The sequence below is a fragment of the Salvelinus fontinalis genome, unplaced genomic scaffold, assembly GCF_029448725.1.
Source record: "Salvelinus fontinalis isolate EN_2023a unplaced genomic scaffold, ASM2944872v1 scaffold_0879, whole genome shotgun sequence".
Taxonomy (NCBI): domain Eukaryota; kingdom Metazoa; phylum Chordata; class Actinopteri; order Salmoniformes; family Salmonidae; genus Salvelinus; species Salvelinus fontinalis.
Window position 1 is genome coordinate 15,295 of NW_026601088.1, and position 63,416 is coordinate 78,710.

Genomic DNA, 63,416 nt, shown 5'->3' on the forward strand with positions numbered 1-63,416 from the left:
GGGTCTTCCAAATGGACAATGACCCCAAGCATACTTTCAAAGTTGTGGCAAAATGGCTTAAGGACAACAGAGTCAAGGTATTGGAGTGGCCATCACAAAGCCTTCACCTCAATCCTGTAAGAAATTTGTGGACAGAACTGAAAAAGCGTGTGCGAGCAAGGAGGCCTACAAACCTGACTCGGATACACCAGCTCTGTCAGGAGGATTGGGCCAAAATTCACACAGCTTATTGTGGGAAGCTTGTGGAAGGCTACCCGAAATGTTTGACCCAAGTTAAACAATTTAAAGGCAATAATACCAAACACTAATTGAGTGTATCTAAACTTCTGACCCACCAGGAATGTCATGAAAGAAAGAAAACCTGAAATTAATAATTCTTTCTACTATTATTATCTACACATTCTTAAAATAAAGTGGTAATCCTAACTGATCTAAGGCAGGGACATTTTACTCTGATTAAATGTCAGGAATTGTGAAAAAAGTTTAATCCTAGTAAAAGATTCCCTGAATGCCAGGGTACGACGAGCAACAGGATGACAGGTAAGCCTGGAGGAGTGAGCCCATTTCAGGACCTGAGGCCGGACCGAATCAGGAACGACCATTCGGTTAGCCGGTTCCCAACGTCATAGTTCCTCTCCGCAGGGTTGAGACGATGGGACATGAAGGCACAGGGATGAAGTTTTTGGTCCTGGACGGATCACTGGGAAAGGACGGCCCCTACTTCCACGTCAGAAGCGTCAACCTCAACCACAAACTGACGAGTCGGGTCCTGATGGATGAGGATGGGGGCAGTAGTGAATCGCTGCTTTAGATCCCCAAAAGCCTTGTCCACTGCTGGCGACCATGTGAACGGTACCTTGGGAGAAGTGAGTCCGGAGAGGGGAGCTGCCAGGTTACTGTAGCTCCGAACGAAACGGAGGTAGAAATTAGCAAGCCCCAGAAACCATTGTAGCTGCACCCTAGATATGGGCTTGGGCCAATCCACCACCGCTCTCACCTTTTCCGGATCCATCTGAACATTCCATTCAGTGATGATGTATCCCAGAAAGGAGATAGTGGAGCGGGGGAATTCACACTTCTCAGCTTTTACAAATAACACATTTTCCAGGAGGCACTGAAGGACCTGTCGAACATGGAGAACGTGTTCCTGGGCAGAACGAGAGAAAACAAGGATGTCGTCAAGGTAGACAAATGTGATTCAACATGTCCCGGAGCACATCATTGACCAGGACCTGGAAGACAATGGGCACGTTATTGCCAGGTATTCATACTCAGTGTCCACTGGCAGTTTTGAAAGCCGTCTTCCACGCATCTCCTTCGCGTATCCGCACCAGGTGGTAGGCATTCCGATGGTCCAGTTTAAAAAAGATGGTTACCCCCGGAGAGGTTCGAAAGCCAAGGAGAGGAGTGGTAGAGGGTAACAATTTTTGATCGTAATGTCATTGAGTCCCCGGTAATCAATACATGGACGCAGGGTCTTGTCCTTCTTCCCTACAAAGAAGAATCCTGCGCCATCAGGAGAAGCAGAAGGACGAACGCTCCCAATGTCCAGAGAGTCCTCAATGTACTCCTCCATGGCATTGGTCTCGGGACAAGACAGGGAATATAGCCGTCCTCAAGGCGGTGTGGTGCACGGGAGGAGGTCAATAGCACAATCGTAAGGACGATGTGGAGGAAGGGAGGCAGCACGAGCCTTGCTGAAAATCTCCAGGAGATCATGGTACTCTGCAGGAACGGCCGTACTCAATCCTGGAGGCAGACGTTCCGAAGAAGAGGCAATGTGAATGGCAGAACGGGAACCAACCCAGGATTGAGCCCGTGGTCCAGTTAATATCGGAGTTGTGCTTCTGGAGCCAAGAAAATCCCAAACCAATAGGGATGTGGGGAAACTCAATGAGGTAAAGCTGTATTGACTCACTGTGGTTTCCAGATACCTGCATATTAATGGCAACTGTGCTGTGCGTGACTCTTCCAATGGAGCGTCCTTCCAGTGCCCTGGCATCCATGGGAACGGAGAAGAGTTGAGTAGGGATACTTAGTTCCGATACCAGGGTAGCGTCCATGAAACTCTCATCTGCCCCAGAGTCAATGAGCACCTCTAGAGACTTAGACTGGTCTCCCACAGAAAGATCACATAAAAAGGAGTTTGGGTAATGGGAATTAGAGAGTTCCCAGTCAGGCACACCAGTGTACTTGTACCTACTAAGGATTCAGGTCTCTTGACTGGGCAGGTGGCTATGTAATGCCCTACAGCACCACAATACAGACAACTACTGGAGCTTAGCCTGCGTGAACGTTCCCTAGGCGATAATCTAGCTCTTCCCAGTTGCATAGGTCCCGGTGTATCCGACTCACCCGTCGTCGATGATTCTCGTGGGAGCTCGGGTGGCCTCAGATCCTCTCTGAAAAACAGCCTTCGGGGACTTCCGGATTCCTTCGGTGGTGAGCGAGTCGTAGCGGATGGATGAGTGTGACCTAAGCCAGACCTCCTCTCACTCCTGCGTTCCCATAGACGTCCATCAATCCTAATAGTGAGGGCAATCAGGGAGTCGAGGTTCACCGGTAACTCCCGAGCAGCTAGCTCATCTTTTATCACCTCTGATCATCCGTAAAGGAAGGTATCGAATAGGGACTCCGGATTCCAGGCACTCTCAGCGGCCAACATGCGAAAGTCTACAGCGTAGTCTGCCACACTACGGGAGTCTTGACGTAGTTCAAGTAGTTTTCGGGCCGCCTCTCTCCCGGATACCGGAGAATCGAAAACCTTCCTCACCTCTGCCGTGAAGTCTCCCAGAGTGCAACAAATAGCGGATTGTTGCTCCCAAACTTCCGTAGCCCAGTAGAGCACCCTTCCCGACATTAGCGTAATAATATACGCTATCTTCGACCGATCCGAAGGGAACAAAGATGGCTGCAGCTCAAAAATAAGGGAGCACTGAGAAAGAAAACCCTGGCAGGTTCCAGGATCCCCAGAATATCGCTCCGGAGGAGGTAAGCGGGGTTCTCAGGGAGCCGGGTTAGGCTGTACAAACTCACCACTCACAGGGAAAAAGTTTCTAAGTGGTTGGGGGTTCTCAGAGGTGGTAGGCTGCCTATGAGCTAACTCCCTGATTTGCTCCATAATAGCCTTAAATCTGATATGTATTGTTATCCAAGGGGCAGGCAAGAGAATGGTCGTGGACAGGCAAAAGATCATAAGAAGGTCAGAGTGGCAGGCAGGCTCGAGGTCAGGGCAAGCAGTATGGTCAGGCAGGATCTTATGTTGGTTTGACCATAAGCTCCACTCTATCGCAGTACTAGTCTGGTATTTCTCTATGGCTAGTGGAGAGGCAGACAGCCCCAGCTCACCTCCTCCAGGTCAATAAGAAAATGACAAGCAGAGTTTGAGGATTACGAGGGGATAGCGGAGGGGTCAGTAGCTGTGTTCTGGTTCTGATTAGCTCTCCTACCTGATTAAATGACCATTCTGGAGAAAAAAAGGACAAATAAAATTGGATGAACGGAAGGAGGGAGGGAGGGGGAAAGAAGAGAGAGAGGCCATTTGTTTTCTCAGCTGGGTCTGGTTCTAGTGGACCTGGATCTAAAACAGCCCTCTGGCCTGGGTTCACACATACACACACACAAGCACACACAGCTTTGCGAAAATAGTTTTCGTCGAGGGGGTAGGCCAAAAGAGTCAAAAGATTGGGTCTGCTCACTCAACCCCTCTCCCCCTCTCTCTCACTCCTCTACTCCTCACTCCCCCTCTCCTCCTCTCTCCCCTTCTCCTCCTCTCTCCTCTCTCCTCTTTCTTATTCTCTCTCTCACCCACCTTCTCTCTCTTTCGTTTCCTCTCACCCTCTCTCCCTCCCTCTCCTTCTCCTGCAGCCAGAAGGCCCCAGGGCTGGCCTTCTCCTCTCAGTCCTGTCTGGCCCTGTCAAGGTAACCTGATCGCGGCGGCTTCTGACACAATCCAGACCGCCCGTAGCCCCTGCCCAACACTTTCACCGCCAGAGCCAGACAGTTAAACAACCAGATTACTACCACATGTTCCAAGCCCAGCCACAACCCTCCACCCTCTGCCCCCAGCCTCTGGCCCAGGCCAAAGACCCCCAGAGCAGAACAGAGCATGCAGAGCAGAGCGGTGCCGGGGCAGGGTTACAGACCAGAGCGGTGCCGGGGCAGGGTTACAGAGCAGAGTGGTGCCCAGGACAGGGTTACAGAGCAGAGCGGTGCCGGGACAGGGTTACAGAGCAGAGTGGTACACGTGACAGTGTTACAGAGCAGAGCGGGACAGGGTTACAGAGCAGAGTGGTGCCAGGACAGGGTTACAGAGCAGAGTGGTGCCCAGGACAGGGTTACAGAGCAGAGCGGTGCCGGGACAGGGTTACAGACCAGAGTGGTGCCGGGACAGGGTTACAGAGCAGAGCGGTGCCCAGGACAGGGTTACAGAGCAGAGTGGTGCCCAGGACAGGGTTACAGAGCAGAGCGGTGCCGGGACAGTGTTACAGAGCAGAGCGGGACAGGGTTACAGAGCAGAGTGGTGCCGGGGAAGGGTTACAGAGCAGAGTGGTGCCGGGGAAGGGTTACAGAGCAGAAGAACGATGCTGGGACAGGGTTACAGAGCAGAGTGGTGGCTGGGACAGGGTTACAGAGCAGAGTGGTGGCTGGGACAGGGTTACAGAGCAGAGTGGTGCCGGGGAAGGGTTACAGAGCAGAAGAACGATGCTGGGACAGGGTTACAGAGCAGAGTGGTGGCTGGGACAGGGTTACAGAGCAGAAGAACGGTGCCAGGACAGGGTTACAGAGCCGAGTGGTGGCTGGGACAGGGTTACAGAGCAGAAGAACGGTGCCAGGACAGGGTTACAGAGCAGAAGAACGGTGCCAGGACAGGGTTACAGAGCAGAGTGGTGGCTGGGACAGGGTTACAGAGCAGAAGAACGGTGCCAGGACAGGGTTACAGAGCCGAGTGGTGGCGGGGAAGACTTTGCACTCTGTTTTCCACTTTATTTCTCTCCCTCTCTGTCTTTCTCTCTTTCCTTCTCTCTCTCCGCTGGCAGAGAAGAAAGGGAGCAGGCAGGGTTACAGAGCGAAATGACCCAGACCTCTCTCTCTCTCTTCTCTCTCTTCTTCTCTCTCTCCTCTGCTGGAAGAGTGGGAGGGAGTGGGTTACAACACCTTGGCTCATCTGAGTGGGAAAAGGCCAAGGTTAGAGAGATACAGACATATATGGAGCTACATGACCCAGACCGCTCTCTCTCCCTCTGTTTCCCTCTTTCTCTCTCAGCTGGGAGAGGAGGGAGCAGGGAAAGGAGGAAGGGAAGGAAGGGGGAGGAAGAGGGAGGTTAGGGCAGCGTAGATCAACAACTGCCATCTAGTGTTTACCTTGGTCACGTTTCGTGCAAAAAGTCTGTATTATTGCCAGCACCTGTAATCACTTACCCCATGGTTGATGCTTTATTCTAAGTGTGTTCATTTAGATTTCATGCTGTCTTGGTCATCTTGGTATGATCGTCTGACAATTACCTGTCAGCCTCTGACTCTACACCTGCTGAGTGTCTTCCTCCATGCTTTTACACACACACACACACACACACACACGCACACGCACACGCACACGCACGCGCACGCGCACGCACACACACACACACACACACACACACACACACACACACACACACACACACACACACACACACACACGGCTCAGTGCATCGGTTTATTCATTACACACACCAAATGAGACAATCCCTGTTGCAATTCCACTACCTAGTGCTCTGAGCTCTAGGATAATGAAACAGCTGGTAGCACCACAGCACAGCATTACAACACATTGGGCCATTTACGGACAATAAGATGTGTTCCTATCATATATTAAACATAATAGGAATATAATGGCCCATAATGAGTCTGGATGGGTGCCTCGTTCCGACAAGGTAATATTACCACATTGTGGGGAGGGAGAGTGAGAGAGACGGGGGGAGATAGAGAGGAGGGGAAAGAGAGAGAGAGAGAGAGAGAGAGAGATAGAGAGAAATGGGGAAGAGAGAGAGAGAGAGAAATGGGGAAGAGAGAGAGAGAGGGAACCCACTGACCAGGCTTTGGATTATGGTCCTCTAATAGGACTGAAGCCTGGGGCTAAATTGAAATGTAAAACCAGGAGCAAAACCCTAATTCACCCCTTATCTGTGTGGCGGCTAGCTGCCCCTGTGTGCTGAGATTGGGGGCGTGGAGTTTACTGAACTATAATTTGCTTTGTTCCAGAGGCATGCCCAGACGAGCTCACAATGAGGACTATGGCGACTCGTGTTTAGAATGTGATGCATGAGAATGAACCCAAAGCTCTTCAGACCAACGCTCAATGTATGAGGGAGAAAGGTCTCTCTGAATTGCTTTGAATTCGTGTTTAGAATGAGATGAATGACAATGAATCCAAAGCTTTCTCTGAATTAAAGTGCAAATTCCATTAGGGACCCTATTTCTAAATCAAAGTCAGTGTCCAATATATGGTATAAAAATATTGAAAGCCACAACAGAAAAATATGAAAATGTTCCTATCTACTGGCTTGTTTGTCAGTTCCTTCCATGTCCACCTGCTGAGGCCAGACATACTGTAGTGACAGGGACTTTGATGACCACATCTACGGTTGCCACCAACACTGCAACCTTATGTTATGGCTCATGTTATGTGACCACTAGCACCAGATGCCAGTCCAACACACACACACACACCTGCTCTTATCACGGTTTCCCTTGGTGATCACTCCTCTTCCTCCCACTCTCTCCCCGTCTCCTCCTCCTTTATCCCGCTCTCCTCCTATCGTCCGCCTCTCATCCCTGGGCCTGCCTGACCGTTCGTTATCCTAGTCAAGTCCTGCAGCTGAACAAGCTAGCTGTTCTCCATTGGGCCTTCGCTGTGCTCTCCTGCCTCATTTGCATATGCGCCAGTTAATTAGTGTGGGGGCGCAGGTGCGTGGTGATAATTATTATTAAACATGACAGTCACCTGTGACCGTGCTGCCCCCCTCTCTCTCTACCTCCATATTTACAGCCAAGTTACACTAACGCCATGTGATGTCATATCCTGGCCATTATAAGGATCTGTGAAGCTATCATTGACACTGTTGTCTTCTTCTGACAGTTACATTTATTTTACGGGTATATTATTTTTAACACGTCTACCACAGAGAGTAACGCCTGGTTGATTAATGCCAAGAGCGGACACCTCAGTCCAGCCTAAAAGGAAGACAGCGGATTCGGGTGAACTCGCCCCTCTACACTGATCTTGGGTCAGTTTTGTATTTCCCTCCCTAATGGTTCAGGATGGAATTTGGGTAGAGCAAACTGATCCTAGCTCTGTACCTAGGAGCAACATCAGGTTACAGTAACTGCATGTCTGTCTACCTATCAGGACTGTCAGACGGTCATAATAAGCAGCTTGGTCTTGGTATTTATTAGGATCCCCGTTAGCTGCTGGGAAAGCAGCGGCTACTCCTCCTGGGGTCCACGCAGAACATGAAACATGACATAACACAGGACAAGAACATCACAAGGACAGCGCAATACACATGTAAAAATGGCACATGTAGCCTACACGGTTCAGTTGCTCTTGGCTTCACTATCAGATTCCGATCCACAGAGTCGACCAGAAGCATCGTTCAGCACTGACAACTCCATTAAGGAAGTAGAAGAGAGGAGGGGGTGAGAGTCTGCTGGCAGCAATGTTAGCCCTGACTACTGGCACACACACACACACACACACACACACACACACACACACACACACACACACACACACACACACACACACACACACACACACACACACACACACACACACACACACACACACACACACACACACACACACACACACTGTACTGGTACCTGGCAGTCCCCCACCACGGCAGTGATCCATGCTCCATTGGTTCACTGCCAAACATAGAGTTGGGCTGCCCTCTGCTGGTTATAAACTCAAATTAACAGATGTCCTTTATCAAGAAATCTCGGAAACAGAACTAAAATCTGTCCATGAGGGATTATTGAGATGGTAGCCTATTATCAAATAGAAGTGAAGCCCTACTGTCTGTAAAGGTTTGTTTCATAGGATGCTAAGTAAGGCAATACAATCTAAAATAAAAAATAAAAAAAAAAAGAATGACTTTTCCACACGCTCAACATTTTAGGACTAATTCCAGTAGCCTACTTCAAGCATTGTCACTACACCCATAACAGACCACATGATGAGTCAGTGATCCTTCGGTCCAACACATGCAGTAGCCTCCAGCATAAAGACATAAAAAACACTTGTGTTTACTGCAACCATCACGAATTGGCAGCATCTGGCTATATCAAAACAACTGGGTCATATTCATGGGACAACATTGACCAACCTTAATGAACCCAGTAGCCTACAACAGGTGTTCTCAACCAGGCGTACAGGACCCCTGGCGGTACGTGAGAACACTCATGAGACCATAGGCTTCGTGGTCAAATGGACATGAGGGGGTAACTCAGGGTTATTCTGAGCAGAGCCTAATTAAATTGGTGGTACAGTAACAGAAAAAGGTTGGGAACCACTTGACTACAGTTTACATCTCAACGTCACACGCAAGAAGATGCGCTCATTGCGCCGTCGTTGTCATTGCGTAGCATTAATGGATGGACTGTCTTTGGCTTCTTGGCTTGTGTTGTAGTACATCAGCGCAGCGCCACCTCGAGGCGAAGGAAGAGAAGCGCTCGAGGACCAGGGCTGGGCAGGCATCAGGCTCCCTCACTGTATGTCACCGCACCGTGCATCAAAATATTTACAGGATACAAATCGGATGCTGAATACTCCGTACCTGACATAGGGTGAGTGAGATGCATGTTTTATTACTCCGCCGTATCTGACCACACCCAGACAATGCATTTTCCCGCGACCTGCCTTACAGAAAAAAAGGCCCGCAAAATGAAAATTCTAGGCTATTTGTGTCGGAGGGTACCAGGCTACGTCGTCCATAACGGTACAGCCCAGACAGCACATCAAATTGGTGACCTAAACAACACGTGATGGGTTATTATTGTAAACCTTTCAAATGAACCTATATGTGTAATTCGGTGTTACGCGTTGCCCTAAATGGCACTCGTAATACCACATATGTAAGCTATCGATTATGATAAAGATGTCATAAGCTTTCGACCGCAAAAGGTTACCGACCAGACTGAAAAACAGCAGCATCAGTTGCCATAGAGCAATATGGTGTCTAGTACATCCAAAACAGCCTATGTTAATAAAACAAATAATGATTATTGGACACATGGTAAATGTAATAAATAAGGAACTGAACGGTCGCTAACGCAGGGTTGGTTGTTTTCTATGCTCAGGCAGGGCCATCTACAGTAGCTTCCAGAGAGAAATTATGAGCTGTCATTTACGATATAGCTCTGTAATTGAGAGAAGGAGGCAGAGCGAGAGAGAGAGAGAGAGAGAGAGAGAGAGAGAGAGAGAGAGAGCGAGACGGCAACGAAACCAATGCTAAAACGTCGGGCACAATTGCCAGACCGAGGACGCATAGAGGGTTAACCAATCCAATTCCACAATGGGGAATCGGGACTGTCTGGTCGCATTCACATATGAATCATCTACACTCATTCGGGGCCTAGATATGACAAGGTGCCTGATTAGATTAAATCTCGCTAAATCCCTTTTTCACTGATGGGGCATCGTGAGTCAGCATGGCCTACCGGTAGCATACCCCTTCAAGCATTGCCTATGGAGGCCTGTGTCACTGCAAACTGAATGGTGGGCTAGCTAGGCCATATAGTCGTAGTGTGTTTTTATGTAGGCTACTGTAGGGCCTATATAGGAACTATGACCAAAAAATGACCACCAGATGGTATGTTTCTTCTGAGCGGAAACGAGATGACTCTGTCAGTGTGTGTGTGTGGGTGTGTCCATCTCTCTCTCTCTGTCTACCTGCTGTGATCTCTGTGCCTGTCCTGAGTCATACTCATGTTATACAGTATCTTCAGGTTGTCTGTCTGGTCTATCTAGCCATTTGATCAACTATCCAACAGTTAATGTCGTTGTTTAGATCCTGTATGGTAGCCGGTATTACAGCCTGCTGTAACACAATACATCCATCCTCACTGAATGGCCACTCTCAGTTCAGTGACATTGGTTCAGTGCGACTGGTTTGGTGACCCGGCAAAACACTCAGTAATTAAATTTGTCCGTTAAGCAGGATGTCAGACAGTCAGTGACATATTATCTAATTTCTTCTGGAATGGTTGCAATGTAGTCTTTTCTAAGGCCGTATTGTTAGCAACACGGTCCAGTTATACCAGCAGGTCAGTGTGCTGGGCAGTTAGTTTAAAGAGACCTCTTTGCTGAGTTTAGGTGTGACAAAGTTGTTAACTTTATCCCTGTTTGTTTTTAGGTTCTTATCCGTTCTCTTCATTCGACTTTGTCGAAAATAGTTAGAATGTTGTGACAATAATACATTATAATAATAGGCCTACATGTCTTTGGTAGAGAGCTTTTTATTTACAGACAAAAATCAGAAAGCTCTTTACATTGTGAGCAACCATATAAAATGTTTTTATAAAAAGGGTAATGATTGTGTTCCCTCCATTTACAGTTGGCTGTTATGACTGGTTGTTCTAACTAACTGATACTGACCGTGGGCTCTATTCAATCTGTATCGCTGAAGTGTTACAGATTGCGTGATCGAAATGTAAAGGTAATTTCCCATTGGGCCGAGATATGTAGCGGTTACCGTGAATGCAGTCTCCGCTAACGCGGGGAACATTGCCTTTAAATTGAATTCACGCTGTACCGTTGAACTTCCGCGATACTGATTGAATGGAGCCCCTTGTCTTCTTACACAGGGTGTCATAGGGGTTAAAGGTGAGCAGGTGTGGCAGTGGGCGTGGCAGAGATGAGTGTCTCTTCCTGGTTCCTGGTGAGTGGCGGTGGCATGAGGCACCGCCTCCCCTGGGAGATGATCTTTGTTGGTCGGGACGACTGTGAACTCATGTTACAGGTAAATCATATTTAGTATTGTAGCGAGTCTAGAACGGAACCCGAACCCGGGTACTGGAGAATGTCAGTCCAACACTGTAGCTGTTATGCCTAAACTGTACTACCACTGCTAATGTTATGGAGGTGGGTTGATGAACAACTCTGGCATGATGAGTAACCTGAAGACGTGCGGTAGCTCCCAGACCTGATCTCTAGGCTTTAGCTCGGCGGGCTCACACAGTCTTGTCAAGAGACCTGGGTTCGAATCTAGTGGGTCACACTGCTGCAGGTGACTGTTGGACCCAATGTAATCTATGTAATCTGGATTATAAAGAGATTAGCAGGATTATATTGATTGACTGGATTATTGTGTCTTTAGTCCCGCAGTGTGGACAAACAGCATGCCGTTATCAACTATGAGCCAACCACGGACGAACATAAAGTCAAGGACCTGGGGAGCCTGAATGGGGTAAGTAAGATTTGAATAAATATGATTATGAAATGATTCATGTGCTTCATAAACTGTTCTAAACTGCTAATAATGATATTCCTTTCCTTCCAGACATTTGTGAATGATGTCAGAATACAGGAGCAGGTGTATATCACTTTGAAAATTGACGACAAGTTGAGGTTTGGATATGATATCCTGTCATGGTGCCATTTTGTCTTTGATGCTTAGCATACATAAGTTCATCTGAATTTCATCAATACCAAATGAATGAGAGCGACAAAAGAAGGACTTCAAGACCAGAGTACGAGTATATAAAACTGTAAAATAATCACTCTTAATATACTGCCTGAAAAATCCTAAACCTTTCAAACTTACTGCTGTGACTAATGCATAATAGATTAGCATATCTGTTTCTTGACTGTACGTCGCTCTGAATAAGAATGTATGCCGTTAAATTACCAAAATGTTAAATATCTGCGCTATCTCCTGTAAAGAGCTGAGCCTGTGCTGTACAATCACCTTTCCTTAACCTGTCTCACATACCAACCTGTTCACTGTGGTGCGAGGAGAGCTCCATGTCCCCGAGGAAGCACTAAAGGTTGGTTGAACAGTAGGCTACAGAAATAGCTAGTTCTCTTTCTGTGTTTCTTATCATCCTATCTCCTCGCCTTTTCCCCTACCATATTGGAGGAGAGGTTCCAAGGTCCCTCCCCTCTGACTTTCTTCGCTAATCCATTTTGAGAAGAAGGCGAGGAGAGAGGATGCGAGGACTCGAGGAAATATGAATTGAGAAAGAGCCCCAGTCAAATATGCTTACAAAGTATTATGAAAGAAAAGCCTTAAGAAATGCCTTTTTCTGCTACGTTGGTTGATGCATGTTTAATGGAGATTATGTTCAGTCAAGAATGGCGGCGGTTTCTGCTGCATGTAGCAAAACCTCACTGCTTTGTTTTTAATGACAAAAACATACTTTATGAGGAACTTGGTGATACATTGTTCAGATAGGTCTAACTTGAGTTCTACATGCATAAATTACTCTGATTTTGCGTGAATCATGAACTGATGCCAATTGAGATTTGCACAACAACAAAACATTCTATGCTTATAACCAAGACCGTGACTACTGTATAATTTCACTGATGCAAGGATAGATTGTACCATGTATGTTGGTGCAAACATAGAAGAGCTCCTTATTAGACTTACCCATATAATCATACCTCTAATTGTGTGCACTCATCTCCTCTTTGTGTTGTCCTGTGTCCTCGTCTATCAGCATGAGAAGTTTAATAGTCAGCTCCTGCTGCAGACGGTAAAGCCTCCAGAAGTTGTTCCGGTACCATCCAGACCTGCAGTAGAGGTCAAGGCTGCAGCTGAGGGTGGTTCCGAGGGTGGCTCCGACGGGGCGGTGGCAGTGGGTAGTAAACCCCCTGAGACCAGCAGAGAGGGGGCCGGGGATGACAAGCTGACAGGTGAGAGGGTCTGCACTCTGCATGGACCTTGGAGGGTGACACAGGTGATAGGATTAGGTTAACAGAGATGACAGGACTAGATAACAGAGGTGACAGGATTTTGGCGATGCCACATACCCACACAGTCTGTGCTGTGACAACCGTGTGTCCTGTACTTTTAGTTTCCTACGCTAGGCTGTCACCTACATGTGATTCTAAAGTGCTCTGACTTGTGGACAAATTTGGAGGTCAAACTGTTCTGCCACAATATGTCTTTTGGGGACTTGTGTGGGTACAAAGTGCTAGTTCGAGTTTGCAGAGGTCGTTGTTTGTTTCTCAGGGACATTGCGGTAGACCAGTGGTTCTCAAACCCGTACCCCTTCAGACATTCAACCTCCAGCTGCGTACCCCCTCTAGCACCAGGGTCAGCACACTCTCAAATGTTGTTTTTTACCATCATTGTAAGCCTGCCACAAAAACACTATACAATACATTTATTAAACATAAGAATGAGTGTGAGTTTTTGTCACAAGTGGTAAATGACAAAGAGCTGTTATAGGACCAGGGCACAAATAATAATATTATAATAATCAATCATTTTGCTCTTTATTTAACCATCTTACATATAAAACCTTATTTGTTCATAGAAAATTGTGAATAACTCACCACAGGTTAATGAGAAGGGGGTGCTTGAAAGGATGCACATAACTCTGCAATGTTGGGTTGTATTGGAGAGAGTCTCAGTCTTAAATCATTTTCCGCACAGCCTGTGCCTGTATTTAGTTTTCATGCTAGTGAGGGCCGAGAATCTACTCTCACATAGGTACGTGGTTGCAAAGGGCATCAGTGTCTTAACAGTGCAATTTGTCAAGGTAGCGCACTGAGCGCAGCCCAATCCAGAAATCTGTCAGTGGCTTCTGATTAAATGTAATTTTCACTTGTTGCAATTTCGATGAGGCTCTCTTGTTCAGATATCGGTAAGTGGACTGGAGGCAGGGCATGAAAGGAATAACAAATCCAGTTGTTTGTGTCATCTGTTTCAGGAAAGTACCTGCGTAAATGCGCACCAAACTCACTCAGGTGCTTTGCTATATCACATTTGACATTGTCCGTAAGATTGAGTTCATTTGCACACAAAAAAATCATACAATGATGGAAAGACCTGTGTGTTGTCCTTATTAATGCAGAGCTCCAACTTCTTAATCATAGCCTCACTTTTGTCCCGCACATTGAGTATAGTTGCGGAGAATCCCTGTAATCCTAGATTCAGATCATTCAGACGAGAAAAAACATCCCCCAGATAGGCCAGTCGTGTGAGAAACTCGTCATCATGCAAGCAGTCAGACAAGTGAAAATTATGGTCAGTAAAGAAAACTTTAAGCTCATCTTTCAATTCAAAAAACGTGCCAATACTTTGCCCCTTGATAACCAGCGAACTTCTGTATGTTGTAAAAGCGTTTCATGGTCGCTGCCCATAGCATTGCATAGTGCAGAAAATACATGAGAGTTCAGGAGCCTTACTTTAACAAAGTTAACCATTTTCACTGTAGTGTCCAAAACATCTTTCAAGCTGTCAGGCATTCCCTTGGCAGCAAGAGCCTCTCGATCGATGCTGCAGTGTACACAAGTGGCGTCGGGGGCAAATGCTTGCACGCTTTGTTACCACTCCACTATGTCTCCCTGTTATGGCTTTTGCGCCATCATTACAGCTCCCAAACCAAAGTCCATTTGATGTCACAAAGCTGTCCAGTACTTTAAAAATATCCTCTCCTGTTGTCCTGGTTTCCAGTGGTTTGCAGAAGAGGAGGTCTTCCTTAATTAAATCCCCATGAACGTAACGGACATATACCAGGTGCTGTGCCAGGCCCGCCACGTCTGTTGACTCATCCAGCTGTAACGCATAGAATTCACTGGCTTGTATGGGAAGCAGTAATTGTTTAAAAACATCTCTTTCCATGTCAGTGATGCATCGTGAAATAGTGTTGTTTGATGAAGGCATTGTCTGTATAGTTTTTTGGGCCTTTTCCCCCAGCATTGTCCCTGCCATATCTGCGGCAGCAGGAAGAATTAAGTCCTCCACAATAGTATGGGACTTGCCTGTCCTAGCCACTCAGTAGCTCACCATAAAAGACGCTTCTAGCCCCTTCTTATTAATGGTATCTGTTGCTTTTATACACAAAAGTTGTCTTAATTCTCGCTCCAAAAACTCCTGTGGCTTATTTTTCAAATTGGCATGTTTCGTTTCTAAATGTCTGCGCAAGACTGAAGGTTTCATCGAGTTGTGAGATAGTACTTTTGCACATATAACACACTGTGGCTGAGGAAAGGCACTACTCCCAATAAAAATGTATCCCAAATCAATGTAGTTCTCATCATATTTGCGCCTCTTCGATGGTCCAACGTCCCTGTCTGTTGTTCGGTGCTTTCCCGGGTAAGGAGGCAGTAGCTCTTCGGCTGCATCAGATTCACAACTGTCAGTGTCCATGCTAGCTGGGCTAACAACAAATATATAATAACTGATGCTAGCATTGGATGTGCTCGTGGAAGCAGAACAACTTGTGTCGTCGACAGGTGCAGGAGTACTACCAGTAGAGCTGGTTTTTGTCTCTATGGACGCGGGCCTAACTTTTTTTAACCATTTGTCAATTTTCGAGCAAACAGAATGAGCAGCAGCTATGTTTGGCTACATACAGACCGTTAATGGAATTCCCGTGAGAGAGTAACGGTTCATGTGATTGGATGTTAATTATTTGACTAGGCTACCTGTATTTGACATTATGTTGTTATTTCACTGAACGCTATTTTTGGCAGTGAAACGAGGCTACTAAGGCAAGAAAAAAAACTCACCCAAATGTATAGCCCTGTTGGAAAATATAAATGGACTGTTTGAAATATAAATGGATTGTTTGAAATTGTGCTTTAAAAATGATATTATTTAAAAAATATTATTTACATGTATGTAAATCACATTTTTATTTGGCGTACCCCCGACGGAAATGCGCGTGGGAATACCTGCGTTAGATGACAAACTAGGAGGTTAAACTTGTTCTGTCACAATAGTCTTTTGGTGAACTGTGAGGAAACACAATTTCAGTTCAAAACAAAATCTGTGTTTTTCTCACTGACCTTGGTGTTGTTTCTTTCCCAGGGGACATTGCAGTACTAAAAAGGGGCACCCCTCTGTACGGCCAGCCTTCCTGGTGGGGGGACGGGGACGCAGACGATGAGAACTCTGGGAAGCAGGATGGGACGACAACTGACAGGAAGCAGGAGAGATCTGAGTCAGGTAGATGCTGTCTAGCCTGGAATACAGACTGAAGTTAGCTGTGTTTCACTTTGTCTGTCTGCCTGTCTTTCTGTGTGCCTGTTTATACATCAAAAACCCTACCAGAGAACAGTAGACTTTTGCCTTTCTGGTAGCATATGACAGCAATTGAATCTCAAAGTCTAAGTCCTTGTATTACGCCATCTTGATATCTGCTTGAAACGACAGATTATAAAGACCCCAAGGAGACAACAGCCGAGGCCCAGGAGAATGTCCTGTACACCTCAAGCCAGGAGCCCAGTTACTTCGAGATCCCCTCCTATACCAATGAACCCCCCTCCCAAGACACGGAAGGCGCCACCGCCACTAACCCCGCCTCCGGCCCTGAAGCCGTCCCCCAGGGCCACGCCTCCTTCACCATCGACTTTGACCTGCAGGCGTCCAATAAGGTGACGGTTAAGGACCGGGTGGCGAAGGTGGTGCCGGAGGTGAGGCCACGGCCCCCAAAAAAGGGCGCAGGAGAGGAGCTGAGCGCCCTGCAAACGGCCATGGTGGCGGCGGAGGTGAAAGTAGCTGATTGGCTGGCCCAGAACGAGATCCCATTGGCTCGTACGGAGTCGGTCGACAGAGTGGTGGAGGACGACGGGGAGAGCGTGAAGAGTGACGTGCCGGTTCAGCTGAAGAGTCTTAAAGGTAAGACCAACCACCCAATCACCATGAGAATAGAATTTAGATTTTTGCGTCAGCAAGTCCTCTTGCCATTGCATTACATAGCACTACACAGTTATTACACTATGAGACAGTTTCCCAAACACAGATTAAGATTAGTGCTTGATTTGAAAGCATGCTCAATAGATGATCTCCATCGAAAGCGCTTCATAGTCTAGGACTATGCTTAATCGGTGTCGGGGAAACCAACCTAATAGGTTCATAGGATTCTAACTGCACACACCAAACGGCCAACCCCCTTCTCTCTCGTTTCAGGTAGTAAACACGAGGACGGTACCCAGAGCGACTCAGAGAACGCAGACGCTCTGGGAGAGCAACGCCGGGCCGCCCTCGAGGACCACTCCGGGGGGCTGTGGGGCGGCCGACTAGAGGGGTCAGGGGTCAAGATACGAGAGGGGCGCGCCAACGTGCCAGAGGGACTCTTTGCCGAGGAAGATAGCCCAGCCCGACGACACAGGTCCTCAGCTTCCAAAATGGCACCCATCGGAGGAGAGTTAAGAGAGAGAGAGAGGACCAAGGATTCTGTTCCTTACCACCGCGACCAACACCAACCGATAGGACTTGGGGAGGGGTTTCAGAATCGCCATGGAGACGACTATAGTGACCGGGGGACCTATACCATAGAAATAGAGAACGAAGATAACCAAGAGGAGGAGGCCAGGAGAATGATTGACAAGGTGGGGATGGTAAATAGGACTTTAATGAGCTTAAACTGTCATTTGAATCCTGTTTAATCTGAATAACTATTTTACACAGTCTTTAGTCCCAGAATTTATGTATTTTTGTCAAGGGCATGGCCTCGTATTTACTGCAAGTGTTACTGTGCAAGTGCACTAAGCCCACATTATGTTGACCTCTTGATTGAATGTTTGGTTGAATGTTTATTTAAGTCCATGTTCTGGCCCAGGTATTTGGTGTGGAGGACTACCAGGCTCTATCCAGGGTGGGGGGCTATCCTGACATCCAGAGAGAGAGACTGACCACTCAGAGACCAGGCTCAGGAGACAGAGGCAAGCCTGGACGTATCGAACCAGAGGTAACAGCATTTCTGTCTGTCTACACAGAGACTCTCCATTGCAGAGGAGTGAAGGAGTTCAACTCCAAGCCAGACACTACTGTAGATTTGCTATATTTATACTCCCAAGATTAAAACAGACTTCACACATAAAGAAAGCTTTCAGTTTGATGCCATTCCTTGTGGAAAGAATAAGATTTTTTATAAAGAAAGGATATATGCTCTCAAAAGTGCTGTTTTGCTTGAAGTAGTCCTAAGCATTTTACCTGTAAATAATAGATGTGTACATGCCACTGTGACACTCTGACTAGTAGAATTTGTACTTGTCTTCCCCTGTGCTCTAGTCTCTCCCCTTTATGTTGGGGACTGGGTGTTGTTCAATTTCGCTTTCTCCCCTGTTTGTCCTCCAGTCTCTCCCAGAGGAGCTGGTTGTGGGTGGTCCCAGGTGGGTCTCCCAATGGGCTACTCTGGCAGCCAGCCACATCAGGACTGACCCCGAGGGCTCTGGAGCGGAGTCCCATGTCCACTACCACACTGAGGACAGAGGTGCTACTGCTGGGTTTAGACCTGTTCTGAAATTGAAGTGCTTTGCTGTTTTGCAGTTGTTCTTCATTTATTAGTCATACCACTTTTTTCAGTATAAAGTCAATAATAACTAGAATAAAGACAAGAGTGTTGGGTATTTATATTGCCAATATATGAGAATTAGACACAGTACATATTATTGTGTAGAAATGATTCTGATTTTTTTATACCCTGTCTCTCTATAGCTGAGATCAGTGAGTCCAGTCACTCTGCCTCCATGGCCTCCTCCAGCTATACAGAGCGCAAGAGGAGAACCCTGCCCCAGCTCCCCTCCACCGAGGAGGCAACCCCAGGGGGGAGGAGATCCCCTGGTCCAGCTCACCGCCCCTACGATGTGGGGGAGAAACAGGACACTGAGCTCCAGGAGAAGGAGAACCAGGAGATGGGGAGAGGAGGGAGGACCAAGCCTGGTGGTGGAGGTGGTGGGGGTAGCCAGGCTGGTAGTGTGGGTGGAAGCACCAGAGGAAGTCCGAAAAAAGGCTCTCCAGCGAAGAACCAAGATGCGGGAAGCCGGAAAGAAACTGTGTTGGCGAAACTGCCTCCTCGGCCAGGGAGTAGTGGGGGGAAGAGACTGGATGAGGCACGGAGGAGGAAGAAGGAGATGGAGGAGAAGGCTAAAGAAAGGGAGAGTGCTGGGAAGCCGCTTCTTAGACAAGAGAGCTTTACGGTGGAGAGACCCAGCACCAACGTCCCCCAGGAGCTCATCCCACGGATTGACACGCAAACTGGGGCACGAATACTGACAAAGGAGGGCAGGGTGGATAGTACCACCCGGCAGAAGGACTCAGAGGTGGTGGCTGCGTTTCTGGAGACAACGGTATCAGACCTGGGTGAACCAATTAGCCAGTCCATCGATGGGTCTTTGTCGCCCGAGTCGGATGTGGACACCACCAGCACCGTTAGCCAAGCAGCGGGCGTCGGAGGGCGGAAGGTGGTTCACCAGAAGAGACGTACCCTAACTGCCCAGCAGAAAGAGAGGGAGAAGACGGTGCTGTGTTCCTCCACCAAGGGGCCTACCAGAGCCAGAGATACCCAGGATAGGAAACCCAAATCCAGACCGTCTGGAGGACAAGGGACCCGCCAAGCTGGTCGTGCCTGGACCTCCCTGGACCTAACAGATGACGACGTCAACTCCAACTCCCTCCTCTCCGACTCCCAACCCTCCATACAGGAGGTTAGCTCCCACAGTTCCCACGCCAGAACCCAGGCCGGAAGCACCAGAGTGGAGGCTAGCACCAAGGCTAGCCGGGCTAAAAACACCCAGGCATCCAGCGCCACCACAAACACCCTCAGTAAACCTACCACCACCTTGCCCAAGGTGCGGCCCACCCGGTCCTCGATACTCAGACGTGCCCGTTTGGGGGACTCCTCCGATACCGAACCAGCCGACATGGACCGGATGTCCGTAGCCTCCGAGGCTAGCACTGCTAGCTCCAGGTCCGCAGCTCCCGGACCAGGGTTCCGGAGAGGCCTCTCCCGCATTGAGGCCCTGGCCCAGCCCAGGAAGTCCAGGATGGGATCTCCGTCTGCCCAGAGTGACTCAGAGGCCACGGGGGGCCGTAGCCGGGGGATAGGGGCTCGTAGCATTGCTACCGACTACGCCGTCCGACAGGGACTCAGAGGAGTCAGCAACATGGGAGGGATAATACCCAGGGCCAGGGCTAACAGCGCCTCCAAACTACCTGACAAGTCTAAGGGCTACATCACCCCCACAGGTACTGTACTGTCTGATACAGAAGTAGTGTTTCTGAGTGACTGGTCTCTAGTAACTTATCCACCGCAATGTTTGATTTGGTATCATGTTTGTGCTATAGTCTTTTTGTAGGTTCTGTCATTATTGAGCAACTTTATGTACATTTACATGTAAACTCAGCAAAAAAATGTCATCTCACTGTCAACTGCGTTTATTTTCAGCAAACATAGCATGTGTAAATATTTGTGTGAACATAACAAGATTCAACAACAGCCATAAACTGAACAAGTTCCACAGACATGTGACTAGCAGAAATGTAATAATGTGTCCCTGAACAAAGGGGAGGTCAAAATCAAAGTAACAGTCAGTATCTGGTGTGGCCACCAGCTGCATTAAGTACTGCAGTGCATCTCCTCCAGGGTGCTGAAAAAGGGACGTTTTTCTTTTTACTGAGTTTATGTGTAAACTCTCCTCTCTATGGACAGTTGTGTGTACCTAGTAGTGGTAAAGCCCTCAATCACTACTACTGCTACTGACAAAACATCTTCTCTTGACTCCAGCTGGTGGCCGGTGGCGCCGGATGCCCATGGACTACGCCTCCACCTCTGAGGACGAGTTCGGCTCCAACCGCCACCCATCCAAGCACGGCGGTCCCGCCCGGCAGTTTGCGTCGCCGCGACTGACCCAGCTGGGTGGCTCCGCCCCTGCCACGCCCAGTCCGGGGGGTATAGCGGCTCTGAGACAGCAGTCAGCAGGCAGAGAACAGGAGGAGTACATGAAGGACTGGACCACTCACAGTGAAGAGATCGCCAGGTATGGAGGAGCACTCTGTACTGTACATATACAGAGAAACTGTAGGGTCAATTCCATAGGGGAGCAATCTCACTAGACCTATACAATATAATAGGGTCAATTCTATAGAGGAGCAAGTTACTTTGAGAACAAGTATAACCTCAAAAGTATCCATTTTGCAACATTCATTATTTCATTTCATGCACTATATACTCACAATAATACACAATAGAAGTCAAATCAAGGGTATTTAACTGATTCATTCCCTGTATGTTGACAGGATCAGTCAGGACCTAGCCAAAGACCTGGCCATGCTGGCAAGGGAGATCCATGACGTGGCCGGAGAGATCGACTCAGTCAGCCCAGCCGCTAGTGCTGCCACTGACCCAGGAGCCATGGTACTACACATCCCACAATGCAATAATCCCACTTTATGTAGCTGTTGACATCAGTCATGATTTCCCCAAAAGTCTGAGCTACATGAACATATCAGGGCCCATATTCATAAAGCGTCTCAGAGTAGGAGTGCTGATCGAGGAATATGATCTAAATTCTAAAAACTGAGCCTAGATCAGTACTCCTGCTCCTTGTGAATATTGTGGATTTACAGTACCTGTCAAAAGTTTGGACACACCTACTCATTCAAGGGTTTTTCTTTGTTTGTACTATTTTCTACATTGTAGAATAATAGAGAAGACATCAAAACTATGAAATATCACATATGGAATCATATAATAACCAAAAAAAAGTGTTAAACAAATCAAAATATATTTTAGATTTTAGATTCTTCAAAGTAGCCACCCTTTCCCTTGAAGACAGTTTTGCACACTCTTGGCATTCTCTCAACCAGCTTCACCAGGAATGCTTTTCCAACAGTCTTGAAGGAGTTCCACCATATGCTGAGCACTTGTTGGCTGCTTTTCCTTCACTCTGTGGTCCCAAACCATCTCAACTGGCGGGTGATTGTGGAGGCCAGGTCATCTGATGCAGCACTCCATCACTCTCCTTCTTGGTCAAATAGCACTTACTCAGCCTGTAGGTGTGTTGTCATTGTCCTGTTGAAAAACAAATGATAGTCCCGCTAAGCGCAAACCAGATGGGATGGCGTATCGCTGCAGAATGCTGTGGTAGCCATGTTGGTTAAGTGTGCCTTGAATTCTAAATAAATCACAGACAGTGTCACCAGCAAAGCACCCACCATGCTTCATGGTGGGAACTACACATGTGGAGATCATCCGTTCACCTACTCTGCGTCTCACAAAGACACAGCTGTTGGATCCAAAAATCTCAAATTTGGACTCATCAGACCAAAGGACAGATTTCCACCGGTCTAATGTCCATTGCTCGCGTTTCGTGGCCCAAGCAAGTCTTTTCTTATTATTGGTGTCCTTTAGTAGTGGTTTCTTTGCAGCAATTCGCCCATGAAGGCCTGATTCACAATATCTCCTCTGAACAGTTGATGTTGAGATGTGTCTGTTACTTGACCTTTGTGAAGCATTTATTTGGGCTGCAATCTGAGGTGCAGTTAACTCTAATGAACTTATCCTCTGCAGCAGAGGTAACTATGGGTCTTTATTTCCTGTGGCGGTCCTCATGAGAGCCAGTTTCATCATAGCGCTTGATGGTTTTTCAACTGCACTTGAAGAAACTTTCGAAATCCTTGAAATTTTCCGCATTGACTGAACTTCATGTCTTCAAGTAATGATGGACTGACGTTTCTCTTTGCTTATTTGAGCTGTTCTTGCCATAATATGGACTTGGTCTTTTACCAAATAGGGCAATCTTCTGTATACCACCCCTACCTTGTCACAACACAACTGATTGGCTCAAATGCATTTAGAAGGAAAGAAATTCCACAAATTTACTTTTAACTTGGCACGCATGTTAATTGAAATGATTTCCAGGTTACTACCTCATGAAGCTGGTTGAGAGAATGCAAGCGTGTGTAATGAACACGATGGGAAACAGAGAGCTGGTTTCAAGTGCAGGGCGCAGCAGGAGTTTATTGGTAAAGAACCACAGGAGGAGGCAGGCAGCTGGGTCCAGGGGCAGGCTGAAGGTCATACACAGGGGGTCCAAAAGGGCAACAGTACAGGCAGGGAAAAGGCTAGTAACGTAGTCCGGAAGATCAGGCAATAGGTAGATAACAGGAAATCCAATAGGCGAAAGTACAGGCAGGGAACAAGCAAAAGGCGTTGTTAGTGATGCAGGCAAAAACAATCATACACGGGAGGATTAACTAACAGGACCACCAGCGCTCCGAATAGAAGTGGGTCACAAAACAATACCTCACAGTGATGTGGTGCAAAGAACTGAACTAAATAGTGTGTGATAATGACATACAGGTGTGTGAACAGGTGATCAGAATTCAGGTGATTGGGATCTGGAGAGTGAGCTGCGTTCAGGGGATCTATGTGTTTGAGAGTGTGAGTTGGAAGCAGACGTTACAGCGTGTGCAAAGCTGTCATCAAGGCAAAGGGTAGCTACTTTGAAGAATATCAAATATATTTGGATTTGTTTAACACTTTTTTGGTTACTACATGATTTCATACGTGTTATTTCATAGTTTTGATGTCTTCACTATTATTCTACAATGTAGAAAATAGTACAAATAAAGAAAAACCTTGGAATGAGTAGATGTGTCCAAACTTTTGACTGGTACTGTATATATCAGAAAACAATTTACTTTGTATTGGGTGCTTTGCCCAGTTGGAGGAGCTAGTTTTTGACGATGGCTTGGATCTGAGGAGCGGCCCGTCAACAGAGAGCATTCTGGGTAATAACGTCCGCCCCGTGGAGCTCCGGCCACGCAACTCTAACAGACAGGGTCCCCGCGCCATTCGCCGCCAGACCTGGAACAGAGAGGACGTGAGTTGTTGCCGCTTGAAATCCAAACTAAAAGTAATAATAATTGAAAGTATTTGATTGTACTCTGGTTTAGCCTGGTTTCTAGTTTGTTTCAGCTTGTCTTTATCCAATGTGTGTTTATAATGACAATGGCAACATTACTAGTTTGAGATAAAAAACGTTTGAAAAGCAGTCGTTAGAGAGAGAGACAAAACACAGCCCAAAAACCAAAAGGACTTGATGTCAGGGTGAATTGACCCTATCCCATCAGAGACCTACTGTATTATTGATGAAACAGTGTGTAACTTGAAAAGTTATTCATAAACCAATTAGGCACATTTGAGCAGTCTTGATATAACATTTTGAACTGAAATGCAATAATTCATTGGATCGATCAAAAACTTTGCACATACACTGCTACCATCTAACGGCCAAAATCTAAATTGTGCCTGGGCTGGAATAATACATTATGGCCTTTCTCATGAATTTCAAAGATGATGGTACAAAAAAACGGTTGTTTTTTTCTTTATATTTTCTTTTACCAGATCTAATGTGTTATATTCTCCTACATTAATTTCACATTTCCACAAACTTCAAAATGTTTCCTTTCAAGCGGTATCAAGAATATGCATATCCTTGCTTCAATGCCTGAGCTACAGGCAGTTAGATTTGGGTATGTCATTTTAGGCGAAAATTGAAAAAAAGGGTCCGATCCTTATGAGGATTTATTAATAACACATTTATTACTATATTACTGATGGAGCGCGCCTCCAACCCGGAAGCCAGCCGCACCAATGTGTCGGAGGAAACACCGTGTACCTGGCCCCCTTGGTTAGCGCGCACTGCGCCCGGCCCGCCACAGGAGTCGCTGGAGCGCGATGAGACAAGGATATCCCTACCGGCCAAACCCTCCCTAACCCGGACGACGCTATGCCAATTGTGCGTCGCCCCACGGACCTCCCGGTCGCGGCCAGCTGCGACAGAGCCTGGGCGCGAACCCAGAGACTCTACTAGCACTGCGATGCAGTGCCCTAGACCACTGCGCCACCCGGGAGGCCCGATGATGCTGGTTTCTGGGAGATTTGGGCAAAAATAAGCTATTGTATATCTAATATCCTCATGGTTTTGTGACTGCATATAGCCGTGGTATCCCTGCCTGTGCTAGTTATTATGCTATTTTAGGTGTTGAAACACCTCTTACATAACACCTCCTCTTTTCCTTGTTGTTTTCCCCTCAGGCGGTGTTGGACAGTTTACTATTAGCGTCTGTGACCCAGCTCTCTGCACGGATACGCCATTCTGTGGACAAAACAGCCGGCAAAATCAGGTCGGCATCACCTTTCTTCGCGATTCATTCAAAGAAAAGGAATGTGAAATAATGAATTCCCTGGTTTTGATGATGAAGTGTTAGGAGTGCTTTATGAGTTTGCAAGTAAACCCAAGCAGTGTGAAATAATAGGCGTTTGACTTTGAAGTCATTTTATTCTGAATACATGCAGCTACATGCTGTGCTTTGAACTGGATCAAAACGACAAGGAAGAGTCAGTAGTGTTGTATACGATATGATGGATTGTATCCTAGAAAATACTGTATCCTAATTTGGATATTATGAATGGCACTTCATAAAGGTTGAGATGACAACTTGAAACATCCATCCTCACTTTTTCAACATCAGAAACCACTTTCATGTTCCCCCTCAACCCATTTCACACGAATTAAATCACTCAACGTGATCATATAACAGATTTTTATTTTTTTCAATTTATTTTTGAAAACTTCTCCAGGATATTATTCAAAGATAAGGACCGGAAATGGGACGAGATTGAGAATAAACTCCAAGCCGAGCATGACTCTCTACTCCTCAAGACTTCCAGCACGGTAAGGTGCCAGACCCCAACTGTCCTTACCTCACACCTTCTCTCTTGCTGTACCACCCAGCTGCTGTGATAAATGACTGCAGAGGACAGGTGGAAATATTTTCAAGTTCAGGTTTCAAGTTTTATTAGTCGTAGGTACCGGATACACATAGTATACACCGTGCAACCAAATGTGTACTTGCAGGTTCCTTCTGGACAGTGCAAACACAATAAAACTTCATAAAAGATAATAATAGAAACATACAGTTAATGGTTCAGTAGAATAGAATAAACATTTTAGCGTAAGTATAATACAGGAAGGCACAATTTATAGTCCAATATTTACACGTGTTTTGGGGGAATGGGGGTTGGGGGGCAAGTGTTTAAATTGTGCAGTATTTAGCAATAATAATAACATTCTGGTAGAGGCAGTTGTGATGTGTGTGTAGCATGAATGTATATGTGTCTGTGTGGGTGTGTGAATGCTTGCGTCAGGGAGTGCGTCTGTGCTAAGTGCGTGTGTGCAGAGAATCAGACCAGGTGGTCAGTCCAGTTCAAGTGTTCAGCAGTCTGATGGCTTGTAGATAGAAACTGCTCTGAGCCTGTTGGTATCAGACCTCATGCTCCAATAACGTCTGCCCAACGGTAAGAGAGTGAACGGCTCGTGGCTGGGGTTTGTGGAGTACTTGATGATGCTGCGGGCCTTCCTCATCCGTGTCCTGGATGGGTGGGAGCACAGTCCCAGTGATGTACTGGGCCATCTTCACCACCCGCTAGAGGGCCTTGCGGTCATAGACGGAGCAATTCCCGTACCAGGTCGTGATGCAACCGGCTCTCGATGGTGCAAGAGAGTGCCTGGTAAAAATCTAAACACAAACCAGAGAGTGCTTATTTGGGGTGATGCAACAAAACTTTGGGACGGTAAATAATTGATGACTTCTACCACCATCTGGGTAGCTCGGAGTAGTTTTAAAGGCCATCATTGGCTGATGGTGCTGTTGCATTAATCATATCTGTTAAGCCTGACAAACAGCCAGATGTAGTAGGACGACCTAAACAGAAGGTGGTGAGGGGGTGAGGTAAGGACGTGTTTCTCAAACCTGCCCACCGGTCTGCACAGTCACATTTGTTTAATTGAGATGTGAGTTGGCATCACTTTCTGAATCAAGATAATAAATCACTTCCTCTCAATTCTGAAAGTATAAGTTATGATGTTTCTTGATTGTAATAAAGTATTTTGATATCCACTTTAATTGATGAGGTTTGACTCTCCCCCTCCCTCTCTCTCTCGCTCTCTCTTTTCTCTCCCCCCTCTCTCTCCCTCCCTCCCTCTGTCTCTCCCTCCCTCCCTCTGTCTCTCTCCCTCCCTCCCTCTGTCTTTCTCCCTCCCTCCCTCTGTCTTTCTCTCTCTCTTCCTCCCTCTCTTGCCTCTCTCTCACTCTCTCACTCCCTATCTTTCTCTCTCTCTGAGAGTATAACATAACATTCGACAACAGTATCGAACATCACATCAGAATCAAGAATCAAGTGCCATATGTCCGTCCTGGGATTTGAACCGACAACCTTTCAGTCCCACCTCCCTATATCAGCTATCCCTCATCACTGTGTCTCAGAGTAGGAGTGCTGATCTAGGATCAGGTCCCTCGTGTTCATATAATTTGATTAATTATGATCTAAAAGGCTAAACTGATCCTATATCAGAACTTCCATTCAAGCTGGAGGAGAGGAGCAGTTTAATTAGTCAAAGGACTTGACTTATAGTCTGTTGTCGTGGGTGGTCCAAAAAATACTGCCTTGCTCATGAACAAGGTTGTAAATTCAGGCTGAACACAGTGGCTGGCCTTAGGCTACCTTTCAGTGATGTGTCCATTCACTAGAGTCCAAATGGAGGGGGTGATTATGCCACGTTTTAATTGCTTAAACTTTTCCCAGTAGAAAGGAGGAAGATAACAAGGGTCAATCTGATGTTGTGGTTGTTGTTGTTTGAGGAAGGTAACAGGTGAGGACATCGATGTCTTATCGTGAACGGTATCCCTTCTTCAATTCCCGAAACAATTTGTGTGTGTTTTGTTGACCTTTTTGTTTGTTGTGTGGTTGTTTACCAGGAGATCACCACCGTCCTCCAGGATCTGAAGAGAGTGGAGAGACAGTTACTAGGTATGAGTCATACATGATTTGATTTCAGCTGTATATAGTACAAGTCATATAGATATACAGTTAGCATCTGCATAGAGCATCTATATTCATATGTATTTCATCATATCAATCATCACATTTTTATATAAATAAATCTTCCGTTCTCTGATTGATTCTTTGCTTGCTTGATTGACTGATTGACAGACCTTCTCCTCTTTGACTGACAGACCTTCCCTTTGACTGACTGATTAACATACCTTCTCCTCTTTGATTGACAGACCTCCTCTTTGACTGACTGATTAACAGACCTTCTCCTCTTTGACTGACTGATTAACAGACCTTCTCCTCTTTGATTGACTGATTGACAGACCTCTTTGACTGACTGATTAACAGTCCTTGTCCTCTTTGATTGACTGATTGACTGACTGATTGACAGACCTTCTCCTCTTTGACTGACTGATTGACAGACCTCTTTGACTGACTGACTGACAGTCCTTCTCCTCTTTGATTGACTGATTGACAGACCTTCTCCTCTTTGACTGACTGATTGACAGTCCTTCTCCTCTTTGATTGACTGATTGACATACCTATTTGACTGACTGATTGACAGACCTTCTCCTCTTTGATTGACTGATTGACAGACCTTCTCCTCTTTGACAGACTGATTGACAGACCTTCTCCTCTTTGATTGACTGATTAACAGACCTTCTCCTCTTTGATTGACTGATTGACAGACCTCTTTGACTGACTGATTGACAGACCTTCTCCTCTTTGACTGACTGATTGACAGACCTCTTTGACTGACTGATTGACAGACCTCTTTGATTGACTGATTGCCAGACCTCTTTGATTGACTGATTGACAGTCCTTCTCCTCTTTGATTAACTGATTGACAGACCTTCTCCTCTTTGACTGACTGATTGACAGTCCTTCTCCTCTTTAAATGACTGATTGACATACCTCTTTGACTGACTGATTGACAGACCTTCTCCTCTTTGATTGACTGATTGACAGACCTTCTCCTCTTTGACTGACTGATTGACAGACCTTCTCCTCTTTGACTGACAGACCTTCCCTTTGACTGACTGATTAACATACCTTCTCCTCTTTGATTGACAGACCTCCTCTTTGACTGACTGATTAACAGACCTTCTCCTCTTTGACTGACTGATTAACAGACCTTCTCCTCTTTGATTGACTGATTGACAGACCTCTTTGACTGACTGATTAACAGTCCTTCTCCTCTTTGACTGACTGATTGACAGACCTCTTTGACTGACTGATTAACAGTCCTTGTCCTCTTTGATTGACTGATTGACTGACTGATTGACAGACCTTCTCCTCTTTGACTGACTGATTGACAGACCTCTTTGACTGACTGACTGACAGTCCTTCTCCTCTTTGATTGACTGATTGACAGACCTTCTCCTCTTTGACTGACTGATTGACAGTCCTTCTCCTCTTTGATTGACTGATTGACATACCTCTTTGACTGACTGATTGACAGACCTTCTCCTCTTTGATTGACTGATTGACAGACCTTCTCCTCTTTGACAGACTGATTGACAGACCTTCTCCTCTTTGATTGACTGATTAACAGACCTTCTCCTCTTTGATTGACTGATTGACAGACCTCTTTGACTGACTGATTGACAGACCTTCTCCTCTTTGACTGACTGATTGACAGACCTCTTTGACTGACTGATTGACAGACCTCTTTGATTGACTGATTGACAGACCTCTTTGATTGACTGATTGACAGACCTCTTTGACTGACTGATTGACAGACCTCTTTGACTGACTGACTGACAGTCCTTCTCCTCTTTGATTAACTGATTGACAGACCTTCTCCTCTTTGACTGACTGATTGACAGTCCTTCTCCTCTTTAAATGACTGATTGACATACCTCTTTGACTGACTGATTGACAGACCTTCTCCTCTTTGATTGACTGATTGACAGACCTTCTCCTCTTTGACTGCCTGATTGACAGACCTTCTCCTCTTTGATTGACTGATTAACAGACCTTCTCCTCTTTGATTGACTGATTGACAGACCTCTTTGACTGACTGATTGACAGACCTTCTCCTCTTTGACTGACTGATTGACAGACCTCTTTGACTGACTGATTGACAGACCTCTTTGACTGACTGATTGACAGACCTCTTTGATTGACTGATTGACAGACCTCTTTGATTGACTGATTGACAGACCTCTTTGATTGACTGATTGACAGTCCTTCTCCTCTTTGACTGACTGATTAACAGACCTTCTCCTCTTTGATTGAGTGATTGACAGTCCTTCTCCTCTTTGATTGACTGATTGACAGACCTTCTCCTCTTTGACTGACTAATTGACAGACCTCTTTGACTGACTGATTGACAGACCTCTTTGATTGACTGATTGACAGACTTTCTCCTCTTTGATTGACTGATTGTCAGACCTTCTCCTCTTTGAGTGACTGATTGACAGACCTTCTCCTCTTTGATTGACTGATTGACAGTCCTTCTCCTCTTTGCCTGACTGATTGTCAGACCTTCTCTTTGATTGACTGATTGACAGACCTCCTCTTTGATTGACTGATTGACAGACCTCCTCCTCTTTGATTGACTGATTGACAGACCTTCTCCTCTTTGAGTGACTGATTGACAGACCTTCTCCTCTTTGATTGACTGATTGACAGTCCTTCTCCTCTTTGACTGACTGATTGTCAGACCTTCTCTTTGATTGACTGATTGACAGACCTCCTCTTTGATTGACTGATTGACAGACCTCCTCTTTGATTGACTGATTGACAGACCTTCTCCTCTTTGATTGACTGATAGACAGACCACCTCTTTCATTGACTTAAACCTTCTCCTTCTCCTCTTTGCTCCACAGTGATTGATGTGATGGTGGATCCGGACGGCACCCTGGATGCCTTGACCAGCCTGGGACTGACCAGCCCTCTGACCGACCTGCAGAGGGTCAGTCCTGGGGCAGTGGGGCCCTCCGCTGCGGGTCACCCCCCTGGAGGTAGTAGTGGAGAAGGCCCTTCTAGCAGCACCCTGTCGGCCCCAAGCGGTGGAGCCTCCTCGGGGGCCTCAGGCACCTCTACCCAGGTGGCAGAGAGAGACCTGGGACTCCATGTGAATAATAATCTGCCCTCTAGTGGTGGAGAACAGAACTGTGTGGTTCATAAATGAGGAGGATACTGGATCTAGAACACACTACTAAAGTACAACTACCTAAACACGTGCTTGGAGGGGCCCTGATTGAGGCTCACTACTAGGGAGGATGGTAAAAGACTTGGAGAGATGGGATTCCCACTGGGCACAGACGTCAATTCAATGTCTATTCCACATTGGTTCAACGTCATTTCATTGAAAAGACGTGGAAACTATGTTGACTCAACTAGTGCACGCCCAGTGGGTTGATATGTCCTTCAATGTCTGGACAAACCTCCTGAACATCAGACCTGACCAAAAGAGAAGTAAATAAACACTTTTTAATCTTTGTCTATGACATACCAATCCGTTTGTTCATATGAATTTGAGCCAACCGTGAGCTTGTTCTGTAGCTATAACATGTGTACAGCAGGGTTGTGAAAGGATTATATACTGTCAATACAATCTATGTACCAGTACATGTCCTACAGTCCGTTATCAATACTACTATATCCATATTCTTGAACCCGTTTGAAAAGTATCAAGAATTGTTTTGCGTTATGATCTGCTAACTGCACCTGTTGCTGGTTGATTGATGATTTTTCAGAAGACATTTGATATGATTCCGTTTGTGTTCGACAGTGTTGCCGATTGTGTAACACCGTGGAACTTTAAACACTAAAAACAAATGGATCTATATAGTGGCAAATAAGGGTTCTTTGGCTTTGGTTCTTTAACCATACTCATAAGGTTCTAAATGGAACCTGTATGGTGCTATGAAGAACCTTTTCCATTAAAAATGGTTATATATAGAGCCAAAAAGGGTTCCGCTGTGGTTCCAACCCTTTTGGGGGCTATATAGAACCCTTTTTTTATGGAGAATGGTTCTGTAAAGAACCTTCTCAATCTCAAAGGTTTTTTAATTCAGATTTAATAGATATATTATATTGTTAAAATTCCATAGGTTGTATTATTGTTGAATCAGGTGTGCTAGCTCTGGAACAGCTGGGGGTTCCTGAGCAGAGAATTGAGAACTACTTAGTCAACCGCTCTCAATTGACACAAGGCCATACGTGAGTTTGTCACTGGCTATAGTCACATAATGTATCGCATGTAACAGCATAACCCAACAGATTAGATCAACTGAAATAACACTCTCACTCACGGTTGGACAAAAAGAGCTGTTAGCAAACCACACCCCAGAATATTCAAATGAGCCGTTGACTGTTGCCTGATCGACTGTCTGCTTTGTGGTTACAACCCTTTCGGGGGCTATATAGAAGCCAAATTACAACAAACACTAAATGGACACCATGGTTCAGCATTGGAGAATAGAATTCAGTGTCTTTCTGAAAATATTTTTCTGAATATCCTGCCATTATGCATAGCATAGCTCGGCAAATATTGTGAATATGAACATATAGCATACTGTATCTGTTAGCTGACTTGTAGCACTTGCAGCTTGGTGCGCTTGTTCTAATATTACGATTTTTCCACTAAAGAGAGACCAATATTATTCTTTATTTATTCAGATAAAAAGACATAGGGTATGTACAGTGTTATGTATCCATTTAAATGTGTATAATAGGATTATATTATTATAATTCTCCCATCCATGCCTTCCCTTGTGGAGTGATACAGTACGTCTTAAGAATGATGCATCACAGATAGCTGTACTGTATGTTACTAATAACTAACTGCTGTTGGCTAGGTGGTAAAGTAGCTTCCTGAAAAATGTGTTCCCGAAAGTAGTCCCCATATCCAAGGGTGTTACGTCACAAAGTGCCCACGGTCGAAACCACGAGAGTGTTGGATGAAACTATAAGATGGAAATAGCCTGGGTGCCTCATGTCTGGCATGACAATTGCGTAAGGAGTTGTAAAGAGTGCAGACGCAGACGGGCACGCAGGCTAGGAGATGTAGCTCAGCTAACGTTTGTTGATTTGCACATGTTAAGGCTGAGGTGATTCACCACAGAGTGGTGGTGATAGTGAGGATATCTGTCGATAGTAAGGATACGTAACATCTGTTGACCAAAACAGGTCTGGGTGTACTCCTTGTGGATGCTGGGTTTCATTGGAACTGGCTTTGATTGAGAACTGTTTTTTTGATTATCCATTATGATTGAGTCCACAGGAGGCTGGTGAGGGGAGGACGGCTCATAATAGTGACTGGAATGAAGAGAATGGAATGGTATCAAACACACGGAAACCATGTGTTTGACGTGTCAATACCATTCCATTCCAGCCATTACTATGAGCCCGTCCTCCCCAATTAAGGCACCACCAGCCATCTGTGATTGAGTCATGGAACACACACTAGTGTTCTGGTTAACGTACTTGAAGAATGCTTATGAAGTGAAGAGATCTGAGTAAAAGTCAGCATAGAAAGGGATAGTCAGAGACCAGGATCATGTTCAGTCGGGGGAAAACTTTTTGAAATGGAGTTAAGCGGGTAGGTAACCACTCATTTTCATTATCCGTTGCAAAACAGTTTGCTACAGTGTACCCTACTGAACATGACCAAGTGCTGAGAGAAACCATGACATGGACCAGGAAATGAAATGGACCCAGGAAGTAAAATGGACCAGGAAGTAGCTCTATATACCCCATAGAGCTAGATAGAGGACACAACATTGTATCTGTCCCTTTATGGCGTCTGTGAGAGCATACAGCACCATTGAGGACATCTCCATTTTGAAGTGGTTACTTTTCTTATTCTACTACTATGAGTTTTAAACAAACTGAAAGGGTGCACACTGCCACCTGGAGTGTGTTGTTTGAACAGGTATAAATCCAAGGTTTATGATTTACTGCCACCTGCAGTTATGCAATGTTTGTTCACAAGTGTAATTCATTGGCTGATCCCTCCTGATGAGCTGGTTTGAATTATGTGATCCTTTCTTAACCCATAAGAAGTCCCACCCAGTTCTACTTAAAAGTGGTGAAAGTCCTCAATGGTGCTGCCTATGCTAAAATGGCTTTTAGGCACGAGAGTCCTCTATCTACCTCTATGATATACCCATACTGTATCTGGATGTCCTGCCTCATACCAATGTTTACACATGAATGTAACCTGATCATAAATGTTGATGTTTCACAGCCAAAACAGCTTGATTATTAATAAAGAAAATAGCATTTTGTGGCTCATTAGTAAGGTCTTTATTGTCTTTATGTCATTTCAAACCTTTTACATGTTTCTGCTTGTATATTTTGTACGGATAGGTTTTCTAATTGTCATGATTTATTTGTTATCTTTGTAAGATAATGGTTACATGATTTTTGTTTGTCTACTTTTGACGGATTTGAATAAACTGCATGACTATCATTGACAGTTTTTCTCATGTGAATTTCATATCCAGATATCCATGCTGTATATATTCCTAAACACATGTTGGGACAATAACTGTAAATTCTATGAAATATTTTAGTCAGTCAGCTGCTACTGTAAAGACTCCCTGGCTACAGTATGTTAACCCTCCCTGCTTTTCTCCCTCAGCGCCACACTCAACCCTACCCCCTTGTCCGACCTCTTTCAGTCACTATTAAACGGAACATACAGGACACACAGAACATAGAAATATAATTATTAGAATGGACCGTCCCATTCAAGTCAAAACCATTTCCATTCTGTAATTCTATTTCTATGGCTCAGAAGGGCCGTCTTCGGTGCTCTGTTAATTACTGTGTCTTAAGATATTCTGCTCCATTTGTTTAATCCGCCTGCAGTGTAAAAAGTCATTCCCGTTGTCATACTGGGCTACTGATGCTGCTGCTGCACAGCATGTGTTTCTGGAGCTCTAATTCTACTGGGAGAATCTTGGGTTTTCAGAATTAAGTTAAGGCTTGTTACTGAACTGTGGTTTTGAATGTCTTGGGGTTTTACATGGAAATGAAGGATTAAGAGTGCGCTGGCCTCGTTGTCCTTTTGTCTGGGTAGGATATTATTCTGTACTGTTTCAAGTTTCAAGTTTTAATGTCACGCGCACAAGTACAGTGTAATGCCTTTCTTGCGAGCTCCAAATACAACAACGCAGTAATCGATATCAATGTAGTACTAAAAATAACATAAGGTAGAACAAAAACACACAAGAAACATAAATAAGAAGAACACAAGAAAGGAAGAAGCTTTATACAGGGTCAGTTCCAGTACCATATTTACAATGTGCAGGTACACTGGAGTGATAGACGTAGATATGTAAAGGCTTAAGGTGACTAGGCATCAGGATATATAATAAACAGAGTAGCAGCAGCATAAATAATGATTGTATTTGAGTGCGTGAGTGTGTAGAGTCAGTATAAATGTGTGTGTATGTTATGAGTGTGTAGAGTCAGTATAAATGTGTGTGTATGTTATGAGTGTGTAGAGTCAGTATAAATGTGTGTGTATGTTATGAGTGTGTAGAGTCAGTATAAATGTGTGTGTATGTTATGAGTGTGTAGCGTCAGTATAAATGTGTGTGTATGTTATGAGTGTGTAGAGTCAGTATAAATGTGTGTGTATGTTATGAGTGTGTAGAGTCAGTATAAATGTGTGTGTATGTTATGAGTGTGTAGAGTCAGTATAAATGTGTGTGTATGTTATGAGTGTGTAGAGTCAGTATAAATGTGTGTGTATGTTATGAGTGTGTAGAGTCAGTATAAATGTGTGTGTATGTTATGAGTGTGTAGAGTCAGTATAAATGGGTGTGTATGTTATGAGCGTGTTGGAGTGTCAGTGTGCATAGAGAGACTGGACTAGTTTTTGATTCGTTTTGACAAATGTGATGACTTGGGGACCAAGGCAGTACCTCAATACTTCTACATATCCGACGGATATTGGTTTATATAAAGTATAACGTTCAAATTGTTTTTCTATGATATTACTGGACCTTTATGCTGCATTCAGTTTGCTACTGATACACACTTCTCACAGTAGAATACTGTATCAAAGTCTTTGGTTCATCTTACATCACATGGATATCAAAAAGTCAAGCTGTCAGTGATGATGACTTGGCACTTTGTCTCCTCACATTGACTAGGCGAAGATGTACGACACCGAACCAGCTTGTGTGTGCAATAGGGCGTTTATATTTACATAGTCTATACTTTCCATCAATTAACTATTATTGCTTGTGGTCGACTGATGAAGGTTTGAGGAGGACAAAAAAAAGAAACAGGAGTACTGGGTCAGCAAGTCTGCCTCTGCAGACCTGACTGTAGGGGAGAGAGAGAAATTAGTATGCTGTTCACTAAACACTGGAGGAAAAGTAAGGGCATAAATATAGCAATTTCCATCCTGGAGTGGAGAGATGGAGGCTTGTGAGTAAGTACATTTTGACAGGCTATATAGGAACTACTGCCATAGGAGAATGCACCTATTAAGAATCAGTTTAGCTGTGCAGTACTGATGCAATGATGGCTGCATAATTTAGGTAATGAAACTAGAACAATCACTGCAAAATCCATTCTGGTGGCAGAAAGGTTCTCCAGTCGTGACATAAATCGTTCAAGGGCCCCTGAACACTTTCCTTTCTCTTTGCTTCAGTATTTACACAACCTCCATTCATTCAAGACTTACAGTATGTGGTTATATCGGCAGTGTGAAACTATATAATGACCTAAAAGGTGTACTGTATATAGCAATAAAATGCCGTTAGAGGCAGAGGCAATATCACAGCAGTCGAGGCAGTGTAGTCGAGGCAGTGTAGTCGAGGCAGTGTCAAATCAAGACTTTATTAGCTAACACACTAGTGTCCCACTCTGGTGCAGTGTAATACAGCGATATACTCTGACATGTGCCGTAGGTTAAGCTACAGACACCACTGGACTAACCGATATAAACATACTATAGCTTTATTATCTGATACATAGATTTCCTCACTGATGTAAGAACCTCCGTTTTAATTTGAATGTAGTGCACACACACACACACACACACACACACACACACACACACACACACACACACACACACACACACACACACACACACACACACACACACACACACACACACACACACACACACACACGCACACACACACACACCCTCACTCACTCAGTGCCTATAAGTGGGTCTGGCACTCTCCCACTTCATTCTGCAGCAGCACTCCCTGTTGAGCCCCACCTCCCACGAGGAAGCAGCCCACCCACTGCCCATACACACACCAGACAGTTAGACAGCCAGTGAGAGAAGAGAACCTCGGTGGGTTTGAAGAGCTACAGACAGTCACCCACTTACAGATCCACGATGGTTTAGAAGGGCTTGGCTCACTCATTGACTAGCTATAGACTGACAGTGATAGAGTCTAGAGGAGGAAAGAGGCCAGAAGAGAAGAAGAGGAGCTTTTAAGTGATTGTTTGTGAGTGTGTGTGTGTGTGTGTGTGTGTGCGTGCGTGCGTGCGTGCGTGCGTGTGCGTGTGTGTGTGCGTGTGTGTGTGTGCGCGCGTGCGTGCGTGTGTGCGCGTGCGTGTGTGTGTGTGCATCATGGCATCAGGAGGCCATGGGATGAGGGGTAGAGGGGAACCCCTCCACGCACCCCACCTCTCTGACATCTACGCCAACAGTGCTATCCAGCAACAGGACTATTCTGCAACCATCTGGCTCCGCAGCAAAGAGAAGCTGGAACATGTGAGTACCCTGAACGCACACTTAAACACACCTCATACACACTGGTGGAAGCTGTTGGGGAGATTCCAGAGGAATGTCGTACAGTAGTATTAGTAGAGGATAGAGGCTGAAGACAGGTTTGGCTGGGCAACTGGCTGAGAATGATTTGAGGGACAGTTGACTTCGATCTCTTGTCTAACCCAAGGATTCAGTCCACTCAACTAGGATGAAATGTAATTGACTTGGGACAGGATATCCACAGGGAACATGTTAGCTGATTAAAATATTCATGCAGGAACCAGTTTGCCAAGAGTCGTGACTATCAAAGAGATGGGGCCTAGTTCAGCTTTCCTCAAGTCAAAATGTGAAAACACTATATAAAATTGTAATAGTTTGTTTTCAAATGCCATGCAATGGAGCATTATAACAGCCTTCCCTCTCCAACCTAAACTCAAGTGTTCCACTACAGCATGTACTGTATCGTGTGTTGGAGGATGGCAGGATCTCTAGAATAGGACATCCACTGTCAATATTCAATATATTACCATTAGACTCTAAGCTAGCATCGTCCATTCTCAGCCCATTCATTTGGAATGCCTGGAGCTAGCCACCGGAGGATTGCAGCCGAGGAAATGTGCTTCGCAGCCTCCAATGAGAATTGATTACTTCCACTGTCCGCCTCACACACACTCAATGCTTGCTTTAAATAGTGCCGATCAAGCTCCAAACTTTGTTTAACTTCTTCTCTTTTAATTTGAAATGCCCACTGCCAAAACTCAAACTAACTTAAGTGTTGGGTTTCTGCTTCGGTTTCTATTTTCTACATTAGTGTTTAAGGTAAGGGAGTCATGTGTTTTCACCTTACGTTAGGGTTACACAGACTCAGGCTGAACTCCTCCGCCATAGGCTAGAGACTTCCTCTCCCTCTAAGCGTGCCCTCGCGGAGGCAGTGAGCTTTTTAGCTGAAATTGAGTGTAAATATTTCATGGTTGGGGGTGGTACGGGACTGGGAGATCTGCCTGCTTTAAGTATACTGAGTATAGCAGACACCTGTCTTGACATCCCATGTCTGAAGGGAAGCGAGAGATGTGCCACAATAGTAACTGTTCTGTACTTGACATGGGTTCAAATAATGATTGTTTTTAAATATAGTTTCAGTGTTTGCTTGAGCCTGTCTGCAGTGCTAGATGGGAAGGGTTTACATTTTTAGGACTACAGTATTGCATTAGTTCAATTTAAGCTAGGCAAGCTCAATCAGACACAGGTCAAGTATTTGAAATGATTTCAAATAGTATTTGAACCCAGTTGTGGTGAGTTGAGACCTGCCCTGAAATCTCATGTCGGAACAGGGAGATAGTACTGTTATGTACAGTCTGTCCTCAGAAGCCCTGAGGTCTGTCTGTTACACTACACACTCTACTGTTCTTTTATGCAGCCCAGACCCAACTCAACCCCACACACTAATCCATTGGGCTGGTGTATGGATCACGCAGTGCTGCATTACAATAAATGGATTATTGGGAAAGCCGAGCAGCTACAGAGTAAGATAGAGTCTCCAGCTATAGACAGAGACTTTGTGGACCGGCAGCTTCTACAGATGTAGGATCTACATTTGAGCCAGTTTGCTACAGCAGGAAAATAATCCTCCAGCAACAGGAAATGTGAATTATTCTGTGGATTGTAATTAATGTAAATGTTTTGTAGGGGTTGATACATTTTAGGGGAAGTCTGACATAAAGTGTAAATTACAAACTTTAGAAGCCTTTTTAAACCTTGAATACATTACAAGTTAGTCTTTTTTGCTGCCCGGGAATATTCTCAACAACAAAAGAGTGATCAAATAAAGATCCTGCATCTGTAATTCATCTATATTTTCAACCCACTTTAACTTCCTGCCAGTATTAAAACTTTGGTCATTCTTCACCGTCAGCTCACTCCAGCTCCACTGTCTGCTCTCTCTCTCTCTCACTCTCTCTCTCTCTCTCTCTCTCTCTCTCTCTCTCTCTCTCTCTCTCTCTCTCTCTCTCTCTCTCTCTCTCTCTCTCTCACTCTCTCTCACTCTCTCTTTTGAGCATTTAATTTTTTAAATGCCAAACTTACGGGTTTCTTTTCCTGCTGTAGCAAACTGGCTCAAATTAAGATCCTACATCTGTATCTTCCCCTCCACAGAGAAATCACACACTCCCACACACTGTAACCACTGTAACACAACAGACATGTCTCTCTGTGGGTGAGTGGAGCTCCACTGTATACAGTATGAGACCTCTGCAATACTAGCATCTTGTACAGCTGAGGTAGTCTTAATCAGTCTCTAGTGTGGGTGCGCTGGGCCATAGACAGCGCATAGAAGATAATGAAGTGCCTGTTGGAGAAGTACAGTCTGAACAGGCTGCTCTGAGCCAGTGCAATGAATCAGCACTGGAATTGGATTGAAAGGGTTTGGCACGGGCCCTCAGATTCTCAAAATGTTCTACAGCTGCACCACTGAGAGCATCTTGACTTTCTGCATACACCTCTTGGTATAGCAACTGCACGGTATCCGACAGAGGGTTGTGCGTACGGCCCAGTACTTCACTGGGGCCAAACTCCCTACCATCCAGGACCTCTATACCAGGCGGTGTCAGAGGAAGGTCCTAAAAATTGTCAAAGACTGCAGTCACCCAAGTCATAGACTGTTCTCTCTGCCACTGCACCACAACGAGTAACCAAGTGCCAAGTCTGTGACCAAAAGATATCTGAACAGCTTCAACCCTCAAGCCATAAGACTGCTGAACAGCTAATCAACTGGCTACCCGTACTATTTACATTGATCCCCTTTACTATTTATTTACCTCAATTGTTTTGCACTGACTCCCTTGACTGGCTCTATGCACACTCACTAGACTCTACCAACACACTCACTAGACTCTACCAACACACTCACTAGACTCTACCAACACACTCACTAGACTCTACCAACACACTCACTAGACTCTACCAACACACTCACTAGACTCTACCCACACACTCACTAGACTCTACCAACACACTCACTAGACTCTACCAACACACTCACTAGACTCTACCCACACACTCACTATACTCGACCAACACACTCACTAGACTCTACCAACACACTCACTAGACTCTACCCACACACTCACTAGACTCTACCAACACACTCACTAGACTCTACCCACACACTCACTAGACTCTACCAACACACTCACTAGACTCTACCAACACACTCACTAGACTCTACCAACACACTCACTAGACTCTACCCACACACTCACTAGACTCTACCCACACACTCACTAGACTCTACCAACACACTCACTAGACTCTACCAACACACTCACTAGACTCTACCAACACACTCACTAGACTCTACCAACACACTCACTAGACTCTACCAACACACTCACTAGACTCTACCCATACACTCACTAGACTCTACCCACACTCACTAGACTCTACCAACACACTCACTAGACTCTACCAACACACTCACTAGACTCTACCAACACACTCACTAGACTCTACCCACACACTCACTAGACTCTACCCACACACTCACTAGACTCTACCCACACTCACTAGACTCTACCCACACACTCACTAGACTCTACCCACACTCACTAGACTCTACCCACACACTCACTAGACTCTACCAGCACACTCACTAGACTCTACCAACACACTCACTAGACTCTACCCACACTCACTAGACTCTACCAACACACTCACTAGACTCTACCCACACTCACTAGACTCTACCCACACACTCACTAGACTCTACCCACACTCACTAGACTCTACCCACGCACTCACTAGACTCTACCCACACTCACTAGACTCTACCCACACACTCACTAGACTCTACCCACACTCACTAGACTCTACCCACACACTCACTAGACTCTACCCACGCACTCACTAGACTCTACCCACACTCACTAGACTCTACCAACACACTCACTAGACTCTACCCACACACTCACTAGACTCTACCAACACACTCACTAGACTCTACCCACGCACTCACTAGACTCTACCAACACACTCACACATACTACACTGACACTCACTCACTCACACACACACACACACACACACGCACGCACGCACGCACACACACACACACACACACACACACACACACACACACACACACACACACAAACACAAAACACACGCTGCTGGTACTCTGTTTAATATGTTTCCTGATGTTATCTCAATCACCTCCACTACCTGGTACCACTGTACATTGACTCGGTACCGGTAATCCCTGTATATAGCCTCGTTATTGTTTTTACTGGGCTTCTATTTCCTTTCTTATTTAGCAAATATTTGTCTTGCTTTTTAACTCTGCACTGTTGGGAATGGGCTCGTAAATTAGCATTTTACCGCAAAGTCTACATCTGTTGGATTCGGTGCAAGTGACCAATACCATTTGATTTGATTTGAATTTTTATTTATTTATTTATTTTTATTTAACCTTTATTTAACCAGGTAGGCAAATTGAGAACACGTTCTCATTTACAATTGCGACCTGGCCAAGATAAAGCAAAGCAGTTCGACACATACAACAACACATAGTTGCACATGGAGTAAAAACAAACATATAGTCAATAATACAGTGAAAAAAAATAAGTCTATATACAATGTGAGCAAGTGAGGTGAGATAAGGGAGGTGAAGGCAAACAGATATATGTATAAATAAATAAAAATATAAAAAGGCCATGGAGGCGAAGTGAGTACAACACAGCAAGTAAAAAAAAAAAAAATTAAAAAAAAAACACTGGAATGGTTGGTTTGCATTGGAAGAAAGTGCAAAGTAGAGACAGAAATAATGGGGTGCAAAGGAGCAAAATATATTAATAAATAAATACAGTAGGTAAAGAGGTAGTTGTTTGGGCTAAATTGTAGATGGGTTATGTACAGGTGCAGTAATCTATGAGCTGCTCTGACAGCTGGTGCTTAAAGCTAGTGAGGGAGATAGGTGTTTCCAGTTTCAGAGATTTTTGTAGTTCGTTCCAGTCATTGGCAGCAGAGAACTGGAAGGAGAGGCGTCCAAAGGAAGAATTGGTTTTGGGGGTGACTAGAGAGATATACCTGCTGGAGCGCGTGCTACAGGTAGGTGCTGCTATGGTGACCAGCGAGCTGAGATAAGGGGGGACTTTACCTAGCAGGGTCTTGTAGATGACCTGGAACCAGTGGGTTTGGCGACGAGTATGAAGCGAGGGCCAGCCAACGAGAGTGTACAGGTCGCAGTGGTGGGTAGTATATGGGGCTTTGGTGACAAAACGGATGGCACTGTGATAGACTGCATCCAATTTATTGAGTAGGGTTTTGGAGGCTATTTTGTAAATGACATCACCGAAGTCGAGGATTGGTAGGATGGTCAGTTTTACAAGGGTATGTTTGGCAGCATGAGTAAAGGATGCTTTGTTGCGGAATAGGAAGCCAATTCTAGATTTGACTTTGGATTGGAGATGTTTGATGTGGGTCTGGAAGGAGAGTTTACAGTCTAACCAGACACCTAGGTATTTGTAGTTGTCCACATATTCTAAGTCAGAGCCGTCCAAAGTAGTGATGTTGGACAGGCGGGCAGGAGCAGGCAGCGATCGGTTGAAGAGCATGCATTTGGTTTTACTTGTATTTAAGAGCAGTTGGAGGCCACGGAAGGAGAGTTGTATGGCATAGAAGCTCGCCTGGAGGGTTGTTAACACAGTGTCAAAAGAAGGGCCAGAGGTATACAGAATAGTGTCGTCTGCGTAGAGGTGGATCAGAGAATCACCAGCAGCAAGAGCGACATCATTGATGTAAACAGAGAAGAGAGTCGGTCCAAGAATTGAACCCTGTGGCACCCCCATAGAGACTGCCAGAGGCCCGGACAACAGACCCTCCGATTTGACACACTGAACTCTATCAGAGAAGTAGTTGGTGAACCAGGCGAGGCAATCATTAGAGAAACCAAGGCTGTCGAGTCTGCCAATGAGGATGTGGTGATTGACAGAGTCAAAAGCCTTGGCCAGGTCAATGAATACGGCTGCACAGTATTGTTTCCTATCGATGGCGGTTACGATATCGTTTATGACCTTGAGCGTGGCTGAGGTGCACCCATGACCAGCTCTGAAACCAGATTGCATAGCGGAGAAGGTGTGGTGTGATTCGAAATGGTCGGTAATCTGTTTGTTGACTTGGCTTTCGAAGACCTTAGAAAGGCAGGGTAGGATAGATATAGGTCTGTAGCAGTTAGGGTCAAGGGTGTCCCCCCCTTTGAAGAGGGGGATAACCGCAGCTGCTTTCCAATCTTTGGGGATCTCAGACGACACGAAAGAGAGGTTGAAGAGGCTAGTAATAGGGGTGGCAACAATTTCAGCAGATAGTTTTAGAAAGAAAGGGTCCAGATTATCTAGCCCGGCTGATTTGTAAGGGTCCAGATTTTGCAGCTCATTAAGAACATCAGCTGACTGTATTTGGGAGAAAGAGAAATGGGGAAGGCTTGGGCGAGTAGCAGAGGGGAGGGCAGTGCTGTTGTCCGGGGTAGGGGTAGCCAGGTGGAAAGCATGGCCAGCCGTAGAAAAATGCTTATTGAAATTCTCAATTATAGTGGATTTGTCGGTGGTGACAGTGTTTCCTATCTTCAGAGCGGTTGGAAGCTGGGAGGAGGTGTTCTTATTCTCCATGGACTTTACGGTGTCCCAGAACTTTTTTGAATTTGTGTTGCAGGAAGCAAATTTCTGCTTGAAAAAGCTAGCCTTGGCTGTTCTAACTGCCTGTGTATATTGGTTTCTGGCTTCCCTGAAAAGTTGCATATCACGGGGGCTGTTCGATGCTAATGCAGAACGCCATAGGATGTTTTTCTGTTGGTTAAGGGCAGTCAGGTCAGGAGAGAACCAAGGGCTATATCTGTTCCTGGTTCTAAATTTCTTGAATGGGGCATGCTTATTCAAGATGGTGAGGAAGGCATTTTTAAAAAATGACCAGGCATCCTCTACTGACGGGATGAGATCAATATCCTTCCAGGATACCCCGGCCAGGTCGATTAGGAAGGCCTGCTCGCTGAAGTGTTTCAGGGAGCGTTTGACAGTGATGAGTGGAGGTCGTTTGACCGCTGACCCATTACGGATGCAGGCAATGAGGCAGTGATCGCTGAGATCTTGGTTGAAAACAGCAGAGGTGTATTTGGAGGGCAAGTTTGTTAGGATGATATCTATGAGGGTACCCGTGTTTACGGAATTGGGGTGGTACCTGGTAGGTTCATTGATAATTTGTGTGAGATTGAGGGCATCAAGCTTAGATTGTAGGGTGGCTGGGGTGTTGAGCATGTTCAAATTTAGGTCGCCTAGCAGCACGAGCTCTGAAGATAGATGGGGGGCAATCAGTTCACATATAGTGTCCAGAGCACAGCTGGGGGCAGAGGGTGGTCTATAGCAGGCGGCAACGGTGAGAGACTTGTTTTTAGAGAGGTGGATTTTTAAAAGTAGAAGTTCAAATTGTTTGGGAACAGACCTGGATAGTATAACAGAACTCTGCAGGCAGTCTTTGCAGTAGATTGCAACACCGCCCCCTTTGGCCGTTCTATCTTGTCTGAAAATATTGTAATTGGGGATAAAAATGTCTGAATTTTTGGTGGTCTTTCTAAGCCAGGATTCAGACACGGCTAAAACATCCGGGTTGGTAGAGTGTGCTAAAGCAGTGAACAAAACAAACTTAGGGAGGAGGCTTCTAATGTTAACATGCATGAAGCCAAGGCTATTACGGTTACAGAAGTCATCAAAAGAGAGCGCCTGGGGAATAGGAGTGGAGCCAGGTACTGCAGGGCCTGGATTCACCTCTACATCACCAGAGGAACAGAGGAGAAGAACGATAAGGGTACGGCTAAAAGCTATGAGAATTGGTCGCCTAGAGCTACTAGAGCAGAGAGTAAAAGGAAGTTTCTGGGGGCGATAAAATAGTTTAAAGGAATAATGTACAGACAAAGGTATGGTAGGATGTGAATACAGTGGAGGTAAACCTAGGTATTGAGTGATGATGAGAGAGATCTTGTCTCTAGAAACATCATTGAAACCAGGTGATGTCATCGCATATGTGGGTGGTGGAACTGAGAGGTTGGATATGGTATAGAGAGCAGGGCTAGAATCTCTACAGTGAAATAAGCCAATAAACACTAACCAGAACAGCAATGGACAAGGCATATTTACATTAAGGAGAGGCATGCTTAATCGAGTGATCAATAAGGGTCCAGTGAGTAGAGGTTGGTTGGGGTCGTGGCGATCCAGACAGCTGGCCGGGTATATGGCTATCGGTAGCAGCATAGGATAGAGGTCTGTTTGTAGATACCTCGTGCGTTTCCGTCGGTGGGTTCCGTGTGGTGGGGTTTTGTTCAGATAGCAGCCGATAAGACAGCTAACGATTAGCGGGCCTCGGATGAGCGTTCAGGTAACGTCGGGACGGAGGTGCCGGTTGGATAAATCCCTCGGGCAGATAACGTCGGCAGTCAGTCGTGAAGGCCCGGTGGGGTTCCGTATCTGCAGCAGCAACAAAGGAAACGGGTCCGGATGGTGATGGAACTCCTCAGCTGGCTAGCTCCAGCATGATTTGAGTTTGCTCCGGGGTCGACGTAAGCCAATAGTCACACGGTATGCAGCTAGCTAGCTGCGAAATCAAGGTGCAAGTGTCCAGAGCCTGCGGTTGGAATCCGGGGAAACTGAGAGAAAAAAAGTCCCGGAATGCTCCGGTCCGAGTCGCGTTGCACAAAAGTGCCGGTAGATTATCGAGCTAAAGGAATAGCTGATGACCGCAAAACGTGGGCAGCTGAAACACCAACGCTAGCCAGCAAACCGGCTAATTTCGGGGCAGCTACAGATTAGCTCAATTTGAAAGCTCAATGGAGGGGTTATCTCCAGGGTTATAACAGGAGTTTTCCTGACTATATGACCTGAGTGTTTGTTGATCAAATAAAAAAAAAAACGTTGAGAAACCCACTGACCTAAATATGGTTTGAGAAAACACACAGACATGTTAAAGTGAGACCTCCCGCCAATGATACTATGGTGGGGGTTTCTGGGCATCGACTATATCTAGAAACGCGTGTGTGTTCCAGCGTGTGCACCCACCTTTGGCAACATTCTTCCTCTCGGGACAAGACTCAACCCTTCCTGTCAACACCGTCCTGCTCTCTCTCTCTCTCTCTCTCTCTCTCTCTCTCTCTCTCTCTCTCTCTCTCTCTCTCTCTCTCTCTCTCTCTCTCTCTCTCTCTCTCTCTCTCTCTCTCTCTCTCTCTCTCTCTCTCTCTCTCTCTCTCTCTCTCTCTCCTCCAGTCAGAGGGTGACACCCAGAGGGCACCTCTCTCTCTGTCATAGAGCCCAGTGGGGTTCCTCATCACATTATCCCTCCAGAATGCTCTAGTTCAGCATGAGAAACCAGCACATATCCTATAACTACCATTCTATACACTTTATTGACAATGGAGCAAAAGCAACATTATTCTATGTCATTGACGATGTAGCCTGGATTCCAGGCCTCCTCTTGTACCTTCCTTTAACTGAGACTATTGAGGATGCAGCTGTTTATACTGCAGGCAGGCTTAGTGTATATGAACATCCCTGAAGTGAGAGGTATAGAGTGTCAGTCTGACAAGTTTATCCACTTTATGGATGAGAGCTCAGACGCTTAGCAGAGATAGATGGGTCAAGATGGGGAGATGGATGTGAAAGAAGTATTCCTCAGACTCCCAAGGTTGTTTGAGGTAAATTGACTTTAACTAAACTTTTCCACTCCCCACCAGCTCTCTCTCTCTCTCTCTGTCTCTCTGCTCTCTCTCTCTCTCTCTCTCCTCTCCTCTCTCTCTCTCCTCTCTCTCCTCTCCTCTCTCTCTCTCTCTCTCTCTCTCCCCCTCCCTATGGGCTCCAACCCCCTATGCCGAGTTAGATTCAGCAGTAGCCTCCTGCAGTAGGTAGCATGTGCTCTTCGGTCTTCGCTAGTGTTAAACCATGCCAGGTTTCCCTGTGAATAAAAAAAGAGACATTAGAGGTGAAGAGAAATATGGAAGGGGTTTAGTTTCCTGCTTGATTCTTCCTCACTTCCTCACTGCGGTCCTGAATGCGCTCTTGTGCACTGCAGAGTGCAAGAGTGTTTTATCTTCCTCTGTAGACTGTAGACTAGAGCAGAAAGGGGACTGGGCTGGTGGAGAGATGTTATGGATGTGGATGGCCTTAAGCGCAGTGATTGAATTACAATTATTATGACACGGGAAACTTGAAATGTAGGGCGTAGAAAACAAACATGCTATTATGACATCATTTGATATGCTGTGTGTGTGTGTGTGTGTGTGTGTGTGTGTGTGTGTGTGTGTGTGTGTGTGTGTGTGTGTGTGTGTGTGTGTGTGTGTGTGTGTGTGTGTGTGTGTGTGTGTGTGTGTGTGTGTGTGTGTGTGTGTGTTCTTAGTACACTGTATGTATAATGTATTTATGTACACTGTATATCTATATCCATCACATGATTATGTTGGGTGTATGGAGGTGCAGTTGAATCAATACCATAAACATTATGTTAGTTCTTCAGCTACTTTAGTTTCTGCCCTATACCCAGTGGGTATGTTTCTTTAGTTTCTGCCCTATACCCAGTGGGTATGTTTCTTTAGTCCCTGCCCTATACCCAGTGGGTATGTTTCTTTAGTTTCTGCCCTATACCCAGTGGGTATGTTTCTTTAGTGTCTGCCCTATACCCAGTGGGTATGTTTCTTTAGTGTCTGCCCTATACCCAGTGGGTATGTTTCTTTAGTTTCTGCCCTATACCCAGTGGGTATGTTTCTTTAGTTTCTGCCCTATACCCAGTGGGTATGTTTCTTTAGTTTCTGCCCTATACCCAGTGGGTATGTTTCTTTAGTTTCTGCCCTATACCCAGTGGGTATGTTTCTTTAGTTTCTGCCCCATACCCAGTGGGAATTTTGGGGGATTTCATTCTAGTCGCTAGCAAGGTCCATTTGCTTTCTGCCAGTTGAGTTTTGCTTCACAGGGCAGGTAGGAAGGAAGAAAGGAAGGGAGAGGAGGGAGAGGAGGGAGGGAGGGAGGGAGGGAGGGAGGGAGGGAGGGAGGGAGGGAGGGGGCTCAGCTTGGAGAGAGCTTTCACATTGGATGTTCGGACTGAAGGGGTGAGCACAGTCCTGTTCCTACTCTACCTCTCCCTCTGCCTCTGTCAGTGTTGAGGGGAGTAGAGAGAGCACACACACACATCCAAACACACACATCCCAACACACACACTTTCACACTATCACTGTGGACAGAGTAGAAGAGCACACAAAGGAAGCGCCAGAGAGGAAGTGGAGAGACCATGTCAGGGCTTACCGGGACAGACCTCGGACTACACCACGCATCACACACACCGTCGGGACCAGAGCAACAGCATTATGAGGACAAGGGGACACTGTGAGGACAGGGTCATGGTTATGGTTTACGAGGACAGGGTCATGGTTTACTAGGTCACTGAGACTGGACTAATGTCTAATGTGATTAACCGTTAGTTGACCGTTAGTTGACCAGGTGTGTGAAGTTTAAAGGACTCATGGCAGCACCAACTACTCAGCCACAGGAGCCTATGAAGGTGAGTTTGAGATTTATCAATGATGTATTCATTCATCACCTTTTTTTTTATTCTTTAGAATGATTTGTGTATATTATTATTCATTATATTATACAGAATTGGGTGTTAATGTACTTACAGAACATACTGGCTCATTTCGGTTGCGTAACTTTTCTCGCTGAGATTTTCATGCTTGATCATAATGAGATTTGATTGGTTGATTATAATATCCAGAAGAGTAGGCTTTACTTGTAATTAGTTGCATACAGATACAATTGGTCACCGAGAATAATGTTTTTTAAATTATATAAATAAATAAAATTTTGCTGTGGAATTAAAAATGATACCAGAAAATGTCATTCTCTGTTTATGGCGGGATAGTTTCTGTGAAATCTTTTCATTTATCTGACAGGTCTGGCTTGTATTTGCTGCGGATGAATATCCCCATGGGTATTAACCCCAGCGAAACGTGGCGAGGTCCTTGACTCGGCTAAATGAATTGAAGGGAGGAGCGGTTCCCTCGTTCCCTTGGCGCGACAGACGAGTGCAAAGTGCATCCGGGCTGTTTCTCCTTCTTTCCGCATGATCGCTCGAGACAGACAGGGCGGAGAGTAGATGATGGACCGGGTTTGAAATTGACTTGACAATATTTTTCTATGTGGACTGGCCATTCTCCACATGTTATAGCTGAGGAGTGACTCTTCACTAGCTGTCAAAAGTTGTATTGTTTTTTCTGACTTCGACAATTCTTTGTTTTGCTTCACTGACAAAAGTTTCATAGGTTGTGAATGATGGTAAATTTCTGACTGTTTGAAGGTTTAAAAAGCTGTTGGAAAAGGAGGAAAATGTGCACTGCTCCTTCACCCGAAGGCACTAAACAAGCTGACAAGGGGCCAGAGAGGGATGGTGATGAAAATACTAAATCTAGCTATCAGAAGTTTCATTGATTGTAATGGTGGCAAATTCTTGACTACATAGAATCTTAAAAAACTACAGTTGTGGAAGAAGGGTTCAGGGCAAAGCTCCCTCACCCAAAGACAGTAGACAAGCTGGCAGGGGCCAAGGCAGGATGTTGATTCCAATTCAAAATGGGAGAAAAAAAGAGAGAAAGAGAATAGATAATGTGATGGTGACAGCCACACACAGCGCAACACTGATACAGGTGCCGTCAACAGTCGTGCCAAAGGCTCAAACAACCGAGAGAATGAGATTGCAGGAGTGTCGAGCTAAGCAAAACAGAACTGCCTGCCGCACTTTTAAATGAAGAAAGAAAATGGGGACTTCTTGAGGATACCTGTCAGAAGAGAGATCTGTATTCTGATCATTGACCACATTGACTTGGCCCTCAATTAAAGCGACATACATCAAACCCACTAGGAGAAGGAAGAAGAAAAATGTTATCTTTACTGTCCCTCAAGGGCATGTGTCTTCAAGACACAATACTGTTGTATAAAATAGATACTTACACTCAGGGGCGTAACTTTCACTGGGGCATGTCCCACCCCGCCCCCCCCCCCCCACCCTAACATTCTGCATTTGCATTTTTGTCCTCCCAGTTTTATCATTGGAATGTGATACAAAACGAGGCAACGTCGTGCTTTAGGACCATGCGGACGCCTCCGAGTGGTCGGGTAGGCTGTTTAGAGTGTTTATCTGTTTATCTGAAATGAATATACAAAAATATATATAATAATGATGTCCCCCCACTTCTGAAACCGAAGTTGCGCCCCTTATACTATTACACATGTAATTTACATCTACTACACATAGTGTTACAATACATACATTGCACTAAGTAAGGATTGTAAACAGACAAAAAAAGTCCCCAAAAAGTAGTACACGGTCGCAATGCAGCAAAGTAGCTGGTTTAAGGTTTAATAAAATCCTTTCAGCTCTGATGCGCCTGAACAAAGCAGGCGGGCGTAGGGCAGCTGTAGAAAAGCCCTACATACCTAAGCCCCTGTTCTTTAACTTCAATAGAACAGTGTTTTCCTTCTTTCTTTCCTTTAAACATAGTTTTACTGTGAATCAAATTTGCCTTCAGTTTGGTTTGGAAGTGTAAGGTTCTGTATTTATTTTTTTAGTCAACCTCGTGTTCTGTTTCGTTGTGTTCTTGAACGTAGCCCTGTCTTTCATTTTTGTTCATTGATTTCACCTGTGTTCGTTTCTCACCTGGTCTCATCAGCTCCTTATTTAGTTCAGTTCATTCTGTTTGTGCCTTTGTGAGGTATTGTTCATTTTGACTCTACTAAGCCTTTTCCTATCTCGTTTGTGAGAACCAGTTATAGCCATCGGTACTAGTTTTGTTTCTCCTGCCTGTTAATGACCATTGCCTGCCTTTGACCACAATTCCTGCCTTCTACGAAGGCGAAATAAACACCTGCCGTGCTCTGATCATGAATCTACACCTTTTTCTCCCTGTGTATTCATTACAGGAAGACTGTTCCACTTCACTTGTCCCCTCAGCTTCTTCTTAGCATAAAGTAGGATTTGAGAGATATTGGCCGTGTGTGTGTTGGTCCCCAGGGAAAAGGAATCCATGGACCATACGCACATTTCATCAATGACTTGTGATCCCTCCATCCTCATTCAAAACTGACCATATAGTACAAGACCCCTACAGATGTAGGATCTTCATTTGATCACTCTTTGTGGCTGAGAATTTTCAGGACTATTCTATTAGTTCCATTTAGCTAGGCAAGCTCAATCATCAGACACAGGTCAAGTATTTGAAATGATTTCAACTCATAAGGAACCAATTTGCCAAGAGTCGTGACTATCAAAGAGATGGGGCCTAGTTCAGCTTTCCTCAAGTCAAAATGTGAAAACACTATATAAAATTGTAATAGTTTGTTTTCAAATGCCATGCAATGGAGCATTATAACAGCCTTCCCTCTCCAACCTAAACTCAAGTGTTCCACTACAGCATGTACTGTATCGTGTGTTGGAGGATGGCAGGATCTCTAGAATAGGACATCCACCGTCAATATTCAATATATTACCATTAGACTCTAAGCTAGCATCGTCCATTCTCAGCCCATTCATTTGGAATGCCTGGAGCTAGCCACCGGAGGATTGCAGCCGAGGAAATGTGCTTCGCAGCCTCCAATGAGAATTGATTACTTCCACTGTCCGGCCACACACACTCAATGCCTGCTTTAAGTATGGACCATACCTTCCTTTGTCACATCTGATGTCTGACTACACAGTCCAATGACGTTCTATTTGGGTTATTGATTCGTAAAATCCTGACTGCTGATCAATTGTATTGATGATTGATATACAAATCTAATGGAGGATGATTTTCCTGTTGTGTAACACCTGAGACCTAATGGACTTGTCAACAGTTAATCTTGTCAGTTTTGCTTCTTGGCTGAGATTAGTCCTAATCAGGAAAGAAGAGATTGAGGTGCATTTAATAAATCCATTGAGGTTCCTTTCAAAAACAGTTAGTTGTCAGTTTTGCTCCCTTGGCTGCATTTCTATTAGTCATAATCTGGGATGTAAACAAATTACAAGGGGACAGATTGAGATTTAGGTTGAGGTGCATTCAATATCTCTATTGAGGTTCCTTTTAATTACCCTCAGGAAACGTTACAACTGATTACTGGGTTGATGTGGATAATGTTCTTTAGGGCATACGTTTTAAATTACTTTACAATGGAAACAAGTATTTGTGTTACCTATTGGATAACTCCAGGGTTGTATTCATTAGGGCACACCATATCTAAGTATTTTGCAACAGAAAACAAACATTACCCTTTCTCATTGGACAAGTCCAGGCTGTCCGTCCATGTTTCAGTCTGTTTGCTGCCTAATGAACACAACCCTGATTTTATGTGTTTTGTTTTTCTCTGTGTCTTTCAGTCCCAACAGAAGTCCACTTTAGTCATCCATATTTCATTCTATTTTCTTCCGTTTGGTGTCTAATGAACACAATCATGATGTGTGTTCCTCCCTATCTTCCAGTCTCAGCAGAAGTGCATCGCCATCTTTGCTCTGCTGTGCTGCTTCGCTGTGCTGGTGGCTCTCACCTTCTCCGCTGTAGACGTCTGGGGGGAGGACGAGGACGGAATCACAGAAGAGAACTGTAACAGACACTGTCGGTAAGAGGTACAGGAACTATAATCAAGCAACCCAGAACCAAATACTTGCGCTAGCTAAATGAAAGTCATTACAAAGGTCCTAAACAATCTGCAGGGCTACCGATCTGTAACAAGTAAATCTACATGCCTACAACATTGTCATAATTGACAGGAGTCAAAATCTTCCAAGGCCCTAAGATGCTATCATAAACTTAGGCCATAGATGTCTGCATCATCGATTTCAGAGATCTGAAATAATGTACATGATTTTTATGATTAAAACGGTATGCTTTCTCATCAGCATTGTCCTTGTGGAGAACATTCCGGAGGACCTCCCCCTTTCCGTAGATGGTACAACCCACGTGCCCCTCTCCACAGGCCTCAACAGCCTGTTGGACCAGGCCAAGCACTCAGTGGAGGTGGTATCTCCCGTCTGGAACCTCAACTCATGGGACCAAGAGACATGGCCCAACTCTGGCAAACAGGTATCATGTGACAAGATTGGCACTGCTACTTCTTCATCTTCTTCTACTTCTTCATCATCATATATCGCAAACTATAAAACTATGGACCGTTCTACAAATGTTCTACTTTGGCAAAGTGCTATTCCATTATATCAGCAGTGCGCCCAGCAGCAGAAATTGATACTAAGCCACACAAAACTTGCAACAGTCTTTGGATAAGGACATTCACAGAGCAAAGGGAACAATAACATTCATACTGTACATATCCTTTTATGTCTCAGGGCCAGCTTCTGTTCCAGAGGCTGCTCAACCTCAAGACTCGGGAGGTTAAATTGAAGATTGCCAGCAGTCTCACAGACTCTGCTGAACTGCAGAAACTAACAGAGCATGGTAAGTGACACTTCATTCATATCACTCCACATAATATATAAAAACAGCAATGTATTATTCATTGATGGCCTATAGTACTGTGTGTGCCCAATTATGCATACAGATGTAAGAGCTTAATTGAATAACTATTTTGTTGTTGAGAATTTTCCTGCACGGCAGAAATGCAAACTTGTAGTGTATTTGAGTTTTTAAAAGGCTTCTAAAATCGATCATTTCCACATTGAAAATTCAGACTTGATTTGCCCTAACAAAAAATATATCAACCCCTACAAAAATGTACATGAATTATAATCCACATAATAATTCAAATTTCCTCTTGCTGCAGGATTATTTTCCTGCTGTAGCAAACTTACTTAAATTTAGACCCTACGTCTGTAGGCTACAGTGTCTCATATTTATCTTAAGGAAAGCAGATACAGCACTTTATGTAACATTTTGTCATACCCGTGGTATACTGTCTGATATACTACCGCTGTCAGCCAATCAGCATTTAGGGCTCGAACCACCCAGTTTATACAACATTTTATATAACATCCATCACAGTAGGAGCTCCAATCTCACTCCTTGAGCTCTCCGGCAAACTTGAGTCCACAAGGTCAAACAACATGAATGTGCAAATGGATCCAACTTAACTGCTTCCTTGTCAAATTGGGCTGCCTCCTGCCTCCAAGGCTGCCTGTACGTCTTTCTGTCAGCCACAGGCCACGTTGGCCTTTCTTCTCCAATGTGGCCGTGATTTAAGGGCCAATAGAAACAGGGCTTTAGTAGCCTAAATGTTTGTCTGGAGGTTGTGTCCTTCAGCAAGGCACTTTACTGCTCCCTTCTAATCTGCTCCTGGGGTTCTACACTGAGGCCGGCCCTGTGGGCTGATTAGGCAAAAATACCCATTTCCATTCTCTCCAAGAAAATGGACAACAAAATATTCTTCTTCCCTAACTTCATTTTCCCCCTGCAGGTGCCGAGGTTCGCTTTGTGAATATGTCAGCTCTGACCAGAGGCGGACTGCACTCCAATTTCTGGGTTGTTGATAGGAAGCACGTGTTCATTGGCAGTGCCAGCATGGACTGGAGATCACTGTCCAAGGTACCAGTTCTAGACTAGGGTTTCCCAAACTCGGTCCTGGGTCCCCCCTGGGTGCATGTTTTGGTTTTTACCCTAGCACTACACAGCTGATTCAAATAACCAACTCATCATCAACCTTTGATTATTTGAATCGGCTGTGTGGTGTTAGGGCAAATACCAAAACGTGCACCCAGGGAGGGCCCCAGGACCGAGTTTGGGAAACCGTGATCTAGTCCATTAGTGATTAGAGAAGTGATTACCTGGCACTTTCATGCCCTAATGCCAGCTGGTGGTAGAACTCCCATTGAATGTAATTAACATATTGGCCAATGAGGAGTCAACACACACACACACACACAACCACACACACACACAACCAAACACACACACAGTGCAAGATAACAGAAATCTACACACTCTAGCAGAAATGTCAGCAGAGAACAGAAATTTCTCAAGGTCCTGTACATGCAATAATGAGCTGTCAGCAGTCTTTGTCAGCTGAACTAAACAGGTATATAGTCCACAAACACAATACACTGAAACAAACAATGTTTTCATCAGACAAGTATTCACTTATAGTGCATATCTAGTCTGAGGAGTCCCTCAGCCGTCCAGTCAACACACTCATTCTCTCTTTAATAACCAGACAGTTAACCACATTGCCTCCTCCTCTCCCTCCGTCTCTTCCCTGCATCTCTCCACAGAGGAAGGAGTTGGGGGTGATGGTTTATAACTGCAGCTGTCTGGCTATAGACCTCCATAGGGTCTTCTCCTTTTACTGGCAGCTCCAGTACAGAGACTACATCCCTTCTATCTGGTCCAAGAGAGTCACGGCCCTCTACGGCAAGGACAGCCCCGTAACGCTGTACCTCAATGATACAGAGGTTACCGCTTATGTGTCGGTGAGGATTTGTTATTATGTACTATGTATTACATAGAGCAGATCGGTGGAGGCTGGTGGAGGGAGGAATTGGCAGATGGGCTGCGTTCCATTTCTTCCATCCCAGGCATTACAACGAGCCTGTCCTCCGATGTATAGTGACACCAGCCACCACTGGTCTACAAACCATAATATTGTCTTGCTATAGGAGTTTTGGAGTTATGTTTCTACACTCTTGTTGAAATGGAGTAGAATAACCATAACTAACCCTAACCCTAACTAACCCTAATCCTAACTTACCCTAATTTACCCTAACCATAGCCCTAACTAACTCTAACCAACCCTAACCAATCATAACTTACTCTAACCCTAACTAATCCTAATTTACCCTAACCCTAACTAACTTTAAATTACCCTAACTAACCCTAACTAGCCCTAACCATAACTAGCCCTAACCATAACTAACCCTACCCCGAAACAGTTTTACAAGACATCTTATTACTTGACCAGGCAGCTGATATTTACAAAATGTTCTTGTACCCTAGAATGTTCTGAACTAGATGGACAAAAGCTTTACAAAACATTATGACACCCATAACAGATTGCTTTATCAATTATTAAACCAACACCCATCCGGGTGATTAATCATGTAAATGTTACGCAGAGAAACGAATGAAACGTCTCCGTTCTAATTTGACAGTAATGAATCTCTCCACCCCCCTAGGGATGATATGTTGATCAGCTACAGAGAATATATTCATCATCGTAACAGGAAGTAATGATGGTATGGCGTCCTACTGTGATGCTGCTGTTGGCAAACCTTGCCCTCCTCCTCTGCCTCGCTCCACTCAGCTCACTTCTGACAATGACGCATGTTGGGGTTATGTCCGTCCTCGTTTCGCCCGCTACACCCCCCCCCATGTCTCAGACTATATTAAATATTGAGACTGCTTGAAATGGGAAATTGGAAAATAACCTTTGTTTTGAAAGTGTGAAATATAGGCTTAAAGAGGGCTTTGGCTGTCACATAGAAGGCAGTAATAAAGTGAAGCTATGAAACGTTGACGCTCTGCTTAATGAAATAGTTGACAGTCTTTAATATAACCTGCAATCAACACAAGTCAAATTGAATCATTTGCATGTGTGTTCTCATCTTAATTATGATTCCTTTCTTGGTTCCTTCCTTCCCTCCTCAGACCTCTCCTGACCTCTTCTGTCCTAAGGATCGGGCCAAGGCCATAGATGTCATACAGCATGTGATGCAGGACGCCAAGTTGTTCATCTACATCTCTGTCACAGACTACCTTCCCCTACTCATCAGAAGGTCTGGAGGGTCTTTAGTTTCAAGGTGATGCTTCCCAATATCCGATAATGAGCCTATTCATCTATTCACAATGTGCTCATTATAGTCGGACCAATGACATAATATATGTCATAAAAGCTGTAGCTATACTTTCTGCATTCTGCAAACGGAGTGCAACCATAGTTTTCACCCGTGCTTTGATTTATGAATTTGAGAGCCCAAACCCTCAGCTTTTTAGCAAACCAAGTGGCAGGGGTGCCATTGGCTGAAACACAAATGAAGTATTGTGGCTGAAGGTGTTAGCTAAAAGTGTCCTTCTAAGACCCTGTGGTACTCTGCTGTGCATCTCATTTCCTGTCACTTTGTGACCCTTCCATCGACACAGATACTGGTCTCCTATCGATGAGATGATACGTGAGGCTGTGGTCCTGAGAGGGGTCAAAGTTCGTATGCTCATTAGTTTCTGGAAGCAGACCCACCCGCTCACCTTTAACTTCATTATGTCCCTCAAGTCACTGTGCATGGAACTGGCCAACTGCTCCCTAGAAGTGGTGAGTGAATGAAAAGAAAGACTGTGAAACGCCTATTAAAGAGATGTACTGTATAATACACTCCAAAATACCATGTACTCTCGCTGGTTTTACACAATCAATGGTGTGGGTGACTTCATCTCGACATTAGACTACTTGTGAGGTCTAAAAACATTGATCTTGGACTGTAATATTCCTTTCAGAATGAAGTGGCTCAGGAATTCAGATGTGTGATGGCTCGTTGAGTTTTAAAGCAACTGGAAGCCGTACAGTGCACTAGCGTTGCCTCTATTGCGGTGGATATCAATTTGTTTTTATGACTTTAATCTTCTATTCCTGCAGAAGTTTTTTAGCAGGAGGGAGCAGATGGCCAACAGTCAACCAGGAATCAACCACAATAAGTACATGGTGACCGACAGTGCTGTGTACATAGGTCAGTGATCCAGATGTCACTGGGAATCTACTGTATCATTGATTATACAATTATTTATACGGAGAAGACATACAATATGTATTATCCTTTACTCTTAACCCCCCCCCCACACACACACACACACACACACACACACACACACACACACACACACACACACACACACACACACACACACACACACACACAGACACAGACACAGACACACACACACACACACACACACACACGCACACACACATTTTGGAGAGGAGCAAAGAGTCAGCCACAGTTCAGCACTCCCTAGAGCTAGTTTGGAATGCAGTAACTTGCTCAGGGCACAATGGTATGATATCTGATGTGCGCTGCCTCTATTTCCTCAGGTAATCACGACTGGGTGGGGAGTGAGTTTGCCTATAACGCTGGGACCGGACTCGTCATCAAACCAACACAAACTCTCAAGGAGAGGGGTGCCACAATCCTGGAACAGGTGAAGGCTGTATTCGAGAGAGACTGGCATTCGCGCTACGCTAAAACCCTACAGGCCAGTAATAGGACTCCAGAGGGTAGCAAATACAGGAACCTCCACAACAACCAGAGGTCAAGAGTCTGACGGATAACAAGGAGGGCAAAGAGACCTGGAATGAGTCTAACGAACCCTATTAATAAACTATCAGCACAACTTTCCCTTTAACTTGTCATGAAACAAGGGTGTATTCACTAGGAACTAAACGGACGCAAACAGGCCGAAAGGGGGTGGGACCGAGTTAAAATTGTCCAATATGACACTCTCGTTTTCGTAGCAAAAAATGTTTCTGTTGCAAAACGTTTTGCTGCGGTTTGCTGTGGTGTGTGCTAAGGAATACACCCCATGTTTGATGACGGCCAAATATGGATTATCCTGAAGATGCACAAATCTGGTTATGTGGACCATTATATGCATTATTATACGCATGAGCGGCATGGAGGTTGAACATAAAAGACTATTCTAATGGTGTCATTTTTTTCAGGACCTCTACATTTACACACACTGAAGTATATATGCATTTTGTATTGTTTGATTATGCATTCAGTTTGACAAGAATACCTCAGTATTTTAACCTTTTAAAATAATCTATATAACCACTAAAAAAATCATAGTAAACATAAAATGCTTTGCCTTAATTATAATTCACATGCTTACATGGAGACGACCTCCCCTTGTAGACTTATTGTCATATAAACAAATGACTATATAACTGGTAGGATGTTACCTGTGTGCAATTGCATGGCATGCCTTTTGGGGGAACTGCCAAAATGCCCCCCCCCCCCCCTCCTTGTCAGTACACACACACACTCAAGGATCATTTAACCTAGAACAGAAGAATATCATTATACAGAAGCCAGTAGGCCCATGTAAGTAGGAATGATTCATTAAAATACATGGAATGTACACTATATTTATGATATATTTATGATACAGTTTCGCCTTGTTGATCCATAATATAATGTGAACTTATTTTATACTTGACTGTAATAAAAACGATACCTCATCCTTATTTCCACTGTTCTGAAACAATTCCAACCGGAAGTAGCAGAAAAACAAAGGATGTAATGGCCACCACTTCGGCCTAGTAAAGGGGAAAAGTGTAGGAAAATGAATCATGGGGCTTACTTTTCCCTTCAGGGCTGTTATGGGCTGTATTTATTTATTTATTTATTTTCGGGGGGGGGGGGGGGGCAGTTAACTTCATCTAAAATCTATGTTTTATAATGCTATTCTACACATTTTGCCATGAGGCTGAGAGAGAATTTAGCAGTCTTAAAGATAATTTCCTGCAATTCTACAGATGTTGCTATCATAGCTATATGGGGGCACCCCGGCCTCCAAGCCCCCCCCCCCCCCCCCCCCTCCAACACAAAAATAGTTGTGTAATATTAATTTGGTTGTCGGCCCCCTGGAGGTCGGGGGCCCAGGGCACCACATGAAGCAACATCAGGAGTGTGGTAGTACTTATTTTGAACACGTGATGGTGCTATAGTATTATATTAGATACCAAATGGCTCTGGGTTGACACTGTGTAAATGGATTCAATGAGAGATGAGAATTACTTTTTCATGTTCAGTTAGTTGTATGTTCACCGCAAAGTTTGATATCAACCTTTTTAGTAAGTTTTATTATAGACTATTCCTGTTGAAATTACACCCTAGGTTTATTCGTGTTGTAAATTCCTATAAACATATAATGGGGCATATCGTTTGATAGTTTTTTGGTTTGGATTTGGATTGCGGTTTATGTATCCCCTCAATCTGCATTATGCCATGTTTTGCTCTTTTTCTGTCCAAATTGTATGTTGTTATTATGGAATAGCCTTTATGTAGCCTATGGTGGTGATATGGAATGGGAAACTTGCTTTCTATTCCTGCTTCTTCTAGTGAAGTGTTGCGTGGATTTAGCGTTATCCCTGTGTTGTTTACCGTCGCTTTGTGATGAAAAAGGACCTGCCCCTCCCAGCAATGAGGAGAGGATGGAAAGGGTGGGGTGGTTCGGGTGCCGTTGTCATGGCAACAGATTAAGGTCAAAGATATTTTAGACAGCTCTATTAGCACTTTTTGCTCTTGCGGATTAGCACCAACTCGGGATTATTTGATATGGGTGGTGGCATCAGGGATGTGCGATGGTTTGACTGAGGTTAGTGTGTTATCAGTCTCGTTTTGTCATGACAAAGATACGGACGGTTGCAAAGATACAACGTATTCAGAGCACTTAGTGTAGGTAGCAACTTTCCCGGCACTGCATCACTCGTAGGTTGAGTGTCCGCAACAGAACGTCACATTGTAGCTGGTGGATACTGATACGCGCGTGCATGTGTTTTTGTACGGGAAAGAGAGTGAGGAGTGGAGAGAAAGAGGGAGGCAACGTTAGGTATGTGCCACCTGACTGCTTGCAGATGCCTTTGCAGCAGCAGGGAATGGACCTTCCAAGGGATGTAGGTGACATAATACATTTGCGGGGGAAATGCCAATGGAATTTTTTTTGAACAATGCGTGTCCACGGCTACATATCGACATCTTTTCAAAACAAATGATGTAGCATGTTAGATTGTGTACTAGCGACAAAAGTGCGCACAGGGCTATTATGCAGTCTCACTGCGGCTGCAGCAGGGAGCTACTTGAATTCTCAAATAGTTTTACTAAAGCGACGGGATCCCTACCGACCACAAGAAATGCTGCAGGCTTTTCCACAATGACAGTGGCTGTGTCCTGCGTTTCATTCACCTCTAGGGATAGGACGACTGTTTGAATAAAGAGTGTTCTGTGTTGATCAAGCAAACGATCTCTCTTTTGACGTCTACAGAAGTCATCATCACATCCAATATGTTTTGCTGATAAATTATCGATCAATCATCAAGGACATCGATCAAGATGGAAAGCGAGGTTTTTCTTCCCCATCTGGAGCAATTTATGCTCAGCCCGCTTGTCATTTGGGTAAGTACCCTTCTGCATGTTAAACATGTAGCTATGATAAATGTCCTTGGCGTTGATTTTCCTATTAATAAACAAATAATTATGTTTTTATTTTTTGTTTTGTTTAGGTGAAGACATTTGGGCAAAACGATGGGAACATGACATTGGATTATTCCGAGTTACTGGATGGGGTAGTTTTGAACAAGATCATGATTCAAATGTAAGTTTTGTCTGTTTGTGTTTTGTTTAGTTGCACATTTTGCCCTATGCACTGCAGCCAATAAGGAAGTTGGCTCTATGCCGGCCTGGTGTAGCCTAATCCAAGTTAATGAGCAGCACTGTCCAGATAAAACAGTGTAGCTGGAATTTGACACATTTTGACCCAGTAGCCCATGTCAATGATTGGCTTATCAACCACTTCTGCTCATCTGACAGCAAGCTACAATGTTGCTCATAATGTTGCTGTGATCATCCATGCTAATATCGAGAGAAATGACGTAATAATAGGCTATTTAACTTGGTTGTGTTTTGACTATAATCTGAGTGCCAGTCTCTCTGCTATCATGCTAACTCCTTGTCACTCATTGTCATGTTTGGTGTGACAATGACATCAGTGGAGTTAGGAAGAGCACAAACAGATCTGGGACCAGGCTGTTTTGACTCCATTTTGACTCCACTTGGGCATGCTATAATTAGAGTGAGTTCTGCTGCCAACTTCATGCAAAAAAAAAATGTATGTACAAAGTGATATAACACTTAAGCAGTTTGTACTCCAGTCCTCTCAGAATTTAGCCACATTTTGGGAATGCTATTTTTAGAGCTTTGAGTTGTGCCGGGTTGGTTAGGGTCATTCTGCCTGACACTTTGTGTTTTCAGAATGAAGTTGTGTCCTTGTCTGTTTCTGCATGTAGTCTAGTGGATACAGCTGTTACTAATACAGCACAGAGCTGCTGAAGTTCTTGTTAACTAGTCGATGCTGCACAACAGTGTGTGCTTTGTCGCTCACTTGCTCTGAAGGAGTTCATTGTTGTCTATCTGTCTCGGTCAAGAATATGTACTGTAACGTTTCTAATTGGTTTCCAGAAAAGGTCGAGCCTCAGTCCCAGATCACTCCGGGCAGTCTTTCCAGCTCCATTGGTGATGTGACAATGACAGCGACGAAGTTGACAAGACATAGCCATCAAAGTCTTAAAGGAAGTCTTCAAGAGCTTATTGAGTAGCTTATTGTTGGGGTACCTTATGTCTGGGAGAATTATCATCATCACCCACCTAATCATCACAAACTGATGACCCCTCTGATAGACAGTCATTAGTGTGGCTGGGGGTTTGTTAGACCGAGGCTGTCCAATGAAAAGACACTATATCCCCATAGAACAACTTTTATTATGGGTAGATATAGCCTAGTTCTGAACCTGAGATACCTGTCTATTATAATATCAATATCTAGGACTAATGTAAGTTATGTTTGAAGGGACCCAAATAACTAGAGGTTTAAATATATATATATATATATATATATATATATATCCTGTCTTCTTGGGGATAAGAGCGTCTGTCACAGTCTGGCTAAAAAAAAATACACACACACACACACACACACACCACACACACACACACACACACACACACACACACACACACACACACACAATGCTGGGGCCTGCCGGTGGGTTAGGTTTAGGATAATCCCTTGGATTGCATGGAGACCCTCTGGATTAGGGGCTTGTTGATAGT

General features: G+C 44.9%; 2 protein-coding genes across 8 annotated transcripts; both read left to right on the forward strand.

Annotated features, from left to right (window-relative positions):
* Positions 1-8,670: 8,670 nt before the first annotated feature.
* LOC129847581 (centrosomal protein of 170 kDa-like) lies at positions 8,671-34,277 on the forward strand. Of its 4 annotated transcripts, none has more exons than XM_055915329.1 (20): positions 8,671-8,832; positions 10,602-10,703; positions 10,852-11,006; positions 11,364-11,453; positions 11,547-11,625; positions 11,975-12,033; positions 12,709-12,904; positions 16,032-16,169; positions 16,377-16,841; positions 17,133-17,563; positions 17,785-17,913; positions 18,303-18,438; positions 18,663-20,192; positions 20,731-20,983; positions 21,243-21,360; positions 23,672-23,830; positions 25,048-25,136; positions 25,594-25,687; positions 27,771-27,822; positions 30,681-34,277. In XM_055915329.1, exons 3-20 carry the CDS (start codon positions 10,902-10,904, stop codon positions 30,983-30,985), a joined length of 4,428 nt encoding a protein of 1,475 aa, XP_055771304.1. In that variant the 5' UTR covers positions 8,671-8,832; positions 10,602-10,703; positions 10,852-10,901; the 3' UTR covers positions 30,986-34,277. The 4 variants fall into 4 exon arrangements, with proteins under 4 accessions (XP_055771304.1, XP_055771305.1, XP_055771303.1 ...); XM_055915330.1 differs by having other exon boundaries at positions 10,674-10,703; XM_055915328.1 differs by lacking the exon at positions 10,602-10,703 and having other exon boundaries at positions 8,672-8,832.
* Positions 34,278-37,397: 3,120 nt separating this feature from the next.
* On the forward strand, positions 37,398-59,773 carry LOC129847582 (inactive phospholipase D5-like). Of its 4 annotated transcripts, none has more exons than XM_055915332.1 (10): positions 37,398-37,558; positions 53,079-53,215; positions 53,496-53,679; positions 53,940-54,048; positions 55,004-55,131; positions 55,815-56,012; positions 57,187-57,338; positions 57,679-57,844; positions 58,166-58,256; positions 58,619-59,773. In XM_055915332.1, the coding sequence occupies exons 1-10, from the start codon at positions 37,415-37,417 to the stop codon at positions 58,846-58,848; spliced, it is 1,539 nt and encodes a 512-aa protein (XP_055771307.1). In that variant the 5' UTR covers positions 37,398-37,414; the 3' UTR covers positions 58,849-59,773. The 4 variants fall into 4 exon arrangements, with proteins under 4 accessions (XP_055771307.1, XP_055771308.1, XP_055771309.1 ...); XM_055915333.1 differs by having other exon boundaries at positions 58,169-58,256; XM_055915334.1 differs by lacking the exon at positions 37,398-37,558 and adding an exon at positions 48,741-49,130.
* Positions 59,774-63,416: the final 3,643 nt, after the last annotated feature.

Coding starts and splice junctions, on each gene's coding strand:
- LOC129847581 (XM_055915329.1), top strand. CDS start 10,902: ATGAGTGTCTCTTCCTGGTTCCTGGTGAGTGGCGGTGGCATGAGGCAC. Junction 12,905..16,031: donor CGGGGATGACAAGCTGACAG/GTGAGAGGGTCT, acceptor TTTCTTTCCCAG/GGGACATTGCAGTACTAAAA. Junction 20,984..21,242: donor CACAGTGAAGAGATCGCCAG/GTATGGAGGAGC, acceptor GTATGTTGACAG/GATCAGTCAGGACCTAGCCA.
- LOC129847582 (XM_055915332.1), top strand. CDS start 37,415: ATGGCATCAGGAGGCCATGGGATGAGGGGTAGAGGGGAACCCCTCCAC. Junction 53,216..53,495: donor AACTGTAACAGACACTGTCG/GTAAGAGGTACA, acceptor CTTTCTCATCAG/CATTGTCCTTGTGGAGAACA. Junction 55,132..55,814: donor ACTGGAGATCACTGTCCAAG/GTACCAGTTCTA, acceptor ATCTCTCCACAG/AGGAAGGAGTTGGGGGTGAT.